This window comes from Phacochoerus africanus, chromosome 9 (assembly GCF_016906955.1).
Source record: "Phacochoerus africanus isolate WHEZ1 chromosome 9, ROS_Pafr_v1, whole genome shotgun sequence".
NCBI classification, from domain to species: domain Eukaryota; kingdom Metazoa; phylum Chordata; class Mammalia; order Artiodactyla; family Suidae; genus Phacochoerus; species Phacochoerus africanus.
In genome coordinates this window covers 127,019,713-127,088,211 of record NC_062552.1, presented here as the reverse complement: position 1 = coordinate 127,088,211, position 68,499 = coordinate 127,019,713, and the positions used below count along the sequence as shown (strand labels likewise).

The window sequence follows — 68,499 nt, the reverse complement described above, 5'->3', positions numbered from 1 at the left end:
CGTATAAAAATGTTAAACCCCAGGAACGCAAATGCACTAAGGAACCTAATAGTATCTTTAGGGAGAGGGCTGCTTGTCCCATTTGCTCCCCAATGCAAATGTCCCGCTTTTATCTGTGGCTTACAGGCACGTCACAAATAGGATTAGAAAACCATTTTGTGAAATGGAAACGAACAGGATTTAATGGAAAAACCAAAAGATGGTCCAAGACCCATTTTTCTTTAATGATGTTTCTGGCCCAGAGATTCTTCTAAATCACCTCCCAGGTCGCACCCCCAGGACCCCTGCCCCCTCCCCACCGGAACAAAAGCCAGACAGAGCCAGGGGCCGTAAGAGGGGCGGGGGAGAAGAAAGGGCTGCCACCAGCCAGCCTGGAAGCCCTCACAGGACTGATCTGCCAGCAAGATTCACTTAACGGCTTCACTGGGGTCTGACGGCCCGAACAACTTAATCCTCGGCCCTGGAGTCGCCTCCGGGCCGTCTGGGGACCGTCCTCCCAGCCCCGGGCCCAGGAACGACCCAGCTGGGCACGCTGACCTGCAGGTGCCACAAACCCAGAGGGGCAGCCGGTGTGCGGGTTGGTGAGCCCTCCACCCCTCCCTGGGTGCCCCCCGCCCCGGGCCATGCCGCCCCAGTCACAAGGGACAATGGCACAGTCACCGACTGGTCCCTCACACCCTCTTGCCCAGTTGCAAAGGAGACCGAACTCCAGAGTCAGGCGTGGCTTCACAGGACCCCTTGGCCTTTCTCCCCCGGGGCCCACAACCTTTGTCCACCTTCAGCCCAGCTCCCAGATCCACACCTGCTGCCTCGGGCCGTCTGCTCCACCGGTCTCCGCCGCCGCCACATGCAGCACAGAGCACCAAGCCCGCCTGCCCCGTGGCCAGCTGCACCCGCCCCAGGAAGCCCCTGCCTTCCACCCCGCCAGCCCAGGACCCGGATGGCCCTGGGCTCCCTGCCCCAGTGTCACCACATGGCGTCTCGTCACAGGGCTCCCCGTGTTTGCCTGGCCACCTGCCTCAGGCCACGCCCTCTGCAGCCAGACGGCATTTTTCTCCCACGGGCCGGACCAGCTATCCCGCCTGGTCCACCCCCGTACCCACGGAGCCCTCCCAGCCCGGCCTTCTCCCCCAAGCCTGGCTGTCCTCACCCCCCAGCCCCCAGGCTCTGCCTCGGGGCCCTGAGCATCAGGCTCCACCCACCACCTGCCTTCTCTCCCACAGGTCCCTCCATCTAGAGGGCCTGCCCCCTTCTGGTCTCCTGACCAGACGCTACTCGCACTCAGCCACCTCCTCCCAGCAGCCTTCCTGGCCTGACTGCCAGCTAGAGCCCATCGGTGGCTCACCCCTCGGGCTCGCAGCACTGGCCACGCCCTGGCCCCCATGACTGCGGGTCGGTCTTCCCACCCCAGACATCAGCGGCGTGGAGAGCCCAGGCAGGCCCAGCAGCGCAGCGGCTCAGCCTGGGAGACAGGGGACCCAGACCCTGCCCAACCCCGCTGGCAGTGACCCAGTCTCCCTCCTCTGGACTCAGTTTCCCCTCTGAGCAGCAGAGGTCAATCAGGATGACCTCGGAGCCCCCTGGGCCCGGCCCAGGCTCCACTTCCCAGCTCACACCTGCTCTGGCAGCCTCTCCCTCCACCAGCCCACCTGCGGGCTCCGCCTCCAGCCTCACCCACCCAGGACGTGAGCCCGGGGGTGGGGGGCAGAGTCCTTTTCCTCTGGCTCCGCCCCACCCCGCTCCCAGCAGAGCTGTGTGGGACCTCGGGGAGGCAGGACGCCACCTGATGACGCCATATGCCCACCAAGCTCATCTTGGTCCCATCGGCAGAGCAGGCTGGGGATGCAGGGACAGGCCACTCCAACAGGGACTGCCAGGCATCAAGGCCCAGGGCAGGAGCACAGGCCCTCAGGGGACGTGGGGAAGGGGGCGGGCAGCGGGAGGACTCGCAGGCCTTCACAAAGCCAGAACATCACAGACATGGGGTGTCCTTCACTCCCCACCAGAGCCCCCCTGGGAAGGGCCCAGCAAGTCGAAGCCGAAGGGAGCAGCGGGGGCAGCCGGCCAAGGTCTCAGGTGCCCCCTGCGCTGTCCGGCTTCTGCCGGGAGCCCCGGTCCACACGGCCCCAGGCAGGGCCACCACCTCCCTCCAGCTTCCAGAGGCTCTGCCCCAATGACCTTCTCCTTGGCCAGTCGGCGGGACTACCCTCTGCTGAGCCCGTGGCCATCTGCTGGCGCTGGTGCTGGACCCAGGGAGGGACCCGGGCTGGTGGGGGCGGGGAGCAGGCTCAGGCACAACCTTGCATGGTCCCAGGAAGAAAGTGCTCAATGTCCAAGACGGGGACAGACACGGGCTGTGGGAACTGCCGGGAGGCAGGGAGGGCTCCTTGGAGGAGGCGGCACTCTGGCAGGCATTCCAGCGCTGGGCGGACAGGATTCCAGGGGGTGAAGACGGAGCTGGGAAGGCAGAGGCTGAGCCTAAGAGCCTGGCGCCTGGGCCTGTGTCAAGGGCTTTCAGGGGCTCTTCACGCACCTGGCAGATTCGAGCGAGGCGGCCCGAACTGTGGCCCCAAGATCTGTGCATTGAAGCTCTAACCCCCGCACCCCAGAACGTCTAGGCCGAGACCCTGAGCGTCTGTTGTCCCAGCCCCCGGGACGATGGACCCGTGTCACATGCGGGAAGGCGGGGGCTGGGCGGCCTGAGCTGTGGGAGCCGTGGGAGCCATGGGAGCCGTGGGAGCCGTGGGAGCCGTGAGCGGGGCAGGACGCCGCCAGCCCCGTGCCTCTGGGAGCTCGTTCTGACAGTGCCCGCTATCTGCTCCCCCAAACCCACAGCCCCAGCCCACGGGCATCTGGGTTCTGCTCAGACATATAGCCCAAGGCCACCTCCTGGGAGCCGGTGACTGCTCCTCTGCCCACAGCCAGAGGGCCAGGGCCAGGGGGCCCCCTCTGGGCTGCGTGGGCCTCAGGAGGCTTCCAAGCCAGGTGGGCTTTTTCACCTAAAAATAAACTCTTTTTTTTTTTTTTTAATCTTTTTGCCATTTCTTGGGCCGCACCCGCAGCATATGGAGGTTCCCAGGCTAGGAATCGAATCAGAGCTGTAGCCGCCGGCCTGCACCACAGCCACAGCCACGCGGGATCCAAGCCACGTCTGCAACCTACACCACAGCCCACGGCAACACCGGATCCTTAATCCACTGAGCGAGGCCAGGGATCGAACCCGCAACCTCATGGTTTAAAATAAGCTCTTCCTCAAAGGGAATGTCTTCTCAACAAACACCCGGAGGGACGCAGAGGGTGGGGGGGGTTAGAGGGTCACGCCCCACACCTGGCCATCGTGGGGCAGCCTGAGCCACCTCCCTTCATGGGAGGAGACAGGACAGGACGCATTTGCTCTTTAAAGCCCTTAGGACGAGGGGGCACTCGCTGGAACTCAGACACACTAAAAGGCTGGACAAACAAGGACCGCGTGTGGAGCGCAGCTCCCCCCTCCCACCCCACCCAGTGCAGATTTTGCAGTTAGGCGCCAGAGCTTAGCCTTGAGGTTTGGAGCATCTGGGTTGGAAATAAGAACTCTTTCTTTGTAACTGTGCCGCGCCCTCGGCGTCAACACAGAGCCGTGGATTCAGCTTTCGTGGGATGGACCGGCCTCGACCTTGATTGAGCATCTGGGGAGCTGGGACACCGGGAGGCCCCGGGGCCAGGCTGTCCCCCGCTGACAAGCAGATGTGCTGGCCATGCCGCCCTCCTGCCAGCTGTCCCTTGCCACCTCGTCCCCACGCCTGCCCCAACACGCCCATCCTCCAGTCTGTCTGCCCCCCCTGGGGCCTCGAGCATCGCCAGCACTTGTTTAGAGTATGGGTCTGAGCGCTGGCCGGGGAGCTGAGCCTCTCAGGCTGCTCACCAGGCCATGGTTCACTGGGGTCTCCCGGGCATGAGAAAAGAAACTCAAATGTTTAGGTGTAATCCCTTACATTTTTTCCTTTTTTTTTTTAATCTGCTTCAAAAGATCTTGATAATAATAATTTTTTTTAAAGTAAAAAAAAAATACAAAGGAATAAGGGAAATAAAAAATCCCCATTAGGAGTTCCCCTGTGGTTCAGGGGGTTAAGGATTCGGCATTGTCACCGCAGTGGCTCAGGCTGCTGCTGTGGCACAGGTTTGATCGCTGGCCCAGGAGCTGCCAACATGCTGCGAGTGTGGCCAAAAAAAAAAGTCACTGTTAGGCAAACACCACAGCGCCGAATGTTGCTGGTAAAAACCCATGAGCTAACTCAGACCAAGGCAAAAAGTTTAGGAAAGGATATTTGCCTCATCTCAAAGTGCGCTCTCACCCAAGATATTCATTACAGAGGAAAAAGAGTCACTTACAGCAAAAGACATCCAGAAGCCTCCACGTTAACCGGGCAATGGAGGTTAACCTCACCAATAAAAAGATACATAGACAAGAGTTAAAAAAAAAGAGCTCGAGGTCATTGCAGAGAATCCAGAGGACACAGGAAAAGCCAGCTGCCCCGTCCCGGGATGAAGCCGCAGGTCCCTGCCCAGCATCCCCTCCTGACCCCACGGTCTGTGCCCCCCGGGATGCAGGGTCTGGGGTCCACAGAGCCCTCTCCTGGCCCTTTGCTCCCACTCCCTTCACACCAGAAGACGTCAGGTCCCCGCACTGCCTATGAAATAGCACCTACACACACTTTCCAGGCCGCAAAGGACACCGTTTCCCCACAGCTGCTGTCCAGGCAGAGGACCTGGACCTGGACCTGCCCCCAGGCCAGCTCTCAGGCATCTGCAGAGGCGGAGATTGTGGGAGCGGCCAGCTCCAAAGCCACCCCTGGCCCAACAGTGAGGCTGGTGTCCCCACCACACCACGAGGGGGGTTGGGGGGAGGAGGGCCACGGCAGCCGCAGTCACACCCTGCGCATCCCCAAAGCCCCCTGGACTTGTCCCCTCATGCTGGTGGCAGCACGGCAGCATCCCCACTCAGAGCTCGCTCTGTCAAGGAACAAAGACGGTTGCGCCACCGGCGTCTGGCAGCAGGTGCAGACAGCCGGGAGCACCCCAGCAGCCCACAGTGCCGTGCCACCCAGCCCCCGTACCCACCCCCCGCCAGTCCTATGGGTGCGGGTCCGGAAAAGGGGCTCCAGCGGGTCCAATGTTCACGTCATTGGCGTCGCACAAACACCTCTTGGCCCGCGGGGCTCTCGGTGCTCCGCAGCCTCGGCGCCCACTGGAGTGAAGCGAGGCCAGGGCAAGGCTGCGCTGCCAGGCCCGCTGCCCAGCCTGCCCAGCGGGAGGGGCAGGTCCTCCCTCCACCGTCCACCAGCTTCCCCGCCTGACGGTCCCAGACGCCTGGGCTCTGCAGTGAGTTCAGGTCCAGGGTTCTGCGTAAGCTCCCCTCCTGCCTCCCGACAAAGGGCAGGGCCCCCTCTGCCCACAGCCACGTGGGACCTCCCCAAAGGCCAGCACCATTCACCCCCTCACCCTCCACCTCCCCCCCGCCAGGATGCTGGTCAACCCAGGGGGCCCTGGGGAGCAGGGTGAGCCCTGGCCTCCTCTGGGCACCCCCCCCAAGGCTGTCCCCACCGAGACCGCTGGTGGCCCATGGAGGGCTCCCCAGGAAAGACCAGCAGCCCGAGAGCCCTGCCAACCACACACAGCTCATTATGGCTGCGATTAGCGCTAACAGCTTTCCGGGGCAGCCTCTGCAGGGCCGGGTCCAGGAGCAATTATCCATAATTATCCCCAATCCCGAGCCCCCCAGCCCACCCCCAGGCCACCAGGAGAACCGTCAGGGCTGCATGAGGTGGCCCTGGTTGCAGCCTGGGTCCTGCAGGCCTCTGCCCTCTGGAACCTCAGATCACCTCTCTGCAGTGGGAAGGGGGAAGAGCTGGGCTATCCCCCCAACCCCGCCCCACCCCCGCTGCCCCCGTGCTCCCCAGCCAGCGCCACCCACACCTCCGCCGACCACCAGCCCTTTCTGTGTCTCAGGGTCCTTCCATGCCCGCTCTGGCCCTGGACTGCAGGGAGGGGCCCTGTTCCATCTCAAGGATGAGACACGGACACTGAGAGCTGGGCCCTGGGCAGGGTAGCATCAGGCCTGGCCAGGGCTGATTTGGGGCAGGGCGGGGGGGAGGCGGTCTCTGCCCTCTACCCTCCCCCAAACCAGACATCCCTGGGGGCCGTCGGGGGATGGGGTCAGGAAGGGAGGCCCCAGATGTCCCCAGACTCCTACCTGGACTCCGGGGACACCCCCTCTGGCCCCGGGGGCCCAGGTGAAGGGCAGGCAGGCTGGGGACAGCCCTGAGTCTGCTCTGGGATGTTCTAAACAGGGGGGCTCCGGGGGACACCTGCCAAGGACAGCCGGACACCTGGGTCTGGAGTTTAAGCACCAGGACCAGAGGGCAGTGGAGTTGGGGTCAGAGGGCACGGGTGGGGACGAGGGACTCCGTGGGACACAGCGAGTGTGGAGCCACACAGATGGGGGGCAGGCAGCGGGGACAAGGGAGGAGAACCCCGGGGGCAGGGGGGCAAGGTCTGTGGAGGCTGCTGCCCACCCGCCCTCTGCCCGCTCTCTGCCCATGCCCCGGGCTACACTTCAGGGGCCAAGGGCTGGAATGTGGGGGTCCAGGGGGGCATCTGCTGAGTCGGGGGGTACAGCCAGGCCCCTGGGGACAAGCTGGGCCCCTCCCTGCAGAGGGATGTGCAGAAGCGGTTGAAGAGGCTAGAGGCCTCCAGGAGCCTGCTGGACCCGCAGACACCAAGCCCGGTCAGCAGGCCAAGCTGGCCCTAGGGGGGCTGGTATGAGCCAAACCCTGTCCCCCAAACTCCCATGTTGCGCTGACCCCAGCCCCACAGAAGGCGACTGCCTTGGGGCCTCGAAAGGGGTGATGGGGTGAAATGAGGCCCTCAGGGTGGGTCCAACGAGTGTCCTTAGAAGAGGATTCAGATGCACAGAGATACCCGGGCCTCGTGGGCACAGAGGAAAGGCCACCTGGGGCACAGCGGGGCGACTCTGCCACCAGAGAGGCCTGGGAGAAACCAGCCCTGCTGATACCTTGATCCGGGACTTCCAGCCTCCTAGACAGCGAGAGATGCCGTCTGGGCCACCGGGCTGGGTATTTTGCAGCCCTGAGAAGCAACACCGAGGCCAAGGCCGAGCAGAGGGCACACAGGCAGGACAACCGCTGCCAGCCCCTCCCCGGGCCGCCAGGACCCCAGACCCAGGCCGGGCCTGACCTGCGGCCTTCCTCCCGCCCCTCCTGAAGCCCACCAGGTCCAGCCCTCCTCCTCAAGGGCCTCCCGGGGGGGCCTCACTCCTGTGTCCTGCCCCCCCACGGCCCCCCAGAGCCCCCTGCCCAGAACAGCCTCCACGGTAAGGACCAAGCCCCCTCCCTTCCCTGGCCCACCCCAAACCAGCCTTTTGTCAAAGACGGTCAATAAATTATTCAGTTTGCAAAATGCCATTATGTGTGAGTTTACTTAATTGAATAGAATAATTTATGGTAAAACCTGGGGAAAGAAAGATCGATGAGGAAAGGGACAGAAGAATGATTGCGTTTCCGTGAAGGCAATTTGATTTTTATCCCTCATTATAATAATGTTAAGGGGAAAACATCAGCTCGGGTCAGAATCACTATTTGCAGAGTGGCCGGACCATGAATTTTAACTGGAGGTGGCGCAGAAGTGGGCAGGAACTCAATAACTGATGCTTCGTCTGCCACCACAAATGATGGCAGGGCTCGGGGACAAACGCGCGCGGCCCGCAGATCCGCGGCTGATCCTAAAGGATAATTTCGGACCAAGTCGTCTGTTGGCGATACGCGTGTAACACGCCCGACGTGATTCAGAGCGCAGGTGCACGCAGACTTCACAACAAATCACCGAGAGGCAGGTGGCACGAAGTCTCGGCTTCTTTACCCGGGTGCCGGCAGCCGGAGCCAGGCCACCACCGCCCTGCACCGCTGACGCCGAGGACTGGGTCCACCCAGCCGTGGAGGGCCGCTCCAGGGGACATTTGTCCCAGCCACCCGCCAGCCGAGGGGCCCCGAGCACGTCACCTCTGCCAGGACCTCGGTGCCCGCGCCGGGCAAGCAGAGCCGACGCCACGCCGCTCAGGTCTGTGAGATTGAAGGATCCAGGCTCTGCACCCAGGGTCATGCCTGACGCTGCCTTCCTCCCACGGCGAAGAGAGTCCTGAGCCGACTAGTTCAGCCCAGACAGCTGCCCCGCCGGTGCCCGCAGCGTAGACACACCTGTGGCCCACACCCTCTGCGGGCAAACTGCTGGCTCCGGTCCTGCAGGCCTGGGGCCCCAGGAGCGGCCTCCTTGTTGCAAGACATGTTTCCTTGAAAACTCCATCTTGTCCTTCTTTACTTTATCCCATCTTCTTGTCTTACTTTATCCCATCTTCCTGCTTGGAAAAACAGTCGCAGTGGTGGTAAATGACTTAAGCTTAAGAGCAAAGACCTAAAGGCATAAGTGACTTAAGCTTAAGAACTGTTATGTGCCTAGAGGTCAGAGTAAGAGCTTAACCCTTTACCACCTAAGTGGCTTTCTAAATACTAAAAGAACTTATATAATAGTAAACAAACCCTGTATCATCCACCCATAGCCACTCCTCACTTGATCTCATCTAAAGAGCACAATAAAAGCAGTGTGGTTTCTTGAGGCAGCACCGCTCTTGGTCCCTGAGACCTTGAGTTCCCTGGCTCCCACCTTTACCTAAGATAAATGTCTCTGTGTCTTGTTTTGTGTTAACTATTTTTCCTTAAGTTCCACAGCACCCGTTCTTCAGCCCCATCCTGCTGAGCTGGCCCCGACACCTCCTGAGCCATAGTCCCCAGGCTTCGTGCTCCTTGGCTCTGCAGGCTTCCAAGCCCCTCGTGGCCCGTCTGTGCCCCCACCTCGCCCCAACACACGCACGCGCGTGGGGTCAGCACGACGCTGGGGCTGTGCACGTGAAGACCCGGGAGAGCCGTCCCCAGATGACAGAGGAGAACACCGGAGCTCAGGGCGGCGAGAGGCCTCCCTGAGGCCCCGCACCCGGTGGCAGAGCCAGGCCTGGATCCGACGATGGGCAGAGGTCTTGTCTACCTCAGATCTGGCTCCACCCCAGGGCGGAGGCCAGCACCAAGCAGCCCCAGTTGCTGGGGGATGAGTGGGTGGATGGATGGGTGGATGGATGGATGAGGGTGGTTGACGGGCGGATGGATGAACGCAACGGGTGGAGGGACGGGTCTGAGGGAGGATGGACGGGTGGACGGATGGGTCAGGATATGGAAACTAGGCAGGAGGTAGCTGGACACAGAGCTGGGGGCTAAGGAACGGAGGGTCCACGAACAGACAGACTGGGGTCTTGGTAAGTGGAGGGCAGAGGAGGGAAAGGGGGTGGCTAGACCGTCAGGTAGGTGGGTGTATGGGGGGAGTGGCCCCAGGAGGGCAAGGACCACACCCGTGCCAGTCCCTGGTGCTTGACGGATGTTTGTCCAGTGAATGAATGGGTGGACAGTGGGAGGTGGGCCCCTGGGGCGGAAATTCCACGCCTCTCTCTCATATTGAAGCGACAGAAGCAGCCCAGGGCTCCGACCCTTCGGTGTCCCCCACATGTGCAGGGCAAAGCTGGGGCAGACCTCACGGCCAGCTCCCCAGGCCCCGCTGCATCCAGGGGGACTGCAGGGCTCCGCAAGGGGAGGGCCTTGCCACCAGCCTCACAGCACAGCCCTTGGCCTGGCCCTTCCCTTCTGCGGCTCCGTCTCCGATGGTGCCACAGGCTGCGGGGGGTCAGCCAGAGGCAGAGACCCCGTGCCCCCTTCTCACCTTCGGAGCCCCCCGCTCCAGGCAAGCGGGCCTGCTGGACCCCCAGGGCCATCAGGCGGCCGCCCCACAAGAACACAGCCAGCCTCCGCGCCCCCACGGACAAGCTCCGTAATGTTTCATCACAGCTGCTGCGCTCCCACCAGACGCCCCCCTCGTCACAGTGAGCTGGGCGGTGGCACCTGTCAGCACAGGGACAGGCAAGGGCAGAGGGCGGGCGGGCAGCCTGTCTGGGTGCGGGCACTGACAAAGTGGGTCCAGGCGGCTGTCCCCACAGAGGAGGACATGGCGATGGACCGAAATGGCCCAGAAGGAAATTGGAAGGCGAGGCCTTTGGGAATGAGCCACCTCGGCTTTGAAAAGGAAGCGCGAGCCGCTAGAGGGGAACCCCATCCCGGTGAGCCCCTGGGCACCCCGCCCCACCCCACCCCCACCCCCACCCCCCCCCCCCCGGCCTGCCCAGCCACCACCAAAGCCACCTCCCCTCTCCACGTCTGGGCCCCTCCCCTCCTCTCCCCTGATGCAGCCACCCCCCCACCTGGAAAACAGCGCCTATGCCCGGGTTTATAATAAACCCGACGGCTATAAAGGATGCCACGCCCAGGTTTACAAACAGCAAAGCAGCACCCCCTACTCTCCCTGTGACTTCCCGGAGCCTGGGAGCCAGCCCCGGCCGCCACACCTGCCCTTTGACCAGCGAGGCTGCGTCCCACCGCCTGACCCCCGCTCACTGTCGCTAAACCTCTGTGTGATCCACTGGCAGGCGACCCCTCACCCTCCTGCGAACGTTACTCATTCAGATCAAACCCGTTCAGACCAAACGTCGTTGGTGCAGGGGGCAGCAGCCAGACGAGCCCCACTGCACCAGCCGTTGTCACAGGGACTGGAGTGCCATCTCATCCTACATTATTCGACAACAAATACACTCAGCACATGGCTGCCAAAAGCCCGGGAAAAGGTGCAGCTCTTGCTGGCCAGAGGAGCGGGGTCCCAGCCCGGGCTCTGTCTCTGCCCCTCCCTGGCGTGAGTGAATGAATGAATGAATGAATGGATGGATGGAGGAATAAGGGAATGGAGGAAGGAATGGACGGATGACGAAGGCCTGCCATGTCTCAGCCCAAAGCTTCCTTCGGCAGCTGCCTAAGGGCTCCCTGAAGCCTCTCGCACCACACAGGTTCCCAGAAGGTGGTGGCAAAAGCCTGCGGGCCCAGGCAGGCCTCACGCCTACCAGCTTCTGGACCAGCACGGCCCTGGGCCAGACTCTGTGCTGGGTCAGTGCCCCGTCCTCTGCTGGAGGGTCCACGGAGAGCCTGGAGCCACAGGGCGCGGTGAATGAGGATGACGCGGTCGCGGGTGCTCGGTGAACAGCAAGCGAGGCGCCCGGCCCGCGGCCTTCCTCCCTGGGCCCCTGGGCCGGGCCACCCCCGCAGGGCCTACCCTCCCCCGCAGCCAGGCAGCCGTGGAACAGAACTGCTGGCCTGGCCACGCACGTCCCCTGCAATTACACCTGCCCTCCCTTCGCCGGGCTGGCCCTTCTGCCAGGAGGACCCTCGCCCCTGCGGGGCTGGTCCTCTCTGCCTTCCAGGATCCAGCAAGTGCCTCCTCCTCCGGGAAGGACCCCGCCCTTCCCCTGAGACGCCCCCGTCCTTTCTTTCCTGGCCCAGATCACCTGCCAGACTGTAGGTCACTGGCTGGGCCATAGGTCCTGCTGCGAGGACCCAGGGTCCCTCGGCCTGGGCAGTGGTGAGACAGTGCCCTGTCACTCCCAGGTTGATTGGGCTTGGGGTGCAGGCTGGGGCTCCGAGAAGGCACCCCGTGCCCTAGTCTTGGTCCGCCCTGGCCCACTCACCGCCCAGGGTGGGCCATCCACGCCACGGAGGCCTCCTTGGGGCTGAACTGAGCAAGAGAACTCCGTGCAAACACTCGCTTCTTTGAAAGAGCATCGCGCCTGGACCCTGCGTCGGGAGGAGCACGGCAGGTGAGCCGGGCCGCGCGGGGAAGCCGCTCCTCCGACAGACGGCACTGACCAAAAACAGGCTAGAGAGAGTTTCGCAGGAAATACTCGTGGTCTTTTTAAGCGAAATGCTGAGCTGCGAGGCCAGAGTACCCTCTGGCCTGAGCGTGGCTGAGACCTCCTCCCCATTCCTCCCTCCCCAGGACCGAGATGCCTGGTCCTTCCTGGCCACGCTGAGGGCGGGGTCAGGGCGGGTGGGGCCGTGGCCTTGGGTTAGAAGCATCAGGCTTTGTGGGAGCCCCAGCCACCCCAGCTTCTGGGAGGGGGAGGGAGTTCCCACAGCGGGGCGGGAGGGTGAGGGCAGGTCTGAGGGACCCAGAGGCACTGGTTTCCCTCGCTCTGGTCTGGGGTCCAAGGGGCACGGGGCAGTTCCAGGGCGTGGCGGGGGCGCCCGACAGAGTCACAGATCCAGGCACTGGGGGCCTGTGTCTAGAGGGGACTGAAGCCACAGGGCAGGACAAGGTGGTCCTGGGGAGAGGGGAGCCGGAGGAGGGCCACCAGAGGGACAGAGCACATACACCCACAGGGAGCGGGGCTGAGGAGCGAGGAGGGGAGGGGAGGGGAGGCGGGGCCCGGATGCCGCGAGGTGTGGCACCGACGTGGATGTCCCTGCAGCCAGTCTGTGACCTCAGTGTGGGGGAGGGGAGGAGGGAGGCCCTGCCCCCGCCTCGGTCTCCCCCTCCCCCACAGGCGCTGGGGTGCCATCCCTGTGAGAAGGGCTGTGGGTCCATCTGCAAGTCTAATTGCTCTGCTCCGCTCTGCCCTCACACCCCATATATTGGCACCTACAGCCCAGATGCCGCCTGACTGGGCTGGCGGGGGAGGGGGAGGGCGGCGCCTCACCCCACTTACAGCACAAGAGCAAAGCGAGAATGTGGGGAGGGGGCTGGGCCAGGCTGCAGCCCAGAGGGCTTCCTGGAGGAGGGGCAGCGCTCTCCCCACTCCCCCGCCAGCTCGCAGAGGGATCCACGCAGACAGGAAACCCAGGGCACCCAGGTCTCAGCACCTCCCCTGTCCCTGCCTCCGGCCACCCAGCCGTGTGGCCAGCCGGCTGTCCCACACCCTGCCCAGTGCCTCCCACCCCAGGATCCTTCCTGTAGCATCTCGGGCCCACAGACCCCCCACTGGGCTCGGCTCCAGATGCTGAGCTGCCCCGGGACAAAGGGGCCCAGGGATCTTGGAAGTGACAGGAACCTGGGCTCCTGGGCTGGCCCCCCAGGGCCTACAGGTCTCGGGGAGCAGGGGCAGAGTGCTTGCCAGGTGGGAGGGGCCCCCTTCCCCCCCCACCCCCACCCCCCGCCGTGCTTCTTCTCCACCTTACACACCCCAGGGGCAGAGGCGATCCCCCCTGATTCTGGGGACCCTCCCATCATCCACAGTCTCCCCAGAGAGGGCACCGTGGAGGGACCTGGCCTGGCTTCCCCCCCCCCCCCCCCAGCCACGGCCAGCCTCCCTGACCAGGTCCCACACAGCCTGGCGTTCGTGCAGACACACGGGCACAAGCTCTCCCCCGCCCCCCCCCCCATGCTAGATCCTTTCTGTAGTAAGTGTGAACACGCATCCCCGTTTTTCAGATGAGCAACAGACACAGAGAAGGGCAGCAGCGTGCCTGGGGTCACACAGCTCGTAGGATTTGTATCTGGACCTTCTGAGGGGATGGGGCCCTGGGGCCCATCACTGCCTTACCCTGCGTCCCTGTGACCCCGAGATGGTCTCCGAGCCCCCTGCTTGGCAGGCCCTGCCCAGGGGCCCACGGCAGAGGTGTTTCCCAATTCCCAGGCCTGCCCACCACCCCCTGCCCCGACTCGCCTCGCTTGTGTCGCAGTGATGCCGACGGCGGCGCAGACTTGTGAGTTCCTGCCCCCACCCAGGGACAGGTCCTCTGGCCTCTGAGGGGACTGCGGCAGGGTGCACAGTCCCGCCTGTGTCTCCCCACCTCAGCCCCTCCCCTGCTGCATGCCCTCTTCTGCTCCCCCAGGTCAGGGGCCTCCCCATCCCAAGCCCCCAGGTCCCTGATGGGGAAACCAAGGCCTAGAGGGCCAAGGTCCCAGGTGAGAGCTGGCTATGAGGCAGAAAGGTCAAGGGTCAGTGTCTTCCTTTCACCACAAAGGCAGTGATGAACAGAGAGGTCAAGGAGCTTTCCTAGGTCACACAGCAATTTCTGCTGATCCATAGAGGACCAGAGCCCACCCCCAGAAGCCCCAGCCTCTGGTCTGTCAGCCTCTGGGCCTGGCTCCACGGCAGGGGAGGGGAGAGGCAGGACGGAATGGAGGGGCTGGGCTTCTGGCAGGGAGCAGGTGGGGCCTGACTCCCCCAGGACCAGGATTGGAGAATTTCAAGGTGGCCACAGCTGAGCTTTATCACAGCGGGGGCCCTGAGCGTGGCCTGCCCCCTCCCCTCCAGCTCGCCCTGGCTCCAGCCCTGGAAGTTTCCCGGCCCCTCCCCTGAGCCCCACACCTGCGGCCTCCGTGGGGACCCCTGGCCCACGGCCTTTGGGGAGACCCTTGGGGATCTGGGCCCCATGCGCTGACACCTCTAAACTGGGAGCCACGGCCCTTGAGGCCCACCCGCCCCCGCAGCCTCTCCCCCCATCCAATGGGAGCCAATAGAAGCTTGGAGAAGAACTACTGTACTGAAGCCCCGACTCCTTCAAGGGAGACGCTGAAGCAGCACAAGGCCCTGAGCTAGACCCTCAGATTCTCAATCCTCCATCTGCCGACCTGAGATTCGTCTAGAGCCTCATCACCCCAGGCCCCCAGACCTCCAGTCTCCCCAGACCCCCAGGCCCCCAGACCCCCGGGCACAGAGCCTCACCCAGAGGGAGGAAGGCATCACCAATACAGGTCAGAGCCCAGGCCCCACAGAGGAGCAGCTGGGACAGGAGGTGATGGTTTGAGCAGAGCTCGGTAAGGGCCTGGAGTAGACCAAAAGCTTCTGGAAGTTTCCACCACCCACCCAAAGGAACCGCCCCCTCACTCCGACGTCACCCAGACCTCCCTACCACCTTTCTTTCTGTGAGGCTGCCTGTCCTGACCTCACCAGGGGCAGGGGACACAGGGGGCTGCCAGTCCAGGGCAGGAGCTCTCCCCTGCTACCTAGGGCCCTGCATCAGGAGGGGGCTCTGATGGGGGTGAAGGAGGCATGGCAGGAGGGGCTGGTTCTGAGAGAGGCACGCCCCCACCCCGTCCCCCTCCCTCCCCCCACCCCCCACAGTTCTCATGTGGGACAGAAAGGGGACCTCCTGGGGAGAAGCCACTTTGTGATCTAAGTGCCAGGACCAGAGCTGGAAACCAGATACATGGGTCCTCAGCATGGCAGTGGGGGGGGGGGTGCAGCTGGGGGCTGGGCAGGAGACGTTGGTGTGCGAGGGTGCCCAGCGGGCCAGGCCGGGCACAGAGCCCGTCAATGAGGGACAGAGACATGAGAGGGAGCAGGTGAGAGTCGGGGGGGGGACACGAGAATTAAACCCACGCACCTAGAGCCAACTCATCCATGACAAAGGCGGCAAGAATATACAATGGAGAAAGGACAGCTTGTTCAGTGAGTGGTGCTGGGGAAACTGGACAGCCACATGGAAAAGAATGAAATGAGAACACGCCCTGACACCAGACACACAAATCAACTCCAAATGCATTAAAGACCTAATATAAGACCAGACACTATCAAACTCTTAAACATAGGCCAAAGACTCTCTGACATAAACGACAGCAACATCTTCTCAGATCCACCTCTCAGAGTATTGACAACAAAAAGAAAAATAAGCAAATGGGACTAATCAAACTTAAAAGTTTCTGCACAGCAAAGGAAACCCACACAAAACAAAAAGACACCCACAGAATGGGAGAAATCCTTGCAAGTGAATCAGCTGACAAGGGATTCATCCCAAATTTATAAACACCTTCTGCAGCTCCATACCAAAGAAACAAACAACCCCATCCAAAAATGGGCAGAAGATCTAAACAGACAGTTCTCCAAAGAAGATATACAGATGGCCAAAAAGCACATGAAAAGGTGTTCAACCTCACTCATTATCAGAGAAATGCAAATCAAAACCACCATGAGGTACCACCTTGCACCAGCCAGAACGGCCATCATCCAAAAGTCTACACACAATAAGTGCTGGAGAGGGGGTGGAGCAAAGGGAAACCTCTTACGCTGTTGGTGGGAGTGTAAATTGGTGCAACCACTGTGGAAAGCAGTATGGAGATGCCTCCGAAAACTAAACATAGAACTACTAAGCGGGCTTTTGACCCAGCAATCCCACTCCTGGGCATCTACCCAGAGAAAACCACGACTCGCAAAGACACGTGTACTCCGATGTTCATTGCAGCACTATTTACAGTAGCCAAGACCTGGAAACCACCTCAATGTCCATCGACAGAGGAGTGGATCCAGAAGATGTGCTCCATACACACAATGGAATATCACTCAGCCATCAAAAGGAATGAAATATCGGCATTTTTAGCAACATGGATGGACCTAGAAATTATCATGCTAAGTGAAGTCAGCCATACAGTGAGACAGCAACATTCAATGCTTTCACTGACATGTGGAATCTGAAAAAAGGACAGACGGAACTTCTTTGCAGAGCAGATGCTGACTCACAGACTTTGAAAAACTTATGGTCCCCAGAGGAGACCGTTTGGGGGGTCGGGGGATGTGCTTGGGCTATGGGATGGAAATCCTGTGAAATCATATTGTTATGATCATTATACAAGTACAGATGTGATAAGTTCATTTGAGTAATTAAAAAAAAATTAAAAAAAAAAAGAGTGAGTTGGGGGCAGACCAGACCTATGGGCCTGGGGTCCAGTCTTGGCCCCTCCAACTGCCTGGGGGACCTCACACCCCAGCCCTTGCCCAGCTGAAGGCCAAAGGAGGCTGTCCAGACGCTGCCGTCCCCACCCCCACCCCACCCCCACCAGACCCCAGAAAAGGAGCAGGAGCTGCAGGAACTGGGGGCCAGCGTCACCTGCAGGTTCCTGACCTGGCCCCGCCCTCCCAGGCCTGCCGGGCTGCCCCCCGCCCCCCGCCACAGCTCCTGGCATGTCACAGCCCCTCCTGGCCTGCCCGGCCCACTGTGTCCACCGCCTTGCTCATGCTCCCAGGCCAGGCACAGAGTAGGCCTGCAGGAAATCGCACTGAAGATAAGAGAATGAGCAGAAGACCTCTCCAAGAGGGATCTGTTTCCTCCAAAGGACCCAGAACGAACTAAGGAAGATCCAGCCTCACCTGGCCGAGTTGAACCACCCTGGAGGCCATCTGCCGGGAGCTGGGACGGGCCGGTCACAGGGACCAGCCTCTCTGGAGCCAGGCCCCTCTCTGCCCAAGCAGCCACAGGGGCTCCGGAGAGACCGCCCGTCAAAGGAGGAGGAATGATCCTTTTAAAAGTGAGTGTCGCCGACAGCAGACACCAGAAGGCTGCCCTCACCCTGGATGGTCCTGCGGCCCCAGGCACCACCTCCCATGCCCGGGTCCTGGGGCCTCCCTGACCCCAGCTCCTTCCAGCCCCAAGCCCCCAGCCCCACAAAGGCCGGCCCCCTGCAGAGCTTCGTCACCTCCGCATTGACTGCCAGGAGCCTGGCCCCCGACACCTGCTGAGGAACCAGGCCCAGCCCCACTGCCGAGGGAAGGAGGCTGGCCTGGAGGAGACCTTATCTCATCTGAAAGGACCTGCTCAGACCAGCAGCCACTGGGGCCACCTGGTGCGGGGGGGGGGGGGGGACGGACTTTAATTACACTCAAAGATCCCAAATGGCCCAGCGGGAGGCTGGTGATAGGGCAGCTGGGCTGCAGGCCTCCGTCCACCAAGGTGCTCTCTGGGCCCTGCAGCTCCCACCCCAGCATCATCCAGGGGCACCTGCCCAGCACGGCTCCACCACACCCACCATCCTCCCAGCAGGCGCTCAGGGGCCCCTCCCGTCCCCCCCGCTGCCCTGTTGGTCCAGAATCTGGACTCCGTCGTCCCAGCATCCCCAGGTGTGCAGTAAGCCAGGTTTGGGACAGCCCACCCAGCCCCTACTCAAGTGTCACCTGCTCACTGCTCAGAGGGACCACTTCTGCCACTGAGCCTGCGTCGGTGCCGTCCCACCAGGACCAGCGGGTTCGGAAAGAGGCCGGGGTTCGGGGTGGGAAAGCCCCCCCCCCCAGCAAAGGGTTCCAGGAACTTGACGGGCCGAGCACAGCACATCGGGCCGACGCCCACGCGGGTGTGTGCGTGCATGTGTGCGCGTGCACACCAGGTAATAAGTCAGGCCCTCTGGGGGAGGCCTGCTCTTTGGCGGCTTATTAACCAATCACATGGCCCGACACGCATTTCCCCCAGGACCGAATCTGCCCATCAGATCAGCCAGACGTGAAAGAATGACACAAGCCAACAAGGGGATGCTCCAGCCACCCCTCCCAGCAGCCACTTCCCCGCGGGGCCCAACTCCAGGGGCAGAACCGCACTGGACTGGCTGAACTTGACCCCCCGCCCCCCACCTCCCCCCCAGGGCTCTCAGCCCGCGCTGCAGTCATGCCTGGGGGGGGAGGGCTGCCCGGACACTGACCCCAGGAGCCCTGGCCCCCTCATCTGCCAGCTCCCCGGAAACTGCTGCCACTCGGCCCCCAGCCACCCACCTGCGTGAAGCTACCTGGCCTTCAGGGCCGGCTCTGGGGTCCCCTGTGTTTCTAAGGAGATGAAGAGCTGTGTGTAGAAGCCCCCCCCCCCCGCCCCCGCCTTGGCCTTGGCTCATGCAGGGACCCTCAGGTCTGGAGCATGAGGCCAGCCTTGCCTCCCTGCCCAGGCAGGGCCACCAACCCACCCATCCCACAGCCACTGCCTCCCAGTGCCCCTGTCTGACGGGGGAAAGATGCTTCTGTCCCAAGGGCGACAGCGGAGTGTACCCACGGGGGCCAGGCGAGGAGGTGGGGCAGCGCAATGCTCCCTGTGCCTGCAACTCAGAACAGGGTCACCCGCCTGGGTCGCTCCGCCCCCAAGGGCCTGAGGACCAGGAGGCATGATGTGGGGGCCTCCCTCACCCTGGGCTTGCAGGCAGCCCCCAGCCTAGGGCACAACCCAGAACAGTCCATTCTGGGGGAATTCCAGCTCCTGCTGCCCATCTGCCCTTCCGAGTGGACAGTGCAGGGTCCAGAGGCTTGAGGGTTGTGGGAACACCTAGGCCCGTGGCCCTGAAAGGGCCGGTCCTGCCTGGCCTCCAGGAAGCCTGGAAAACCCCAGAGGCTCCGGAAACCCAAGCCCGGGCCGGATGTGGAGGCAGGGCCACAGGCCGCGCAGCCCTGCTGGGCTTCTGGGCCCGTGGCCTCGAAGGACGGGCTCTGGTCGCCGAGTCCGCACTTGGGTCCCCCCCTCTGCTGTCTGGGGGGACGGGCCTGCTGGTCCTCTTCATTTTCCTGGTGAGGAGACCGAGGCTCAGAGAGGGGAAGTCACCCCAGCGTCACACAGTGCAGGAACCAGGCCGCACACCCGGTTTGGGCAGAATTTGGGCAATGTGTGCCTCCTGGCCGTGGAAGGGACACCCGCCAGCGTGTGTGCGGGACCAGGCTTTTCAAACCAGCTCGGCAGGTGGGTGTGCTGGCTGATCCCTCCCTAGGAAAGTCATCTGCTTAGAGAGAGACACTGCTGACAATCACTTACAGAGCAGGAGCAGGTGCCCCATGCCGGCGGGCTGCTCAGGGGTGCAAGCAGAGTGGTTGAAGTCGGGACCGGCTGGCAGGCCAGGGGCACAGTGGGCCTCGGCCAAGGCTCTTCCCTGCATCCTGTCCAGGCAGTCGGCCACCCAGGCATCCACTGGGCTGAGGTTCTTGTGGGGGTTGGAGGCTGGGGGCTGGGGGGTGGCCCCAGGAGGGGTTGGTGAGAGCTCAGAGTGAGGGCCCTCAGAGGACTGCCAATGAGTCCCTCTGGGAGGGCCACTGATGTGTGCTGAGCAGCAGGGACCAGGAGGTGACGGCATAACTGACTGGGCCCCCAGGTGGTCAGTTTGCCACCCCAGGGCTGCCACTGCAGCCCCCTGGGAGACCTGCGCGGGACCCACCCACCACCCTGCCTCCAGTGCCGCCCGCTGTGCCCAGCCCCGCCCCCTCCCCCCACGGGCTGCCCCTCCCCCCACGGGCTGCCCCTCCCCCCATGGGCTGCCCCTCCCCCCACAGGCTGCTCCTCCCAGGAGGAGATCCCAGAACCCAGCTCATCCTTGGAACTGCATCCACTTTAATTCACCCAAAGAGGAGCCACCGGAAACTGGAGCCGAGATGTTTGCGCCTGGGAGGGAGGCAGCAGGATCCTGGGGACCGGGCAGCACAGGAAACCCAGGGGTTGGGGGTGCGGGGCACCCGGCTTTCTGGGTGGTCTGGGCTTACCGGGTGGGTGGGGGTGGCATCTCGAGTCGCCCCTGCCCCGACTTTGGGACAGAGGCCGGTGCTCGCCGGCACGTCTGAAGGACCATGCACAGAGCGGCCCATGAACCGTGCCACAGCCTCCCCGGCCCTGCTTTGGCGATGGTGAAACCGCCAGTGGCAGAGCTGGGACCCAAACCCAGCACATGATGCCAGAGCCCACCCGGCGCTGGGAAGCGCCGGGCAGGAGGCCATCCCCGCCTCCAGGCTGGCACCAGGGATGCCGTGTTTCCTGCCGCAGCACCTGGCCTCCCTCGTCTGTGCCTTGGTTTCAGCCAGGGCTGGGCACTCGGGGCTGGCGGAGGCCCCACCAAGGCCTGCGGGCCACGAGAATTCCTGCCTGAAGCCAAATGTCAAGGTGCCTGGAGCAAGAGCACACGTCTTCGGCCCTCAGTCCGGGTCAGACGGCGGCCCAGGCCCGGCCCGGGGGGCAGCGCGGGATGACGGGCGGCAGGCCGGGCGGTCCTGGCCGTAGATCAGCCCCGGCCTGTCCCGGCTGCTCAGCTGAGACTCATCCTGCCTCGTAAAGATGCCAGCGAGCCCTGGGCCGGCACAGGCAGGCCCACAAATCAGCTGCGGTGCTGGGTTTAGAGTGTCACCCTCTGCCAGGCGGCCCAGCTTCCCGGGACGGCCGCCGAGGCTGCAAGAAATACGGCCGCCAGCCCAGCTGCAGGGGAGACAGCAGAGATTTATTCACGCCTAAGAGATATGTGTCCAAAGTCGGGGCGACTGAGACACAGCAGGCAGCGCTCCTTCCTGGGGGGCAGGGGGGCGGTCACGACGCCAGAGCTCAGGTCCCACACCCGTGGCTCCGGGATGCGGGCGCACCCCAGCTTGCGAGTTTCCTCTCAGTGGGACCCCGGGTCTTCTGCAGAGAACAGTGAAGCCATTTCTTACCCATGGCCATGTTCAACCAAATGCCAAGAAAAGCAGGCGCCAGCAGGGGTGAGGGCCGGCCAGGTGGCAGGAGACCTGGCGGCCCCGGGGGTGGGTGGCATGTCCCAGCCGACCTCACGTGCCCCAAGTGACGGCAGCGGGGCTGGGATTCAGGACAGCTCAGCCTAGAGCCGCCCTGTGGGACGTCCCTGCTCCTTCTCCAGCCCCGGGCGGGGCCAGGCCGGCCTGCCAAGTCCCACGGGCTATTAGACTGGCCTCTTGGGCATGGAGGCCGCTTCCCCCATGGTCAGCCACTGAGTTCCCTGTGAGGCCCAGAGCCTGATGCTGGCTGTGGCCGTGGCCCCAGGCTCAGGCAGCCCCCAAGGGTCCCATCACCGCTCCATCCCGGGGTCTCCAGGACCGGAGCTCCCTTCTGCTCAGGACACTGAGACGACAGATCCTCCCCCGGGGCCTCAACCCTCACTGCTGCCACTTCAGAGGCTCAGTGACCAGGGCCCACGGGCACGGGAGCCTGGTCAGGACAGGGAGGCCGCTGATGGAGAGTCAGCAGAAAAGCCCGGTGGGGGCTGAATCTGCCCTGGGCGGCTCCAGACCAGGCCCTCCTGGGAGGGCGCAGGGGCCCGCAGGCAAACACCCAGGACTTTTAAAATGGTTCTGGCGGAGTTCCCGCCGTGGTGCCAGGGGATCAGCGGCATCTCTGCAGCGCCAGGATGCAGGTTTGATCCCTGGCCCAGCAAAATAGGTTAAGAATCCAGGAGTTCCTGTCGTGGCGCAGTGGTTAACGAATCCGACTGGGAACCATGAGGTTGCGGGTTCGGTCCCTGCCCTTGCTCAGTGGGTTGACGATCCGGCGTTGCCGTGAGCTGTGGGGTAGGTTGCAGACGCGGCTCGGATCCCGCGTTGCTGTGGCTCTGGCGTAGGCCAGTGGCTACGGCTCCGATTGGACCCCTAGCCTGGGAACCTCCATATGCCGCAGGAGAGGCCCAAAAGAAATAGCAATAAGACAAAAAACAAACAAACAAACAAACAAACAAAAGAATCCGGCATTCCCGCAGTTGTGGTGTAGGTTGCAACTGTGGCTCAGATCTGATCCCTGGCCCGGAAACTCCATATGCCATGGGGCAGCCAAAAAAAGAAGAAGAAGAAAAAAAAAAAGACTCTGGCCACATGCAAGGATTCCCAGCGCCCAAAGCTGGAGGAACTTTCAATAACAAAACTTTAAAAATTGCATTATAGGAGTTCCTGTTGTGGCTCAGCGGAAGCAAACCCGACGAGTATCCATGAAGATACAGGTTCGATCCCTGGCCTCCCTCAGTGGGTTAAGGATCTAGCATTGCTGTGAGCTGTGGGGTAGGTCGCAGATGCGAGTTGCCGTGGGTGTGGCCTGTGCCAGCAGCGGTAGCTCCGACGGGCGCCCTAGACTGAGACCCTCCACATGCCGCAGGTGCAGCCCTAAAAAGAAAAAAAAATAATAGTAAAAGAAAACAAAACAAAATACAATTGGATTAGAACCCAAAGCATAAGATAAACATCAAGTCCACACAGTGGCGACCTGGCTCGTACATCGGGGCGGCGAGGCAGCGCCCTTCTCCGGGGTCCTCCCAGGGAGTTTCGGCAGGCACCCCACCTCCACTGCGGGAGCCTGGCGGCGTCCCGGGCCCGGAGAGGACGTCAGGGAAAATCTGAAGGAAGCACGCACTCCAGTGAGTAAGAACGCCCCGCGGAGTCTCCCAGGCCGCCCGCAGCAGCTGCGACGGCGCCCATGTGGCCTGTTACCACGAGGACTGCTCTGCGCCAGCTCCAGAATTTTCCTCTAAACCTAAGAGCAAGTGTATTTTCAAAGACGATTCTGAAATAAACGCAGTAGAGCAGGAGGCTGAGGTTTGACGCTGCTGGGGGGAAGGCAGGCACTGAAATTCTGGGCTTGTCTTGGGGGGAGGGGAGGGGAGGGGAAGCAGGGGCGGGGGGTGAAGGGGGGAGGAGGAGGAGGAGGGGAGGGAGGGAGGAAGGCCCTGCCAGGCCCGCCTTGGTTTGCAAGCCTGACCAGGGCATTTGTGGCTTTTAGTCTGGGACCCTGGTCAGAAGGGCCTTTGACACACCCTCTGGCTGCATCGGGCTGGGGTGGGTGGGGGGCGACCCTCAGGCAGGGGGGGGGGCTGCAAGGAGGGAGGGCCTGCTCCAGGTACCGTGTGGCAACTGCACCGTGGAGGCCCCACGCTGGCTCCTGGCCCCCCTCCGGCCCCCAGCCCTCCCAGAGGGCGCCTCCCCTGAGCCCTCTGCGGTCCCACCTGAAATCTGGGGACATGGAGGCCCAGGGACCCTCCCACCTCATGGGGAGAGCACCCCTGGGCCTGGGCCTCCGTGTCCCCACAGCCCCCACCCGGCCTGCACTCTGAAACCTGGGCCTCCGGCAGCTCTGCCACCGCCCACCGCCCCCCTCGGCGGCCCAGGGAATTCCTTCCCCGCCCCCTCCAGCCTCCCTGGTTTCCTGTGTGGAAATGGGGCCTGGATCCCGCCTTCGCAAACAATATCAGGCGGGAGAAATCACCCTTCGAGCTTCCTGTTTGCTGTGAGCAGCCTCCAGGGCCAAGCCCCCCCACCCCCCGCCCCGGCTCCCAGGCCCTACTGGGGAGTAGCGGGGTCTCCTCCCCCAGACAAGCCCTCCCCCACACGGGCTGCAGGGAGAGCCCGCCGGGGGCCTGTCTCCTCCGTGGAACCGGGGACTTCAGCTTGAGCTCCCAAGGCGGCCTGCGCCCAGACAGCACCGCGCACAGGGAGGCGGGCCAGCGGTGGCCACTGGGGGGGGGGCACCCAGGGTGGGAGCGATGCCCCGCCGAGAACACACTTGCAGACTGTGCTGTGGGTAGAGGGAAACTGAGCTCCCCCGTCCTCCACTGCCCCGCCCCAGACCTGAGAGGCGGGCGGCCAGCCTGTCCTGGTCTGACCCTCTGCTGTTTATTCAGGAACCGTCACCTCGGGGTCCCCAGGCCACAGGGCTCTGGCCACTGCAAGATCCTCAGGGGCTGCCGATGTGTTTCCCAGGAGGACGCTGGTCAGGAGGAAACAGGCCCCACGATGACAAATGGCCCCACAGGCAGAGGAGGGCCTGAGGCAGGCAGGAGCCTGCAGCAATCCAGGCTCCAGGAGGCCTCAGGGTGCCCGCTGGGCTCCCCGTCTCTGCTGCCGCTTCAATGACCCTGCCCTGCCACCACCTGCATGGCTGTCACCCTCCCCAGGGCCACTGCTGTGGGCCACCCGAAGAGGAGGCTCCGAGCACCCAACACGAAATTTCAAAGCTCCAGGCTATTTTCCTGGCACCTGAAACCCTGAGCGGGGGGTCACCAAGCCCCTTGGTCCAGAGGAGGCCCAGGAAGGAGGTGGCAGGGCTGTCCTGGGGGCTGCAGGGCTGCACCCAGGGGTGGGGTGGAAGTCGGCGGGGGGGTGGGGGGTGGGGGGGCGCTACAGGCCAGGTGCTCAGTTCCTGCACCACCTGCCTGCCCACCCACCTGGCTCCCGCCTATTCCCAGCCACCCCCTGCCCCTGGTGACCCAGCCCAGCCCCACCTCCCCACGTAGCCTCGCGATGCCCCTGGCTGGGGTGGGCAGGGCAGGTAGAGCAGGCCCGGACTCGCAGAGCGAGGCAGGAGAGCACCTCACCCATGGGAGCAGCTGGCCGGGTGCCAGGCTGGCTGCAGAGGCTGTGAGAGATGCCACCTGGGCCGGCTTGGTCCCTGTCCCCCTGTGACCCGGGGAAGGCCCCGCAGCCCCCTCCCATGGGCTCCCACCCCAGGGCTTGGCTACTGCTGCCTCTCCCTACCCCTGACTTCTAGCTCTGCCTCTCCTCTGCCTCCTCCAAGGAGAAGGGACGCCAGCCCAGGGGCCTAAGCAGCCACCACCTCCTCTGGGCCTCAACTTCCCCAGACATCTGAAAAGCAGGCTGCCCACAGACTCCTGCCCGTGGCATCACAGGAGCTGCCCGGCCTCTGCTCAAGGAGCTGGGTCCCAGGGAGGTGCAGCTTTCCCATCCATAAAATGGGCGTCCTCGGCCTCGCCGCCACTCCCCGCCTGGGTTCCCTGCCTGTAATGACAGGACTCAGGGCTTTGACTCTGCAGATGAAAGGCCGCCCAGGCTGCCTCCGGGACTGTGGGAAGTGGGCTCTGCTGGCCCCAAAGCTCAGCCGCCCCCGCCAGGCCTGCTCCTCCGAGGACCCAGCCAGGGCAGGTGCGGGGGGTGGGGGGCCAGGAGGGGCCAGTGCAGAGGGTGCCTCCTTGGAGAGAAGCAGGGTCTGAGGCCTCAGAGGGAGCAGGCAGTTCTCTGTGGGAGGAAGGGCCCCTGGCCCAGATGAGACATGCAGGGCACGCTGGGGGGGCAAGAGCATGGCCCGCACGAGGGCCCGGGGCTCATCCTTGTCCTGAAGACGGAGGCCTGACCCCCTGCCCCAGACCGCAGCCCGGCCTGGTCTCTCTAGACGAAGGCCCCTGGCTGGGCCAGCACCTTCCCAGCAAGCTCAGTCCCTGGATCGCTGGACCACAGGCCAGGTGGCTCCCCAGCCCTCCCTTCCTTCATCGGGACCGAAAAGGATCCATCTCCCCTGCCCCTGCTAATGCCAACACACCTGCCCACCCCGACCCCCAGGCACCCCAAGTTCAATGACAGAGCTCCAGGCTTGGGAAGATCTGGCTGGGGAGCAAGTCTGGCCTCAGAACGGAAAAGGAGATGAGTTCCCGCTGTGGTGCAGCAGAAACGCGTCCAACTAGGAACCATGAGGTTGTGGGTTCGATCTCTGGCCTTGCTCAGTGGGTTAAGGATCTGGTGTTGCCGTGAGCTGCGGTGCAGGTCGCAGACGCGGCTTGGATCTGGCGTTGCTGTGGCTGTGGTGTAGGCCGGCAGCGACAGCTCTGATTCGACCCCTAGCCTGGGAACCGCCATGTGCCGCGGGTGCAGCCCTTGAAGAAAAAAGAACAGAAAAGGAGATTCTGCAGGGGCAGGGGTCCCAGGATGCCGAGGTCTCCTGGTTGACGTGTAACACCCACCCCAGGAGCCCCCAGGAGCAGAGGGAGAGGAGGCAGCCTGGGGCAGGGGGCTCGGGCCAGGCGACGCTGTGGCTGGTCCACAGGGGCCGCACAGCCAAAGACCAGTCTGAGGACAGGGAGAGCCCAGGAAAGCATCTGGCAAACTTCTGCTCGGTCTCGGACCTGCTCTGCCCCAGCCGGAGCCCCCAGGGGCTCCCTCACTTCTTCATTCGTTCCTTTGCTCGGGGCCCAGCCGCACGCCTGCTGAAGCGGTGCAGCAATGACTCGGACCCGCCCCCTCCCCCGGGGCCCCATGGAGGCTGGGGTGCAGGCAGAGACCACACAGAGCGCCTGGGTCAGGGAGGCCACCAAGGAGGGCCCCCCACTCACACCTGGAGGGCACGTCCCCTTGGGCTCCAGAGGCCCGGCTGCCTGGGAGGGGCCTTGCCACAGGAAGGGGTGCTGGGGGTGGGGCACCCAGATGGGGTGGGGGCAGCAGCCAGGGGGCGCCCAGGGCCAGCAGCTAAGAACAGCAGGAAGGTGCAGAGTGGGGAGGGTGGCTGTGCGGCTGGGGGTTCCTGCCAGCTCCAGGCGGAGGGGGTCCCGAACCTTGGCCCACAGAAAGTCTGCTCCTCTGCCTCCTGCAAAGGTGGGCGGGGGGTGGGGGGCGAAGGAAGGAGCCCGAGTGTGACCCGAGGGGTCGCCCAATGCAGCCAAGAGTTCCCCAGCTACTCTGACCTCTGGGGCGGGGCCGGCAGCCCACCAGAAAGTGGCATTTCCCTCCAGCCCAGCCCCCGACAGGTTGGGGCACTCAAGGCGGCGTAGACGGCATGGCCCCGCGGGGGACGGAGAGGAGGTGGGGTCCGGCTCCCAGCCCTGCAGAGGACGGCCCAGGGGAGCCCCCACGTCACAGCGCTGGGCCCCGCCAGGCCGGCCGTAGGGTTTGTGGGCAGAGGGAGAGCCCCTCGCAGCCCACTCGTCCCCTCTTGGGGATGGTGCTCAGCCAACTCCGGAGCCACGTGAACAATGAACGCAGCTTTTATTCACAAGTAAAAGCTGGCAAAAGAGTTCGTCTACATATTTGTACAAAGGTAGGGACACCATAGAAAATGCACGACGCTCGAGACGGGACCCGGCAGGACGGGGAGGTGCCTCGTCGGCAGGCTCACCCCTGCACTGCATCTGGCAAGAAGTGCCTGCTTCCCAAGCCCGCCCGCCCTGCCCGGGTGCCCCCCAGAAAGAGCCCGGCCGGGGGGACGCCGTCTATAGAAAACCATAAAAACATAGATCATTTGTCTTCAAATTCCCACTGCAAATACCGCGTTTATAGGCAAAATGATAGAAAAATATGAGCCTAACAGAACCTTTACAAAACCCTCGTCCCCTAATGTGTGTGTTGGTTTGTTTTGTTTTTTGCTTGTGGTTTTGGTAAGAATTCCTGCCGTGGAGGAAGGCACCGGTGCCTTCAGCTCAGCCCTTGCGCGGGGACCTGACAGAGCAGGTCCCGGGGGAGGGAAGGAGGGTCCGCCGCCCCCGCCCGGAAGACCCCATTGGCTCGACCTGCGGAGACAAGCACACGCAGACCGAGGGTCTGGAGACTCTGCCGAGAGGAAGCAGCTCCAAAGGAAAGTACTCCTGAATCGAAGACAGAGGCCCGGTGAGCTCGGGGCTGTCCTGCTACACGAGACGGATTGGCTGCCGAGAAGGCGAGCTCGGATCAAACAGCCAGCTCCTGCGGCCCCTGGGGGCCCCGCCGCGGCCCAGGCGCAGCCCCGGCGCACACCGTCTGCTGGTGTCTTGAGTCCTTAGCACCAAATGCAAAGAGAAGAGAAGTCCACTCCAAGGTTAAAGGCACTTGCGTTGCTGTCCAGGGGCGACAGTCGTCCGGTCTCCCGCACCCTCCGCCGTCCGCGCCGCTCGGCCCGCCCCGCCTCCCCCAACCCCATCGCCTCCGAGCCCCGGTCCTGCACCGGACCCCCTCTGCATCCGCGTCCCTCCGACCCCCGCCACATCCTCGCTCCGCCGCACGTCCCGTCCTCAAGCCCTGATGCCCCCGTCCCTGCCCCGTGCCCCGCGCGCCGTGCCCGGCCTCAGACGTCCACCTCCTGCGGGCCCGGGGCGGCGGCAGGGGCGGCTGCGCTGATGTCAAAGCAGGTTATCATCATGACGCGGGCCTTGCACAGGTTCACGCACTGCTCCAGGGCGGCCGTGGCGCGCTCCAGGGCCGCCAGGTACTCTGCCGACTCGGGCTCCAGCTCTGGGTCCACCTCGACTGCGGAGGGACAGCAGACGGCGGGTCAGGCGGGGACCCCGCAGGGCCAAGGGCTCCCTCCCGCCCCCGCCAGCTTCCGGGTCCCGGTCCGGGTCCGGGTTGGGGGCGCAGGGCGGGCAGGGAGCCACGGCAGGACGCGGCGTCTGGGGTCCCGCGAGCCTGCGCTCGGGGAGAGGGGCGTCCCGCAGCCCAGCCAGTGAGGCGGGACTCACACTGCTCCAGCCAGCGGCCGGGCTCCAGCATCAGCCGGCCCTGGGTCTCGGCCAGCTCCTCACAGAGGACTTGGCGCTTCGCCTGCACTTCCCGCAGCCGCTGCTGCCTGCGCTCCGCCAGCCGCAGCTTCGCACCGACGCACACCAGGCCCTGGGCGGCAGGGGACAGAGGGGTGGGGACGGGCTCAGGCACAGAGAAGGGCCTGCTCCCAGGGCCTCCCAATACCCCGGCCTTGACCTCGAGCCTCCCTCCACCCCCCAGGCCTGGGCAGGGGCACAGTGGGGCCGCAACGTGGGCAGGGGTAGGACCCCTGGGTCCCCGTGGGTCAGGCTCACGCCAAGTGCTCCCAAAGCAGCCTGTGTCTGCCGGGAACCCAGAACCCAGGGCACAGATCTGGGAACCCCCACCCGGTGCCACTCCAGGGGGCAGCAGCGGTGGCCTCAGGGCCCCTCCAGCCGCCCACTCCGCCCAAGACGGCCATCAGGACACACCACGGGTTCAGGGCCAAGCAGGGCGAGTCCTACCTTCTCGGCGCTCTGGAAGGGCTGTGGGTGAGAGGGAAGGTGAGGTCAGCGGGCTGCCGCCCCCCCCCCGCCCCCCCCCGCCCTTCCAGGGCTTCTCGTCACCAGCCCCCAGCGGCCGGGCCCTGACCTCGGCAGGGTCCTCCCTGGGGGCCGGGCGGTGCCGCTGCAGACGCTCCACGTCGTCAATCTCGTACACCTTGATCTCGAAGGGCTCCTTCAGGGAGCCAGACAGGGGCGGGGGCAGGTCCACCCACTGCCCGGGCAGGCTGGGCTTGCGGCTCAGGGCAGCGGCATCGGGCAGCGGCGCTGGGATCAGCCGTCGCCGCTGCAGACCTGGAACAGAGAGCCGGGCGCTGGGTGAGCAGAGGCTGGACCCCAGCGCCTGGCCAGGGGCTGAGAGGGGAGCCGGGCCAGGGTCCTGACGTGAGGGGGAAGCACAGAGGCCCGACCCTGAAACAGCCTAGGGCTGGCCAGGAACCCCGGCCCCCCTGCCCCACAGAACAGATGCACTCGCCCCCCAGCCCCCTCCTGCCTGGACAGCAACACCAGCCTCCCTACACAGCCATGGCCTCATGGGCAGCCCCCACCACCCATGGAGGCAGTGCTCCTGCACCCTAAGTGGCCACACTGGGTCCTTACAACCGTCCGGTTCCTACCGCCCCCGGGACCGATGCCGGAGCTGGCATGCTGGCACCCCCTCCCCAACTCCCAGGCCACCCGTCCCTGCTCCCCGCCCATCCTCATCCCCAGGACGTCTACAGCCCACGCACAGCCAGTGGCTAAAACCCCCAGCCACACAGAGCCCGAGAAACAGGCCCACGTCCCCCCTGGAGATGGAGGGTCCAGGGACAGAGGCAGGAGCAGCTTTGCAGAGCCCCCAGCAGCGGGGCACTGGCCCCAAACCCAAGCCCTCCCCGGGGCCCCAGGGCCCAGCAGGGTGACCCACCCTTGCCAGCCTGCTGTGACAGGGCTGGGGACCAGCCCCCAGGACAGCGTGGGGATCAGAGAAGGGCACATACTGTAAACACAGCGTGCTTCTAAACTGCAGAGGGCTGTGCACAGCTATCCATTGGGAAGCCCCAGGCTTGTCTGTGCAACCGTCAAAGGCCACACACATCTAGGATCCAGGAAGGTGGCACCCCGTGGCCAAGCATCGTGCGGTCTGTGCCCTGCAGACGGAGCCCGGGACGCTGGCGCCCCACCCACCTGTGGCCCTCCTCTTGGGGGACTTGAGGCTGCGGGAGCGGGCGCCCGGGGACGCGGCCCCGCTGTCGCTCATGGAGTCGGGGGCGGAGGAGGCGCTGCCGGTGGCCTCACTGTCACGCATCATGCTCTCGTAGCCGCTGCTGCCGCCGCTGTGATAAAAAAGGGCAGTGCGGCCCATGGCAGGCGGGAGCTCCCCGCTCAGCACGCTGCTGTTGTCGCTGCCGTGGCCGCTGCTGTAGCGCTGCGGGCGCCGCGGCGCCGTCACCTTGCTGTAAGGAGAGGGCAGCGCCGGGCCCACGGGCGGCCGCTCCTCGGACACGTTCACGCCGCTGTCGTTGCCGCTGTCCGAGTCGGCCGAGCCCCACGAGAGGCCACTTCGGCTGTGGGCACCACCAGCCGCCAGCTCATTGACGCGGCTGTGGGCCGCCCGGAGCGCCTGCTTGGCGCCCATGATGGTGCCCCGGCTGGCCTTGGCCCCAACACCAGGCGCCACCCGTGGAACGACCCTGGGACCCGTCCCCGGGCCTCCAGGGGTCCTGCCTGCTGCAGGGCTCAGTGGCTTCACTGCAGCCCCCAGAGCCCTGGACCCAGCGGCCGCTAAGCTGCGGCCCTTGCCCCCACTGGTAGGGGGCTTGGGGGCCCCCACGCCCTTGGCCGGGCTGCTCCTACAGGTAGGAGCGGGCCCCGGCGTGGGGCTGGCGGGCGGCACACCCAACCTGGGCACGGTCCGGGCCGGCCTCCCAGGGGCTTCCCTGGCCTTGCTGCCACCCTGCGCCAGGCCCTCACACCGCTCCAGAGACCCATGGGTGGTGGGCCGGCTCGCTGCCTCTGCCTTGCCCGCTCGGGCCTTCAGGCTGGACGTGGCCCTAGGGATGGAGTGGTCGGCTCGGCTGCCGGGCCTGGACTCCCCCTCTGCTCGGAGGAAGGCAGCAGCCCCGGCCCACACTAGGCTCCCAGCCTGGGGAAGGGCCGGTGCCGGGCTGCTCCTGTGCTCCAGGCTGGACTTGCGCTCGGGCGGGGCAGGGGGGGCCGCTCCGCCGGGCCTGGGACAGAGCCCGCCTTTAGCGGCCACGCTCTTCCTGCCGCCAGGGGCAGGCTTTGGGCTGCCCAGGCAAGCGGCTGCCTCAGTCGGGGCGTCCCTGAAGGACGTGGAGGGCGTGGTCACACCCAGCGTGGTGGCCCCTCTCCGCAGCGGGGGGATCTGAGCCATGGCCTCTGGCCTCTGGGCCACCCTGCCCACCTCACAACCATCCACCACCCTCCGGGCTGGCATCAGAGCCGGGCTGGGGGCCCTGCTGGCAGAGGCCAGGTGGATTGGGCCACATTCGTCCGCCCGGAGAAGCCACGGGTCCTCGAAGGGGCCTCCGGGACCGGGCGGGGCCGGAGCCAGGCGAGTGCAGCCCACACGACTGGCCGTCGAGGACGACCTCGGTTTCCGGGGCAGGCTGGAGTGGAGAGTCTGTGCCGGGGCTGCCCTGCCTGGAGACGCAGCGCAGGGCTCCCAGCCAGGTCGGGGGGCGGCCGCCGCCCCCTCCTCGCCAGGACGAGGGCTCCAGGCAGGGCCAGGACTGTCCACTCGGTCCTGCTCCGAGAACTGAAGGCTGCTGTCCTCCAGGGAGCCGTCCGGGATCAGGGGGCCCAGGGGGTCCGGACCTGCTGGCGCGTCAGGGCTGAAGGGGTCTGGGCTGGCCCTCGAGGGGGGCTGCGGCGTGGGGCCGAGGCCGTCGGCCGTGCACACGCTGACCTCACTGAGCCAGGAGCTGATGGAGGAGCTGTGGCTGCTGCCGGTCCAGGCCGCTCCGTCTGGGGCGCCCCCGGGGGGCTTCGAGGTGTAGGCGTCAAACTCATCGTTGATGCTGCTGATGATGCTGACTGGCCTCGAACCCGAGGCCAGGGCCTGCAGGGAGCAGTCACTGCCAAAGCTGGCCAGGCTGGCAGGGCGCCCGGGGCCCCCCAGCGCCCCCAGGGAGAGCTCCTCCACCAGGGTGAACACCAGCTCGTCCTCGCCGTTGAGCTCCACGGGCTGCTGCAAGGTCACCGTGGTGGTCAGCAGGCCCCGCTCCAGGCGGTGGCCGCGCGCAGGCTGGCGGGGGCAGCCTGCCTGCCCACTTGTGCCCAAGGGGGGCGTCCGTACCACACCATCGGCTCCCCCAGGCTCTTCAGGGGCCCCACCGGCGTCCGGCTGCCGAGGCGGCGGGGGGGCCGGGCTGGGCAGCGGCCTCCGGCCTCCACCCGCTGTGGGCTTGTCCGGCACAGGCAGCTCAGGCCTGCTGCTGCCGCCCTCTCCCTGGTCACCGTCAGCCTTGGAGGGCTCCACGGCACCCCGGCGGGTGTCTGGGACGGGGCTGGCGCGAGGCGTGCTGGCAGCCAGCGGGGAGCCCATGGCCTTCCTGGGGGCCACAGCCTCAGGCAACGAGGGCTTCCTGCTCCCGCGGGCCGGGCTGGCCTGGGCTCCATCGGGGCCGTCGATGCACTCCAGCCGCTCCTGCAACTCCGCGAAGGTGCTGCAGCGGAAGTGGTCGGCGTCGCGCGGGCCCTCAGACGGCCGACGGCGGCTCAGCGCGGGGATGATGGGCACGAAGTCAGGCGGGCCCTCATTGTCCGTGAGCTCGCGGTCTGACAGCGCCGCCCCCCCAGGCCCCACGTAGATGACCGTGTCGCAGGACTGCTCACTGCTGGATGAGTAGTCGGGGTCGCCGGGCGAGCTGGGGGCCCGGCGGTCGGGGTCGGGGGCCACGGAGCGGGGGTGGAAGTGTCGCAGGTGGGGGGGGCGGTGGGCTCGGCCTTCCTCGCAGGAGCTGTCCCCGCCTGAGGAGCTGGACGCATACTGGGGACAGAGAAGGCCCTCGTGAGCGGCTGCCCCACCTGCCCCCTCTGCCCGAGACCCACTCCAGTGAAGGAAGTGACGGCATGGCCAGCAACCACGTCCCACCAACCGTGGTGATGGCACGCAAGGCTCAGGCCCCAAAAAACTGGATCCTCCCCACAACTTCCAGGGAAGCGTTAAGCCAAGTCTCAGGCACCTTGGCACACGTCGCGTGAGCGCAAAGCCAGGACGCAGACCCGGGGCTGTCAGAGCCCAGGGCGGCCCTAACTCCGCCCTCTGGCCACACTGAGAACGGCCCGGCATGGTCCCTGCTGGACCAGGCCTGGGAGGGTACCCGCCACGGGGACCACAGGCCCACCCCAGGCCAGGTGGACGGGGCCAGCAACCCCAGCCCCCTTCCAGCAGCTCCAGGTCTGCTTGGGGTGACCTCGGGGGTGGCTCCCGCCCCCTCCGGGGGCACAGCCCTGGGGCCCTAATGGCGGCCGGGGCCCCGGCACCCCCCCCCCGCCCCCCCCGTGGGCAGAGCCCCAAGGAGACCGCCCGTGGGGGCCGTGTGAGTCGGAACCCACCTTGGCCTTCTTCCTGCGCAGACGGTGGATGCGGGCCGCCAGCTGCACGGTGCTGAGCGTCTCGGCGTGGCGGGCCGGCGCGTCGGAGACGTGGGCGATCATGGTGGTGCGGCAGCTGGCCGCGGCCAGGGACTCCCGCAGCAGCATGGTGAGCCTGTGCTCCCTGCGGGGCGTCGGGGGCGAGGATGCCGGGGCTGGAGCGGGGTGGGGGGCAGGCTTCTGGCGGGACCAGGCCCAACGCCTCCGTCCGGCCCCCACCTCGTGCCAAGGGCCCCCACCAGCCCTAGGGCCACTAGGCCTGTCAGGTGGTGCAGAAACGAAGAACCCAGAGGCTGGGGGCCCGACGTGCACCGGCCTGGTCCCCGGGGCCACCCAGGCCTGCCGAGGAGGCCACCGCTCACCTGTGGGGCACGTGCTTGGCTCCGCTGACCAAGGCCAAGACGATGCTGCCCAGGGCCGACAAGGACAGACACAGGGGGCCCCCAGGGGCCCCCCCGCCCCTGCCAGGCGTCCCCTCACAGCTGCCCAGGTCGAAGAGGTGCAGGCGGCTGCGGCCTCCAGACACTGAAACCACAGGGCGGGAGGGTGAAGGCTCGGCCCTGCCCCCCACCCCCTGCCCCCCCACCCCTCCCACCCCCGCCCCCCGGCGCAGTCCTGGCGACACGTACTTCCGCCCCGGCTGCACTTCTCCATGCGGTACTGGTAGACGTGCAGCGTGAAGAGCACGTGGGAGCTGCAACGGGCGTCCTCGCTGCAGCCGGCCCGGCCGGAGCTGCGGGCAGCCAGCGCCGCATCCAGGTAGAAGGCCGCCCTCTCGGCCGTGGGCGCCCGCAGCTCGCTCTGGTTCTGGAGCTGTGGACAGGCAGGTGGAGGGGACGGTGCCTGACTGGCTCGGGGCTGGGCTGCAGCTCCCCGCCCGCCTTCCCGAGGCGCCCCCCACCCCGCAGCCCCCACGCCGCCGGCCCTGCTCCCCGCACAGCGGCAGGGGTGTCCGCGTACCTGCGCCCCGCAGACGGGGTCCTCCCGCAGGTACACACCCGGAGACTGGGCGTCCTGGAGGCTGCTGGAGGCCACCTCGGCCAGCAGGTCCCGCAGGCTCTGGTCCCGACCGCACACCTCCACGGCCGAGACGCGGACCGAGAAGCGTGTGCCCGTCCTCTCCCTGCGCTCGTCCAGGAGCCTGAAGAGCCAGGAGATGGCGCAGGGCACGACGCCCAGGCTCTGCGGCGAGCTGTCCCTCCCGATCATGGTGAAGGACTTGCCTGGGGGCCACGGGCACGTCGGGCTCAGCGTGACAAGGTGACAAGCCCTCAGAGCCGGGCAGGACCTGCAGCTGCTCCCCGGCCCTGCCCGGGGCCCTCGGGACCAACCTGGGCCCCTGAGACGCCGGGGGCCCCCTCCGATCGGCCCCACGCCCCCCCTCCCCCGCCTTCCAGGCCTGCAGGGTTTCAGCTTCCTCTGCACAAGCCCCCCACTCCAGGGGCCCACCCGGAAACGGCGCCCAGAGACCGCCGAGAAGGACAGGAAGGGACACTTACCGAGGCTCGTGTGGCCAAAGGAAAAAATGCAGCCATCAGCCCCACTGACCACTGACTGGAGCACGTCGGCCACCGTCCCGGAGCAGACCTCGGCCTGGAGGAGGGGCTCAGAGTCAGGCCCCCTCGCAGCCTCCCGCGCTTCTGCCTCCTCACATCACGTGCAGGCAGCGAGTCCTCCGGGGGTCGGCGGGCACCCAGGACCGGGCACACAGAGCTCTCCACGCGCACAGGCAGCACAGATGCACACACACGCAGCGCGAACCGACCAGACCCACGGCTGACAGGCACACACGGCGCACACGTGTGCACACACGGCAGTCACACGGCACGCATGGCTGTGACACACACGAGCATCTGCTGTTCGAAAAGCGTCCGGGGAGGGTGGGCTCTGAAAAACTAGGCGTCTCCCTGGAAACGCGGCCTAAGAGGCAGGCCAGGGGCCGGGGAGGCGCCCCGAGGGCCGGGGAGGCCCGAAGGGGAGGCACAGCAGGCCTGCCCGGCGGGGCGCCCCCCTCCTGCCCACCAGCAGAAGGGGCGCCGGCCTGACGGTCGTCCCATCGCCCCGCCTGGCCGCCACCCTCACCTGCTCCGAGTCCTGGGGGAACACGGCGTCGAAGGCAAACATCTTGGGCACGGCGGCCGGGGTGGCGCGTCGGGAGCCCGCGCTGCCCGGGGGCCCCGGGGCCGGGTCATAGAGGGTCACCTGCTTCTTCCGCGGGTCCACCTTCAGGAAGGAGGTGGACTCGGCCGAGCGCTGGGCCCCCTGCTCCGGCCAGATCCGCAGCATGACCTTCACCTGGGGAGGCGGGCAGAGCGGGCAGCTGAGCGGCCGCTAATTACAGGGCAGGAGGAGCCCGCGCGAGTTGGGACGGCGGGCCAGGCCCCGGCACGGGAGCCCCACCGCAGGAATGCAGGCGCCCGCGCCCCAGCTCCAGGCCCGAGCGCATCCCATATGAGGTCAGAGAGGCAGGGAGAACGGGAGAGCAGAGGCCGGCGGGGCGCAGGGCGTGTCTGCACAGCACGGGAACATAGCGGGGTGGGGACGGGGCGCGGGGCACAGGACAGGGGAACGGGCCCCAGATGCCCCCCTGAGCAGAGACAAAAGGCAAGGGCCATACCCAGAGGGCACCCCACCTCCCTCCGTGTGGGGTCCACCACACCCCCTGGCTGAGGCCGAGGGAGAAAGGCACAGCGCCTCGGAGAGCAGAGTCGCCCCGCGCAGGCACACCCCAGCTCCGTCCGCGCCCCGGCGGGGCAGCCACCACGCAGGACCACCTGCCTCAGGCCCACACAGGCCTGAGAAGGGAGGAAACACGCTCAGAGAGGCCAACCGTCTCGCCCGAGCCACACGGCCTGCAAGTGGGTCTCCTGAAACCCCGAGCCCCACATGTGAGGGCAGCGGGAGAAAGGGAGAGACAGGCAGCAAGGACCAGCCCACCCGGAAAGGGGGCGCGGCAGGGCCCCCTCGGAGCCCCACTCACGCTCCTCTGCGGTGTGTCCTCCACCCCCAACGGTCCCCCAGAGCCGCGCCCCCTGCACCCCCCTTCAGAAGGCCAGCTCAGCGCATGGCAAGGTGCAGCAGCAATTGCTGGGGGCTGGGCAGGCAGGGGGATGCTCAGGTCCCACCAGCAGCTCACGCCCGACGGAGAGGAGGACAGGTGCCGCCCCCCCCTCCCCAGCCCCGGGGCTCCGTCCAACCTCACCTCCCCCAGAGCCCCTTCCTCCCAGCCTCGCACCCCCCACCTCTGCCCCGGCCCGACCCGGAGGAGAGGAAGGAAGGCAAGACGCAAAGGGGACCCGGGCTGAGCCCCGAGCTGCCCTGGGGAGAAACTCGGGGTGTTTCTGACTCCAGAGCCTGCTCCAAAGCCAAACTCAAACCCCACAAACCCCACGTCCAGGATTCCAGGATTTGGGGTCAGCAGGGCGCCAGAGGTAATGCCATTAGCGCAAGAAGTGGGGAAGAAGAGGGAGGTGTGGGTTCCGAAGTGCCAGGGAAGGAGGTGGAGAGACTGAGGCTGGCATGGGAGGCCGGGTGGGGAGTGGAGGGGTGCACGGTAGGGCCGGGTGGGGCTCATCTGAGCTCAGGGGCTGGCAGACGACCAGGCAGCCTCTGATACTGTGACTCCAAAGCACAGAGCTCACCCGTGTCCCCGCCCACTTTCATGCCCAGCTCCAGGGCTGGACCACCAGGCCCAATGCCACCAAGGACACAGAAGCTCGGGGACAGGGGCCAGGAACCCAAATGCGAGCGTCCAAAGCAAAGCATCCTGCAAACACCCGAAAGCCCGCAGGCAAACACACCCCGTGTGTGTGTGTGTGTGTGTGTGTGTGTGTGTGTGTTCTCCGCGGGAGCCACCCTGAGTGAGGGCCCTCCTGGGAAAAGGCGCCACCTCCACTCTCCAAAGGACTCTCCGATTTCTCCACTACAGGGTAATCAAATTACCAGACTCATCTCAGAGCCACTATTTTTCACGGATTTAATTGTAAGTGACAGATACATAGCGCCGGCCAAATTGGTTTACCGTGGGTAGTTCACACAAGGCGCCATCCACTCCCCTTCGGCGCGCGGCAAACCTTCGGCGCTCGGGGGAGGGGGGCTCCTCGGGGAGGCGCGCGAAGAAACACTTTTCTACTGAGTGCCTCCGAACCCGGGCTCCATTAGGCGAGAATCGATTCTTTTATTCCCCGACGACAAGAACAAAACTATTTCATTTCCAAACGCCGCTGCCAAGCAGACAAAAATGTGCACTTCCCAGTAATTTTTGGCAATTTTTTTTCCAGCATGATCTCCTGGCCACTTTGGGAGCCGAATGGGTTCTGCAGCTCGGAGCACGTGCCTGGCGGGGCAAGGCCTCGAGCAGCCAGACGGGGCTCTGGCAGGAAACGCACGGCCCACGGGCTGCCTGGCTGAGGACCCCATGGCCCAGAAGGGAGGGGACGTCACGTGCGCCTCCCCCACGGCTCCAGTCCCAGGCAAACACCCAGGTCACCGTCTGCGAGCCTCCTTCCATCACGGCGGGGAAAGGCCGGGGTCTTTGCACCTGACGAGTGCATGTCTCTCCCCCCCGCCCACGTAGTGTTCAGACATTGCAAAGCCCCACTGCAGAGCTGCCAGGTGGGGGGAAAAACCCATTTTGCATGGAAAAAGGGCTCCCCCTCCGGAGAGTGGCCCAGGCAGCGAGGGGGAGGGGCCGCTGGGCCCCCGCGGGGGAGGGAAGCCGTCTTGAACACCTCGATGCCCAATTCTCTGAAGAGGCACATTAACGTCAGGGATTGAGCGTCGCCTGCCTTCTTTTCTGACAATATTACATGCCTCTCAGGGGGGCCTCTCACTCTGTGATATTTGTGCAAATAACCTTCCGGGGCTGAGGAAGGGGCGCTGGGGTGGGTGGGCACTGAGAGGACAAGAACGGGTGGCCCAGGGCTCCCCGGGACACAGACGTGGTCTGCCGGAGAGAAGCCAGAAGCCCCTGCCCTGGAGCACGTGGGTGGGGGGCCTGGCCCTGGGGGAGGGGGAGGCCCCCTGGGCCCCGGGTAGCAGCAGGCCCCAGCCACCCAGCCCCGACCCCACCCCGTCTGCAGACAGAGGAGCCCAGAATCGTCAGGAGCCCCACCCCCGACGGCCAGCTGGTCCCGTGGGGTCTGCAGCGTCCACCCTCTGGCTCCGTGGCAGGGTCCAATCCCCCCTCCAGCTAGTTCCCAGGCTGCGACACGGCTCCTTAGGGGCCAGGAGGGTCTCCAATCTCAGGGCGCGGGAGCCCAGGAGGCCCCTCGTGGGGGTGACAGGCTGAGGGGAGGCTTTCTAGACAAGAGCAGGCTGGCCGAGTCACAGAGGTCCTGCCGTGTGGACAGGGATGACTCTGGGAGGCCAAGCACAGGGACAGAGCGGGGGCTGGGGCGTGGGGGGATCTGTGGCGCAGTCAGGCCTGTGCAGGGCACCCTCTGCACACACGTCAGACCCTCTCCAGCCCCTGTCACTAAAAGCAGAGGCCCCCGTGTCCCAGGTGGCAGGACAGACTGAACCCAGGGGGGTGTGGAGCCCGCCCACCAGCTCTGCAGGGGGCAAGTCTCCGGTCACTGCAGAGGCCGGCCAGTGCCCGGGTGGGCGGCCGCCACTCGCAGGGAGGCACCTGGGAGGGGCCGGCAGGCCGCAGAGTGGGCGGAAGCTCAGGGAAAAGCACTCGGGGTTCATACTTAGGGTCCAGCCCCATCCTCACCGCAGAGCAGGTGGCCGTCGACAGGCCCAGCCCTCTGAGCCTCGGGCTCCGCGCCCTCAGAGGGCACAGAGACCTCACTAACGCACTCACACAGATCTGCAGGCGCAGGGTCCGAACCTGGGCTCGGGGCGCAGTTACGAGCAACCCAGACGGGGCCGGGTAGAAAACCCCTTCTCGGCCAATGGCCATAGGAGCCAGGGGCCAGCCAGCCTGTTCCGAGACCGGGCAAGGCCCTGCTTCACCCTGGGACCCAGCATCCCCCCCCCGCAACCCCAGGGGTCCCCTTCTGGAGAGCCAGGGCCCCACCCTGCGGCAGCAGACCAATAGAGACGGGACAAGGGGGTGCCTGGGGTCAGACCCCAACCCTCGGTCCCAGGAAGCCCCAGCTGCCCAGCCCATGCCCCTGGGACCCTCACCCATTTCCTGTAGCCCCCCGCCCCCCCACAGTCTCCCGGGCTCCCTGTTGCCACCTGGAGCCATCAAGGTGGGCCTGGGCCTCAGCTGCCCCATCTGTTCCCCACTGACCACCCTGGTCCAGCCTGGGGGAAGGAAGCAGGGCCCCTCTGTCACCGGCTCCCCCTCCCTGCAGCTGCTTAGACACCCCCAGCCTCAGCCCACCCCCCAGGGTCACCCCCAAGGCAGGGTCAGGCCTACCTTTCCAACACTGCTGGGGTTGTCCTTGGCCTTGGAGGCGGCCCTCAGCAGACAGGGGGGCGCGGGGGGTGGCCACAGCTGCAGGACCCCGCTGAAGTCCGTGGGGTAGGTGGAGGCTCCGCGGGCAGTAGGGGCGGGCGGCGGGTGGGGCTTCTTGCGCTTGGAGGCCAGGCTGAGCTTCTGGGCAGCCCTGCGGGGTAGGGGAGGGGGCACTCAGGGCTGTCCTGCCACCTGCCCCCACCCTAAATGCAGCAGCACAACCAAACTGGGGCCCCCAAGGCTGCGGCTGCCACTTCTAGCCCCTGGCAGTTATGCCAGCAAGGGGCCAGGCCACAGAGGGCCCAGGCCAACCCCGGAGCCCAGGCCCCTCTCCGCACCTGCCCGACAAACACCCTCTTCCCACCAACCTCTGCCCCGAGTCACCACCCCGAGTCCCAGCTCAGCAGCTGGGGCAGGACACATGCTGAGCAGCCACCCACGGGTGGTGTGACCGCACGTGGTGACAGCCTCTCTGCAGGTTCTCCGTCTCTAACACAGGACCACGGGCCCACCAGAAGCCCTGTGTGCAGCCCTGATGAGCTAACATGTTCAGGGCACCCAGCCCAGGCCTCCGGCACAGGTGACACACACTGGGCCTGGGTCTGTGCCCAGATTTCACCCCTCCCCCGCTGTGGCGAACGGGCCATGGGCCAGGATGCAGTCTGGGCTTGGCACTGAAAGAACCTGCCCACCAGGCACGCGGGCAGCCCCTCCCACCGGGCCGCCTCTCCCCTGCGTCCAGCGGTGCCCACCGCACCCCCGCCCCGGCCCCGGGCTTCTCAGTCTGCTCTGCCCCCAAAAGGACCCGCCAGGCAGGGCAGCCCCTCAGCTGCCTCCCACGTGGCCAGAGCTGCCGGCGTTTTGCTTAACTCCTCTCATCTTTAATAGGAGTTGTCTTTTAAGAGACCCCAGGGACAGCTTTCCTCCTAGCGAGGTGTCATCGCAGAAAATAAAAGTAATGTACGGTGCGTGGTGGTCCTTAACAGAGCGGCCGGGGCCCGCCTGGCAGGGGAGGCTCGGATCCCGGGAGCGGAACCCACGAGCCAGCCAGGAGGAGCCCAGACACTCAGGCCTCCACGAGCAGATGCCCCCTCAGGTCCTGCCTGAACCCATGTATCTTAAACCTGAAACCTCCTGGACAGCAGAGCCCCGCGTGCCCCCTCTGCCCAGGACCACACACCAGGCAGGATGGGGGTGGACAGCATGGCCCAGGCCAGGGCGAGGGCGGGGCCGGGGAGCTCTGAGAAGGGCAGGGAGACGTCCCGGGCACGCGGCTGGACCAGGCAGGGTGGGGGACCTGCGAGACCCGGGCGGGGGGCCGGGGGAGAGGAAGCCGTTCCTCAGAGCTGGGCTCCTGGGGCTCCTCCTGCCCCCCCACCCCCCACCTGGACCTGCGGCCCTGGACCCCCGGCCAGCCCGGGTTATGCCACCGCCCTCTGCCAACCACCGCCATGGAAGAGGCCACAGCGAGACCAGGAGGCGTGGAGAAGCTTCAGGTCCCGCAGGCAGCCCACCCCCAGCGGGAGGAGGGTCTCCGTGCCTGCTGGGCTTGCGGGGAAGGCACAGCCAGACTGAGCTGTGCCCCGGAAGGTGGAGGAGGCCTGGGGACATGCGTGCACAGCGGTGCCCCCGCCTGACTCCAGGGGTGCTGGGGACAGGCTGGGCCCCGGGGCAGAGCGGACAGGTCAGCAGACAGCCATGGCCGAGGCTGCCCCCCCCAGCAGGCTCCCTGCTCCTCCCTCAGTCAGGCAGGGCCACCCAGGGACCCCGAGGCTGGCGGGGGCAGCCTGAGCCCACACCCCCGAGGCTCAAGGGGACGTGGAAGCCAGGAGGACCCAGGGCCGGGAGAGGTGCCGGGGAGGCTGGAGCGACATGGGGCTGCAGATGCCACAACCAGAGGGCTTTGCTCCGTGGGTCACACAGGAGGCTGCAGAGGGCTCTGGGGAGCCAGGGTCTCCAGCACAGACCTCAGCCCCTCCCCTGTCACCCTCAGGGCCCAGCATCGGCGCTGGGGAGGCCACCTCCCCGCAGACATGCCCAGGTCTCGCCTGGACACAGCCCAGGAGGCCAGAATGCTACGGGTCAGCAGCTGGGCCCGTGGCCTGACCCAACTCAGGGCGCCGCCCCCCGCCCCCCGGGTCAGCCCCTGCAGGGCCGGGGCTGCTCTTACAGGCTTGCCTCCCAGGCCTAACTCGGAGGCCCCGGGACAGCACTCCCCGCTCTGATGAAATCCAGGCCCCTTCAGAACTGGACGAGCCCGTCAGCCATGCGGACAGGCCGGCCCTCAAGGCCCCCGCCGCGTGGGGCACAGACCCGGTTTCTGAGCACCGGGGGTGGAGACAGTGCCCCCAGGCCTCGCAGAGGCTCGGAGGATAAGCAGGCACCACACGCGGATCACCAGCGCCCACTGCATTGCTGCGGGAGGGGGGGGGCTCTCAGACCTGCAGGGGACAGTGGGCACGTCTGAGTTGGGCTCTGAAGGGAAGACTGGGAGAGGCAGGAACTTTCCCACACACATAGCAATCCTCACCCTCAGAGGACGCCTCCCCCGGGAAGCCCGCCCTGATGCCTCCACACTGGGCTTCCCCAGACCTGGGCCTCCCGCCACCCTAGGAACCACTCCCGGCCCCGAGACACGGGTTTACCAGGCTGTGCCCCCACCAGGTGGGGACTCTGGAGGGCAGGTGTCTGAACACAGGAGAAGCTTAAGATGGGGCCAGGAGGAAGTGGCGCGTCCCACCATCCCTAAGGCACCAGCCCCTCGCCTACTCCCAGAGGCCTTTGCCCAGCCTCGCTGAGCCTGGTCACTGATTCAGGAAAACGGAAAGGGAAATATTTGCCTTTTTACAAAGAAAAATTGCCTCTTCCAAGGCAGGAGGTAATTTCACAGGCAGTTGGCCTTGATGGCGAGAGGCCCTTAATTATCCCGAGGAGACAGACAGACCTGTTTGGACGGGGAGGGGGGGGGTGTCAGTTACAGCCAGCCCAGGGTTTCCTAACGGGGCGACCACGAGACTGGTGGCCTGGGCCACAGGCCACGCCCCACAGCACTACCCTGCACCTGCTCTGGGGGCTGCCCATCAGAACCCAAGAGCACCTGCTCCCTGCCGTGGCGTTTTCTTTCTGTCCGTCCTTTTTTTTCCTCGCTTTTTACAGCCACACCCGCAGCATGTGGAGGTCCCCAGGCTAGGGGTCGAATCAGAGCTGTAGCCGCCAGCCTACACCACAGGCACAGCAACGCGAGATCCAAGCCACATCTGCAACCTACGCCACGGCTCACGGCAACGCCAGATCCTTAAGCCGCTGAGGGAGGCCAGGGATGGAACCCGCAACCTCATGGATCTCAGTCGGCTGCTGAGCCACAACAGGAGCGCCTGCCGTGGCATTTTCCATGTCAGCTGGGATCCCTACTCGGCGGCTACGAGGCTTCACGGCCTGCCCTGCAGGCAGGGAGACCCTTCCCGCACCTGCCCCCGTGCCTCTGGGCAGCATCCGCTCTGCCAGGTACCACGCCTGATATACCATGACCGGGCACCTGGACAGACGCGGGGTCCAGCCCCCCGCCCCCCGCCTTGCACCTGCCGAGGAGGCCCCCGCAGTTCTTCCCACATCATCTAGATTCAGGGGTCCAGGAGGTGACCCCCACCCCGGAGAGGCCCAGAAGGGTGTGGAGGGAGAGAGTGGCATGGACAAATCTGGGGGAGCCTGCAGAGACAGGAAGGGGGTCACTACACCCCCCCCCGGGGAGGGTTAAGGGGAGTGGGAGGCCTCAGGAAGGGGGAGTCAAGGGCACCAGACCCTCCGGAGAAAACGCAATCGCCGAGGCCGGGCCTTTTCAGGACTGGCAGGGCCTGGCGCCCTCAGCTTGCGGTCCCCACGCCCGAGCTGCCCACCAGGCCCAGCAGAAGGGTGCAGGGCGGCCAGCCTTGCTGCTCTGTGCCCCCTAACAAGACCCTGGGCACCAAGCCACCCCGGAATCGCTCCCCGCCTTGGCTTCCCCACCCCAGGCGAGGGCACGGAGGGGGTCGGGAAGGCCCCAGAAGGCCCTGGGCCAGTGTGCTGGCCGCAGGGGGGCGCTCAGGGACCAGTGGAGAGTCCAGTCCCCAGACCCCAGCCTCTTCGGCCTCCACTCGACAAACACTCGACTCCCACTCAACCCTCACAGCCCACCTCTGTGCCCTAGAAAGCTGGGCACGGCCCTGCTCAGCCCCTGCAAGGACTCCAGGCCACCGTCAAAGGCTGTCTCCACAGGTCCCCCCACCGCCCAGCCAGAAACCTGGTCAGCTTTGCCCCCGACCCCGGCGCCCAGTGACGGGTGGAGGTGGGAGCACAGGACGTGCACCCACTCATGCCCGAGGCCCCGCAGGGTGCAGCTCCCCGTCCCCTGGGGACTCGGAAAAGCCCCTCCCCCTGTGAGCCACAGCCGCCCCCACAAAACAAAAAGTGCACCGGTTAAGGGGCCACAGCCTCAGAGAGCAGGAGGTCTCAGGCACAAGCTCAGGACGGTGCCCCCCCAACACACACACACACACACACACACACACACACACACACACCCACACCCACACACACACACACACACACCCTGGCCCGTGACCCTGAGGACACCACTGTGATTCGGGCACCCCAACAGGCTGGACGTAATGGCAGCCGGCAGCACCCTCCCCTCGGCGGCACCCTCCCCTCGGAAACCTGCCTCCCGCTGCCACCATCCCCAGCCCCCGCCCCCGCCTAAGTGCGTGTTTCTATGGTAACGTCCCAAGGTCAGTGGAGGCAGCCTTGCCGGCTGGAGACAAAAGGCAGCACCGGCGAGCCGGGGTCGCTAATGAGCCAGGGTGGCCCCCAGACCCAGGACCATGGCAGCTGGTCTCCCTTCCCCAAGGGTCTCAGCTTGAAATCCTCCCGCCAGCACCGCGTGATGGACCGCGGTCGCTGCCTGGAGCCGGGGACACGGGCCGACTGGGTCTGGTTTGTCCCTCTCATCCTCCACGGAGGCTCCCAGCCCGCCAGCCGGAGAACCCCAGTCGGGCTCTCTGCACCTAACTGGGGCCGCGGGCCCGCACCTGCCCAGCCCGCACCGCGTGCCCCGCCTCTCCCCAGTCAGGCCGGCGGCCTGGGACCCCGCGGAGAGGCGCCCTGCTCCTGTGATTCACAGACAACCTCATCAGCGCCATGCTGATGGGACAGTGACCTGGGCCTGGCCATCACCAGCACGTCCTGTAATCCTCACACCACAGAGGGAGCTCGGCCTTGGATCCGCAGCCCCCAGCGGACAGGCCTCATCCACACCGGCTCACAACCAGGACCCGGCGCCTGCGAGGCCATGCCAGGCTTCCCAGGGCGCCAGATCGAACAGCAGGTGGGGGGACAGCCTGCCCCCAGGACACCCTCCCCATCTCACCCCAACCGCCTTGGTCGTCCAGGGATGCACCCTCGGGCCCGCCCCGTCCCCGCGCTCCCCAACTTCAGGGCAGCCACCCTGAGGCCTGCCTGCATCAGCCTCCCAACCAAAGCCACCCTCCCTGCACCCGCCAGCAATGGCCCAGGACACCCTCGGCTGAGCGTCCCCCCAACCCCCCACAAGGCCAGCCCACTCCCAGGGCCTCGCGGACGGCTCGCTGCACCTCTGCGGAAAGCACCTGTGATAGGCGAGGAAATGGAGGCACAGAGAGGTTAGGTGTCTAGCCCGAGGTTGCACAGCTTGGAGGAGCAGAGACTGAGTTTGAACCCTGCCCTTGGCTACACCCCACCTCAGGGGCGAGAGGCCTTCGCTGGACGCCGCGGTCAACGTGGTGCCTGGGAGGCAGGCCCACCCGCCAGCTGTGAGCTCCGCTCTGCTCCACTCAGCAGCAGGCTGCCAGGGCCAGAAGCGAGGTCCCCAGGCCCCTCACGCTGTTCTCGTCCACGCTGCCCCCAAGCCAGGCCCAGGCCCCGGCCCAGGAGGACGTACCTGAGGAAGAAGGAGGCTGCAGCTGACGGGCCTGTGGAGCCCCCGGCCGGCGTGCCCGGGGCCGGGGTGACCAGGGCCGCAGAGCAGGCTCCACCAGGGGCCCACGTCTTCAACATGCCGTCGGGCCCCACGGAAGGGGGGCCATCCCGGACCGTGTCTGCCACCGCCACCGCGGCCACCGCTGCTTCAGCCTGGAGGGAAGGAGGGAGCCAGTGAGGCCACCTGCCCAGCCCGCCCACAAGCTCCCTGGGGTCCCCCCGCCCGGGGACCCGACGTTCCAGCCCCTCCTCCTTCAGTCCAGAAACGCAGTGACCACAGCGATCAGGACAGGGGAACAGGGACCCGCGCACCCCTCACCCTTCCGTCCGCCCCGGAGCCCCCAGAGGCGTGATTAGAGGAGAGACGATAAATATTTGTCACGAGCGCTAATCGCCCGGGAGGATAACGTGCGATCTTCCCACCGTCTGAAATACTACTCTGGCCTTTCCTACTAATTAGCTCAAATAAATTCCAGAAAGAGAGACAGCCTCGGAACGAAGCGCAAGTGTAATTAAACGCCCCCCAGGACGGCGCTGGCACATTGGAGGTCCGGACAGGCCCTAGAGGGGGAGAGACGTGACCCTGGCAGGGGAGGGGAGCGGCCTGCCTCGGCCCGGCCACCCAGCCCCAGCCCCAGCCCCTCCCCGCCGGCCCCAGCCCGAGCCATCACAGCTCCCAGGCACCACAGCCTAGTCCCTGGGGCTCCCAGCATCACGTGGCCAGGGCACTGTCAGCCACCGTCCCCTGTGCCCAGCCTGGCAGAGGACAGGTGTCCTCAGGCTGCAAGGACATGGGCCTGTCTGGTGACCTGCAGGTGAGGAGCCCAGGGAGCAGTCCCGCCCTAGAGGGCCTAGCATTCTCGGGGTCTCACAAGGGACCCAGCCAGAGGCCTGGTGGCCCTCCAGCAGAATAAGCCACCACAGGCCCCAGGAGCACTGTTTTGGCAGGACTTCTTGCCACCTCTGGGTAGCAACCGTCTCAGCAGAGTGGAGGGTCTCACCCCGCCTGGCCCGCGGTAGGCACCAGCTCCCAAACCCCCTCCCCAGGGACACAGCAAAGCCGTATCTGCAAAAGAGATTCAAAGAGAGCTCCAGGAGTTCCCGTCGTGGTGCAGTGGTTAACAAATCCGACTAGGAACCGTGGGGTTGCGGGTTTGGTCCCTGCCCTTGCTCAGTGGGTTAAGGATCCGGCGTTGCCATGAGCTGTGGTGTAGGTTGCAGACGCGGCTCGGATCCCGCATTGCTGTGGCTCTGGCGTAGGCCAGTGGCTACAGCTCCGATTCGACCCCTAGCCTGGGAACCTCCATATGCCGCGGGAGCGGCCCAAAGAAATAGCAAAAAGACAAAAAAAAAAACAAACAAACAAACAAACAAAAAAACAGAGAGTTCCAAGGCCTCGGATGGACCCCAACCCTGGGCCCTGCAGTACCAGGGCTATCATGACAGGTCAATGGCAGAGAAGGGCAATGCGGAACAGCCCAGGCACTGTGCCAGCAGATCACACCCTGCCACCTGCCTTGTTATCTGCCTATAGGGCAGGAGCTCCTGGGCATCCCTCAGAACCCCACCTGCTGGCCCTCTCCTTCTCCAGGCCACTCCCCGTGCCCGGCCTCCCCCAGTCCTCAGACCTCTCCCCGGCTTCCCCCAGCCCGCCCAGCATGGCCCACTCGTGGAGTAACAGGCCGGGCTCAACCACTCGGCACCGAGTCCCCACCCTACCAGCTTGCCTGAGCACCTAGTGCACACCAGGGGTCAGGAGGCCCAGAGGGCGCCCGCCACGCCCTGGGTCTGGGCCCTCACCAGGAGTTGGATAAACCAGGAGCACACAGCCCGCAGGGACACAGCACGAGACACGCGGAGCCCACGGGCAGAAGGCAGGCCCGGCACCCACGGGAAAGGGGGCTGGAGGCACGGAGGGACTCCGTTCTCGAGGAATGCCCTGGACTGAGACTGGCTACGGGGACCGGACCACTGCCCCTCCTCCAGGCGGCTGCGGGACCTCGAGGCAAATGTCACATTGGCAGCTGAGGACCCAGCTGCCTGGACACTGCCTGCTCCTTCCCGAGACCTCGTGTGCAGGTGATATGCCATGTTCCCTGGCCCCAAACATTACTTCTCTTTTGTCACTTCTGTCACTTAACGTACATGCTCCCCAGGAGAGATCTAAGCCCCTCTGCGCCCAGAGCAGCAGAGCTCAGGACTCACTTTAAAGGGCACATAATGTGAGACCCTGAGCTGGCTTTGGCCAAGCACCCACTGGGCTGGCAGCCCAGGGCGGGGACTCACCCCTGGTACCCACACTGTTCCCACCAGGCCGGGACAGCCGGACATCCAGCTTGGTGAGGCATCTCGGACAGTGGGGGACAGGGCCAGGCGGTCCCGGGGGCAGAGCTACGGCCCACAGCCCCCAATGGCCCCCCATGGCCGAGCCATCCCAGGGTCCCACGCCAGTACCTCTGCCTCCAGCCAGAAAGTTCTGGCACCACCGCGACAGTGTAGGCCGCCCACACTGACCTGTCTCAGGCGTCCTGCACGCACCTCGGCTCCACCGGCCCCTGAGCTGCGGGGACGCGGCTCCGGCCCCTGGGACGGCCGCCGATTCCTGCCGGAAGCAGAGCCGGGGCATGCCAGCAGCCAGGGGCGGGTGGACGGGGGACCACGACATGGGGACAGCAGAGAGGGGGCGAGGGGCGGGCGGGCGGCCAAACAGAAGACGTGATGGAGGCGCCAGAGCAGCAACAAAAGCAAAGCATGAAGAGAGGGGAGTGTGAGGGCCACGCAGGTGCCACGGCGGGTGCCGGGGAGCACAGTTTGAGAAACGCCAGGCTAGCCCATCCCCGAGGACACCTCCGTGCCTGAACTCCACCTCTGGAAGTTTCAGGCGCAGGAAGGAGGGCGTCCACCAGCCCCTCAGGAGTGCTGCCCTGGGGCGCAGGGGGTGGGGGCCAAGGGGTGGCCAGAGCTGCATCTTGCAGTCACCGTCTCAGCCCTGCAGGGGGCATGGCTGGCATCGCTCAGTGGGCGTGTGCCAGGCACCAGGGCCCCCTCCAAGCTCTCCTGGTGGCCCCAAGAGCCCCAGGCTGGGAATGTCCTGCCCCCTTGTCACAGGGGTGTGGAAACTGCAGCCCAGAGAAGGCACCGGCAGTGCGTCGAAGAGGCCGCAGAGACAAAGCTCCCTCCACCCCACACCATCCCGGCCACATCCCTGAGGACAAGGAGGCACCCACCAGGGATGGGACCGCCCCCTCCGGGGTTCATGGGAAGCGGGGGAGGCAAGCAAGCTGGCACAGGAGCAGCAGGAGGAATGCCACCCAACCTCCGTGGACAGCGGGGAAGCCTGGCTCCATCACAAGGACCTCACCTCCCCCTCAAAGCAGCGGCTCCTCCGGGAAGCCTTCCATCCTCCCTGCCCGGGCCGAGTCTCCACTGCCCCAGCCCCCGCGGCAGGCTGGGAGCCCTCTGCTCCAGGTCCTCCTCCCTGGACGGACGGCCCTGGGACCCATGCCAGCAGCACCTTTCACCAGTAACCCAGCCCCACCCTCGGCCGCCCCAGGCTGTGCTACCTCTAGCCTATGGTGGGGTCAGGAGGCCAGAGCCTCAATCTCGTGGCATCTGGCTGTATGCAGAACGAGTGCAGGTGGCCTGAGAATGGCAGACGACACCCTGTCAACACGGGGCAGGGGGGACACCGGTGCTCCCAGCCAGGTCCCCGTGGAACAGGCCAGGGCAGGGCATCTAGGGTGAGCCAGAGCTCTCAGGGAGCCCGGGGTGAGTGACAGGCCACAACCCAGCTCCCGCGGCGTCTCCATCGTCTAATGGACACAGTCTGGAAAGCCACCGCTGGACTGTCCCGCTGGCTGACCCCGAAGCTGGGAACCAGACCTGGACGCCAGGGAGAGGAATGGCCCGGAAAGGGCCAAGCTCTGGGCTCTGTCAGGGCAGCGGGCTGCAGGGAGGCCCCCAGGACGGGCCACCTCGGCTGGGATCACGGCGCGGCTGGCTGAGGGCTCTCGAGGTGGCCACGCACACACAACGACCCCCGGCAGCCCAGGGGGCGGGCTCCCGGCCAGCACGCCGGCCACCCACCTCACCAGCACAGACCCGCGGGGGCCTGGAACCGCACCCCAGGGCCGCTGATGGGCTGCGGTGGGGATTCACCGCACGTCTCTCCACAGGTATTGGATTCTAGAGCCGAACATCCAGTATTTCAACATTCCAGGGCCACCTCTGATGATCAATGCCCTGGTGCAGAGGAAATTACCTCATCCGAGTCCTAAGGTTCTATTTATGGTTCTAATAATCTCTCCATTGATCGCCAGGACAGCTGTCTAATTACAAATCCACTCCCACCCACCCCAACGCCATCGATGCACACAGAAAACCGAGAGGGAGCCTTAAACGCTCACGTTTTACGGTGACAGGCCGCTGGCAGGGCTGCCCGACCAGAGTCCCGTGACCCCAGGGGGCACGTTCCCCCCTCTGCCCTCTCCTCTGCCTCCAGGGGCCCTCGGAGCCTCGGCCAACCACCTCCGCCTGCAGGAGTGCGCTGGCTCCCCCAGCCCAGGGACGGAGCCCCTGGGCTATTCCCAGCCGCCTCCTCGGTCCCCCCACACCTCTGACACCTCCCTCCAGGCCCAGCTCAAGGCCACCTCCTCCAGGGAGGCCGCCAGCTCGCCCACCTCAGTGCTGGCTCCCAGGCCAGGGGGCAGCGGGCGACAGCCTCCCTCCTCTTGGCCTCGCCCAGGAGGAGTCGGAAGCAGTGAGGCCACGCCCAGGGTGCACCGTCACACACCCGCTGCAGGCTGGACGTTCTTCCCAGAGGGCCTCTGCGTCCCAAGCTGCCCAAGGCCAGGGAGGCCCCCAGGACGGGCCACCTCGGCTGGGCCAGCCCCAGCGGCAAGTCCCGGCACATCTGGCCACCAGCAGGGCTGGCCCAGAGGCAGGGGCGGGGCCGGGGGCTCCCTGCGCCTCGGCCCCCACAGCCCCCGGGGGCGCAGAGACCACAGGAGGGTCTGCTCCACGCTCCACGCTCTGGCTCAGAGATGCTCCTCGCTGGGCAAGTTTGTGCAGCCGGCTTTGCAATGACTGGAAGGGTTTCACAAACCCTGCTAATCGCTCTGCCCCGGGAGGGGGGCGGGGCGGGGCTGGGACGCAGGGGCCTCTCCACGGGCCCCGAACACCCGGGCAGCACCCGCCCGGGACCCCACCCCCAGCTCCAGCCCCTAAGGCCTCGGGCTTCACACCTCCAGGCCTGCACACCGACCGGTCCCTCTGCCGGGACCGCCCTTCCTGTGCTGGTTTGCTGGGCCTCAGCCTCGCACCCCCTCCCTCCCCGCCAAGCAGAGTGGTGCCGCTGAGGGCATGAAGCCCCACAAGGGGACATCCCCAGTCCTGAGCGCTCAGGCCTTCTGGGGAAAGGCCTCTGGGGACAGCCCCCACAGCGCCAACCCCAAACCACATCCCTCTGGGGTCCCAGGAAAACCCCGATCCCAAAAGCCGCCCTCTGCTGACCCCTATGCCGGTACCCGTCTGCTAGATGGAAAACCGGGGGGCACAGAGGACACGTGGGAGAACCCCCCCACACACAGCAAAGCTCTGTGACCATGGGGGCCGGGCCCCAGCTCCGACTCCAGAGCTGGGGGCACCTCAGACCACGGGCCCCTCCCTGGGCACACCCGGCCCAGGTCTGTGGCACCCACAGCACCCACTGGTGCCCCGAGCTGGTTCCATGAGGCCATGCCTCCGCTCTGGGTGACAATCTGGTGGGCCTGTGGGTGGGGGCCGTCACCGGAACAGAGGCAGCTCCCGCAAGGCCAGGCTGGTGAGAGAGTCGGCCTCTCGCCACAACCCAGGCCGTCACCCAGCACAGCAGGTGCCCCGGGCAGGAGAGCCTGGACGGGGCGGGGCCCACAGGAGAAGGTTCTTCCGTCAGCCGGCAGGCAGACTTGACGTGGGCCTTGGGAATGTCTGAGGCGTCCCCCAGCGCCCGCAGACCCCCTGCTTTAGGGGGAGCCGTGCTGCAAGGCACCCACAGTGGCGAGACACAGACAGGGGTTCCCCAGGAGAGGGCCCAGGCCCGACCCGGCTGGACTCCCGGCCCACAGCCCACCTCGGCCCGGGCACTCACCAGGCATGACGGCGGCAGGAAGCTGTTGACCCTCGAGACACCCCACATGCCCTCCAGGCACTGCTGGGCCTGGATGGTGACCGTGCTCAGGGCTCCGCCCAGGCCGGCAGGCGCCACTGACACCTGAACGCTGGGCCCGGAAGGCCAGGCCAGCCCCTTCCTCCTGTCCGGCCCCGCTCGGCTCGGCTGCCTCCCCGCCGGTGCTGGTACATCCCTCTGGCTGGCGGCGGCACCGGTGCCGGTGCCGGGGGGTGTGAGGCCGGGGCCTCCACGAGGGGCGTCAGGGTCCTCACGGCTGGCAGGTGCCTGCAGCAGCCGCAGGGCCTCCGGTGAGAGCTGGTTCAGGCGCGTGGCACAGACATCGCAGCGGCGCTCGGCCTCCGGGCGACACGCAGGCAGCTTGTCGAGAAGCAGAGCCGAGAGGCACGGGTCCTGGCGGGGAATAAGGGACAAAAGCGGTCAGCACCTGGACGCCGGGACCCTCCGCCCGGTCCTCAGCACCACGGCAGACGGCCGCCGCCCACTCCGTAACTGGGTAGGAAGCCCTGAACGGTCTCGTCCGCATGCACCCAGCAGGCAGATGGCGCCACGGCTTCACAGGGAGGCTCGCAGCGCCCCCGACAATGCGCGGAGCAGCCAGGGACTGGCAGAAGCAGGCCCTCAGGGCCCCGGCTGAAAGCCACGTCCATTCCAGGGCTGGTGCGGGCAGGGCTGGGGGGCTGGAGACCCTCTCCCTGCCTTGGCGGTGTCTCCAGCCCTGGTCACGACGGGACAGGAATGTAGCCACTCCTGCCACACACATGCCAGCAGGAGCCAGGCCCGGTGACAGAACGGCAAGGGCGAGCAGGCGACTCCAGGTCCACGGAAGACAGCGGCCCGTGCGCGGCTGGCAGGAGGCAAGTCTCGAGGCCACCACGCTCCACCACGGGCAGGAGCTTGGCCCCTGGGGTCTATGCTGCTTGGTGGTGGTCCCCGTAGCCCAACCCCTGCCCTGCGCTGAGGCAGACACATGGGTCTCTCTGAGCACGAGCCTGGATCCAGAGAAGGCTAGGAACAGGAGCCTGGGGAGCCCAGAGGGGGTCCTGGCCCAGCCTGAGGTCAGGAAGGGCTTCCTGGAGGAGGTGACACCTCTGGAAGAAAGGGGAGGAGGAAGATGGAGCCAGTCCTTGCAAGGAAGCTCACGGGAGGGAAGCTATCAAGAGTCACACCCCCGGGGCCCACCCCTGTCCCGCCCACCGCCCCACCAGGCCCTGCCTCGGCCTCTCCCCAGGCCGCCCTGCCAGGCTCAGGGTCTACGCGGGGGGCCAGCCCCAACCACACGTGCCTGGCCGGGACACCCCCTCAGCAGAGCGTCAGCCCAGCCTGGCTGCGGCCGTGACCACCCAGGGCTCGGCCGGTGCCACCTCGCAGAGCAAACTCCAAAGGCAGGCCTGTGTCTCCCCTTCCGCCAGCTCCCCGCTCCCGTCTCTCCCAGCTGGACCTGCTGGATCCTTCCCCCCGGGCCACCCGTCCCCAAAAGACTCCAGGCCAGGTCTGGCGCCAGGCCAGCTGCCCTACTGGCCACAAAGGGGACCACAACCTCCTCACACCCTCCGATTCAGAAGCAAAGGCACCACACAAAAGGGGCCCCTCCGTTATGCCACCCAGGGTCCCCGAGCCCAACCTGTGGCTGCCTGGCTGGTATCCACAGGCGCCTGGGAGGGGCCCCGGGAGCCGGCCGTGGAGGGCGGCCCGCGATGCGGGGACACTCGGCCGGCCCAGCATCCACAGGGCATCGCGCTGCTCCTGTGTCCCCAGGACAGGCAGGCCTCAGGGGTACTTCGGGTTCGGTCCTATCACCGCAATCACGTGAGTACGGAAATAACACGAGTCCCGCCAAGTTTTCGGTTTCGCGGGGCATCTAAAAGGTACGTCTACACTACGCTGTGGTCTGGTCCGTGTGCGACAGCCTCACATCTAAAAACCATTTCACGCTGAGAAACAGCACTGATTTCAAAACCATGCTGTTGGGAGTTCCCGTCGTGGCTCAAACCTGACCAGCATCCATGAGGATGCAGGTTCGATCCCCGGCCTCGCTCCGTGGGTTAAGGATCCTGCGTTGCCGTGCACTGTGGTGTAGGGCGCAGATGCGGCTCGGATCCCGAGTTGCTGTGGCTGTGGTGGAGGCCCGTGGCTACAGCTCTGATTCGACCCCTGGCCTGGGAACCTCCATATGCCGGGGGTGCGGCCCTAAACAGCAAAATAATAGTAATGATAACAATGACGATACTGATAATGATAACACTGCTGCTGGAAAATCGGCACCAGGAGACTTGTTCGCACGGGGCTGCCCCCAGCCCTGTTTGTAAAAAGCTAAAAAGCGCAGCGAGAGGAGGTGTGCCCTGCCACCCCGGGCCCCGCAGGGTGAGGCCCGCAGGGAGCTGCTCCCCTTGCTCGCCCGCAGGCAGGTGGGGGGCCCAGCCTTGCCAGCTGCCTGATTTACAGGCCGCTCCGGAAGGCCTGGCTTTTCTCCAGCGGGGGCTGGACGGGCCCCAGAGCCTCTGAAGTGCCAGGCGTGTCTGGTCCCAATTAGCAGACCCCCCCCCCCCCCCCGCCCATGCTGCCCTGAGGGAATCACGCTGGGGGCGGGGGAGCCCTGTGGACGTGGGGGAGGCCCACGGGCCACAGATGGAAGCCAGACAGCGGGTCCCCCAGCCACGCGGGCTGAGACAGGCCCGGCTGTCAGGCGGTCACTCGGTCACCCCCGTCACCCCCGCCCGTTTTCCAGGCCGGGCTCTGATTACTCTGGTTTTTCCACTCAGCGGGAGGCTGCTGATGGTGGGCTGGCGAGAGGGGAAGGAAGTGCCGCCCGCTCCAGCCATTAACCCAACTTGAAAGGCGGCCCAGACCCCGCCCGGCCCCCGGGCCCAGCCGCCCATTGTTCTAGGGCCTCTGTCTGCCTGGGGGACTCGGCCTCCAGGGAGCCACCCTGGCACTCCCTCCCTGGCCCGACAGGAGGAGGCAGGAAGGAAAGAGGGAAGAGCCTGGGCTGGGGGCTGCCAAATGCCCGGCCTGCCCCAGCCCCCATCCCAGTGGCCCCGCCCAGGCCCCGCCCCCAGCTGGGGGCTGGGTTCTGGGCATCAAAGCCCCACGTGGGGCTCTGCAGGGGGAGGAAGCCCACCAAGCTCAAGGAAGACAAGCCCAGGGCAAGCCAAGCAGGGGCTCACGGGCTCACAGTCCCCAGGTCCCAGGTCCCAGGAGTCCTGCTTGCCAGTGGGGCCAGCCCCAGCACCCCCAGCCCCACCCCACAGCCAGAGCCTCCTCCTCGGGGGCCACCTCTCCCACCGCCATCTCCTGTCGCACACGTGAGACAGCAGAGGCCGGAAAGGAAGAAAGACCCGCCTGAGGTGACCAGAGGGCCCAGTGTGCTGAGCCCTCAGACAGGCTGGAAGCAGAAGTGGCCACTGAGCAGCCTGGGACACTCACTGCAGGCCAGTCCCTCGGAGTCACGCCCACACGGGAGGGGCCGGCCTGGAACCAGTGGCTCTGGGCAGGACAGACCCAGAGCCAGCACCCTGGCCCGTGATCCACCTGCTGCCCCCTGGGCCCCTCTTCGGCCACCCCCGTCCCCCATGGGTCCCCCCCCCCCCCCAGCACAGCCAGCAATCCTCTGACGGGGGAGGAGGTGGGAAGCACGGGGGGCGGGGGCGGCTGAGGGAGGCCCAGCTGGGAAGCCCACCCTTTTCTGGCCCGGTCTCCTCTCCCTGCCCTGGGGCAGCTCCTGGCAGCTCCAGAGCCCACAGGCCGGCAAGAGGTCACAGTGCTAAGTTCTGGGATTTGAACCCCTGAAAGTACCAGCCACCACGTGGCCTGGCAGCACCCCCAGCACCTTCAAAAAGACAGTAATTTCCCCGCTGCAAAATATGACTTTTAATTCCCTCTTCACGGTCTAGTTAAACAGCTGTTTTACTTGCATTCGGAGACTTTGTCTCAATTTGACTCAATGTAGCACCGCCTCCCACCCCCCTTCACGCCACACGGGTTTGGGGGAGCCTCCCCCGTGAAAAGCGATGCCGTTTCCTCCTCCATCTTGCTCCAGGGGGGTCTCTGAGCCGCTTTAAGTACTCCTTCCATTTTCCCCGCGAGGCGTCCCAGGAGGACTTCAGCAGGGCCCAGCTGCCCCACCGTCACCACCAGGAGAGACTCTGCCTGCCCAGGCCAGCCAGGGCCAGCCAGGCCCAGCCCCGGGGGTCTGAGTCCCCGCCAAGACCCCCACGGGAGGGCCGGGGAAGGGCTCCACTCCCCAGCTCAGAAAAGGGCCCAGGCGACCCTCTCTGAGCCCCCCATCACCCCATCTTCTAAAAGGGGCCCCAGCACCCACCGCCTAGGTGACTAGGAAAGCCAATAGGACCAGAGGCCCAGCCTGGAGGAGCGCCCCCCCACCCCCGCCACCCAGACGGGCAGGTGTGACATGCAGGCTGCTGAACCCCGTGTCCGGGCCTCCCGGGGCCCCTGCCCACCCCCCCGACCGGGGCCCCAGCCCTCTCTGCCCCTCCTCCCTTCCCTCCACAAACAAAGCGCACTGGGCGCGACCCCGTGCTTCCGGAGTTGACAACAGGTCCAGGAAGGGACCCCTGGTTGCAGGCGCTGCCCTCCCGTGTTCTGCTGCCGTCGAGGACATGCCCGGGTCGCGTGCAGCCTGGCGGGCGGGGTTGGAGGGTCAGGGGCTCAGTGTTCCAGCCACGCCTCCGCTGCCCGGGGCATCCCACCCACAGGGCGCCTCACCAAGGCACGACCCCCAGCCGAGGGCCCCCCCTCCCCCGCCACTGGGTCCAGTGGAAGACCTGGGGACCCAAGCCCCACCCTCCCTGGTCCACCAGCCAGGACACCGGTGACCATCCCAGCCCCCAGGGCCTGCAGTTCCGAGGGGGAGGGGCGCTCCCAGCCGGGCCCACCCAGAGCTGCCCGGCGCCCATCCCCAAGGCCCCGTGCCAGGAGCCAGCCAGCTGGGCAGCTTGGTCACACACTAGTTCATTGAGACCTCCTCCCCTCAATGGCCTCCCTGTCCTCCACGTGAGGCCAAACAAGACGGCGGACCCAGGAGGCTACAGGCCAGTCCAGCAGGACAGCCTCAGTGGGCGGCAGCCTCGTCAGCACACGGCGGACTGGTGGCAGGGGGCAGGCACGACTTTCAGCTCAACGGTCCAACTCTGGACGCAGGCATGGCCCCCGGACCTCAGTTTCCCTCTAGCAGGGCCTCCCCCCAGGTGGGCCACTCCACGCCCTGCAAGCCCAGCCGTGCCAAGGCCCCCCAAGGCCACTCAGGGGGCTCTGAGCCTCAGCAAAGGGACAGGCACAGAAGTTGAAGGGGGCCCTTCCCTGCCAGCTGGCCCCAGGAATCCGGGGGACTTTAGCTCTTTATCAAAGGACCTCCCAGGCCAGGCCAGGCCCCAACTCTGCCCCAGGCCGGGGCAACAATTGCCCTCCACCCCACCTCCTGACCCTCGACCTCCCCCTGGCTCCAGGGATGCAGTCTCCATGTGCCTCCCAGCATTCCCAACTTGAGGGTGACTTCCCGCCCCCCGGAGACCCTTGGCCCATCTCTGTGGGCTAATTCTAGCTGAGATCAAATGTCACCTCCTCCAGGAAGCCCTCCTGGATACCCCCTTCCAGAGCCCTCTCACCCAGGGCACTTTGGTTTAGAGCATGAGCTTCGCAGGGGAGAAGCCAGGGCGCAGGGCCTGGGAAATGTCACCCACACCCTTGTGACCGCGATTTCTTCCGCTGCCACATGGTGTGATGGAGCTGAGTGTGTAAGTGCCAGGCGGCCTGCTGACTGGAGGCTGGCACCATCCTCCCTGGCCGCCCGGCTCCCTGCCCCACCTTCCCATGGCACAGCCCCCCACCAGGCCTCAGGGGCATCTAGGGAGGAGAGGGGTCCCAGTCCCCTAAGGGCAGCCGATCCCACAGCAGGAACCCCGCCGACCCTCCTCAACCAACCGCCCAGCAGAGGGCAGGCGCCAGGCAGGACAGGCCCCTGGCATGTGCTGTGCTCTGACACACAGACACACCGTGGGCCAGCTGCCCCTCGGAGTGCCAGGGTGACCGGCCTCCACAGGCCCCCACCCCCCGGGAGCCACCGCACCCGCTGGCTGCCGTGAGTATGCTCCCTTCTCAGACCGGGGCTCAGAGACACTAAGACATTTGGCTCAGGTTGCACAGCCTGGGCAGTAGAGCTGGGGTCAGTATGGGGGGCACGGGAAGGGCTGGGGGCCAAGAAAAGGGGCCCTGGGGACCAGACCAGGAGGGTCTGCGGTTGCAGTCAGGGCAGCCCCTGAGCAGCCAGGCTGGAATGGCTTCTGGACAATCCCTTGGGGTTTGGGCCGGCCAAGTGTGTGGGGCTGGTGGGGGTGCCAGGAGGCAAAGCTGGGCTGCGGCCTTGCACTGAGGCTTGACGGGGAGGACGGGAGCGGGCAGCCGAGAATGGGACAATTAGGAAGAAGCCAACCCTGCAGCCCTTGCCCCCGAGCAGGAGCCAGGGCAGGGCCAGCACCTGGCACGCTCCTCCCGGAAACAGCAGCAGCGCGGGCCGGCATCCATCACCTGGGGTCAGAGGTGAGCTCACAGGGCGGTGTAAGAACATCCATCCGAGGCAGACACCGCAGGCGCAGGGCAGCCTGGCGCTCGGTGCGTAGGACCGTAAATCTGCCAGCCCCGCGCGCCCGGCAGAGCCCTCCTGCCCCTACCCCTGCCCAGCCTCCACCGAACCCAGCAATGCCACCTGGGGGACGGGGAATGGCCCAGATGAGGCCAGGGAGCCCCTCCCACAGAAGACCAGGAGCCCCGCGGACTGCGAGTCCCTCAGCCACAAACCACGGCCCAAGAAGGGAAAGTGCTGTGAGCAAGAAATCAAACAGGTATTTCCCAGCCCAAGGATGCTGTCCCAGACCGGGCAGCGGGGCCCTGCCAAGGAGGGACCACGCCACGGGGAGTGGGGCCAGGCTCCCCTCTTGCACAGCACTCTCAGCAGCCACGTGCCCGCCCAGCGGGAAGGGGGAGCCCGGAGCGCAGCGCTCGGGTGGACGACCAGGGAGCAGCTCCCCGAGGCCAGGCCTCCCAGCCAGGCCGCCTCCAGGAACCTGGCCAGGGACAGCCTGGCCTTCAATGCCACCAAAGGCTGGCCACCATCTCCATGAGGCAGACGAGCAGACGGAGACCCACACACTGAGGGCATGCGCCGTCCATTTTTAATCTGTCTGTCCACTCATGGCCCTCACCTTATGCACGCAAACTGCAGGAGCTTCCAGAAACCACATGGCCTAAACTGAAGCCAACACACAGCTGGAGATGGTCACGTCAGAACAAACAGGCATGATCAGGTCCCACAGTCATGTGAGAAAGGGCCATGTGGTTGGCAAAAGCTGAAGAGGTCATTCACTGTGAGCTTCCTGGCAGGCAAAGGAAAAGGGAAACTAGACCTTCCTTGCCATTTAGGGTAAGAACCAGTTAAATACCCCGAATAAAATACCCCTTCAGGACACCCCAGGGAGCCTTGAGAAGGTCCCAACCCACTGTTAACACATCCCAGCAGGACAAGCCCCCGCAAGGCTCTGATCAGCCCGAGGTGTGGTGATGACGTGGTGTCCCTCCCTCCCGGCCCCTCCACGGCTCAGCAGGGAGGCGGTAGAGCTGGTGACCAGGACTCACCCCCCTGCTCAGCCCCACCTCTGCTCGTGGCTGATATCCAAAGGGCGGGGGCTCTACTGCCCCCCACTGCCCACCCTCACACCCCGAAAACCCAAACCAGCAAGGATGTAAGACAGGTACAAGGAGCCCAGCATTCCATCACGGGACCCAAGGAAGTCCCTGGGGACAGCAGGGGACACCAGCTAGCCCACTGTCCATCTAGGAAAGGGCCAGGCTGGGGGTGGGCAGGGGCCGGCCGAGGCCTTGCAGAGGCCAGGTGGCAAAGCTAGGCCTGCCCCGGCCTCCACCCTCCCGCTGCCCAGGCTGGGTCCCACAGAGTGGCTTGGGAGCCTCCACGCCCCACGGACTGATCCCTCCCAGCTGAGTCATCCGGGCCCCTGCCAGCTGGGAGAGTGCCTGGCAGCCCGCCCCAGGGCGCACCCGCCCCTCTCACGCCTCCCCGCTGTCTCTGGAGCCTGCCGACACCTGGCTCAGCTGGGGGACACTGCTGTCACCAGGTGCCCCACCCTGGGGAGCCCAGAGGCAGGCGCTGCGGCTCCGGCTGCCCCCCAGAAGCTGGCGGAGCTCAGGCCAGCTTCCAAACTGCGTGGGGGGGTGGGGTCCAGGGCCTCAGTCCTTGCCCCTGCCCCCCAGGACCCCAGCATCACAAACCAGTGTAGTCAGAGCTGGGGCCATGGGGACAGAGCTCGCTCCCACCACGCAGGCTTCCTGGGGGAGCGACAGAGCGTGGACCCCCGCTGGCAGGACCGCCACCCTCGGCCAGGTCCCAGAGAGAGGCAGGAGTGTCTCCCGGCCTCCAGCCCCAGAGCCTGGTCACGTCACCGCGAGCTGAGCATGGGGCGAGCACACCGCCTCCGGGCAGCATTCAGCCTCGCTGTCCAGCTTGGTGGAAAAGGGGTACCAGCACTGGGGCTACACAGGGGGGCGCTCTGGAACCTGCAGGGTGGGGGGATGAGCCCCCGCCTGGGTGAGCAGAGCAGAGTGGCAAGAGCGGAAACGCTGATCGCTATCCCCCATTGGGGCGCTAATCGATTCAGCGCCGGTACTGGCACATCTAAGTCACAGGCTCCAGCGATGCCTCTGGGCGGCAGCTGGAGCGGGTGCCCATGCGGGATCCCTGCCCCCACTGCTGCGAGGGGGCCAGGGACCACCATTGCCACGGGGCCATCATCTGGGTGAGAGAAAAGAGAGCCAGAATCCAGCTCAGCAGCCCTCGGGACGAACACAGCAGCATGTGGGGAGAAGAGCCTGGTCACTCAGTCAATCAACAAACGTTTCTGGGGGACCCAGACCCTGTGCCTGCCCTGGCAGAGCTCCTGGCCTGAGGGTGGCATACCAGACATGGAGACAACACAGGGGCCGAGGGGTGTGGGAAAGGCTGAGGAGAGGCAGGGCCAGGTGGCAGCAAAGTGGCCTCCTGGAGAAAGGTGGAGTGTGGGGGAGGGGGCTCCGGGAGTGTGGGGGAGGGGGGCTCCGGGGGAGGACAGGGAGACTCGCTGCACAGGGACAGGCCCCCAGAGCTCTGTGCCAGGAGCTCGGTGAGGCGGGTCAACGCAATCTGAGTCCCCCGCCGCGCGCCGCAAGTGGCTGTGGGGTCCTGCCAATTAAGCATGGGAGGGACGGGGGGCAGAGGCTGGGCATCTGCAAAAAGGGAGCTGTGACACCACCCCCGGGGATGAGGAGGAGCCCTGTACTCAAGGACTGTGGTCTTCAGGGGGCCTCGGTCTAGCAGGCCTGGCTGGGTCCCTCCTGATGGATCCTGGGTTTAGTGAGTTCCCTCTGGCTGCCCTGAGGGTGGGCAGCGGACGCCGGGGGCACTGCGCTGGGCTGAGTCGAGGTTGTGAAAGGAGTCTGCGGGAACAGGGTGGCCGGGGTGGCCAGTGTGCCGAGGTGGGAAGGACCCAGGACAGGGACGGCTGGGGCCTCAGGTTCTGACTCGGGGGACAAAGGGACAGAGTGGCACTCGCTTGTGGCAGAGAGGAGGCGCTGGGTGGCAGGTGCTGGGAGCCCCCAGGGGCAGAGAGGGAGAGAGAACAGGGGGCCGGCAGGAGCGCCCCAGGAGGCTGGGCCTGGGGAGGGGCAGGGCATCTGCGGTGGGGCCCACGGAGGGCACAGGACAGGTGGAGGGCGTGGCTCAGGCCACGCAAGGGTCCAGAAGGGTCACGCAGAGATGAGGCCCAGGGAACCTGGTGAGAGCAGAGGGTGGCGTGGTGGAGGCCCAGCAGCCCCAGCCTGACATCCCCTCCACACGCGGGCCCGCTGTCCTTGGTTCTGCTAGGACAGTCCCAGGGCCCCAGCTGGGCAGGCAGTGCCCTTCCCTCCCCCACGCTCCCGGGGGCATCGGGGCTCATGAAGCAGGGGGAGGGCACAGTCCGATCTGCTCCAGAGGAGGTCCCTCCCTGGGTGAAAACCGTGGTCACGCTCGCCACCCAGATGGGGAAGCCCAGGCCAACACAGGAAGAAGGGAGCGGAGGCAGCCTTCCACCCAGGCCACCCTATGGCTGGGCAGGGGTCAACCGCCACTGCGCCCGCCCCCCTATGGGCACCAAGGACCTGGGCACAGCGTGACCCCCAACCCGAGCCCACATCCCGCAGAAGCAGCAAGGGCTGCGGTGTGCAGACAGCCGGTGTGCAGGCCTGCCCCACGCGTGCAGCTCGGGGTGCAGAGAAGGAACCGGAGCCCACGCGGTCTCAAGTGTGAACCTGCCCGAGCCCCCACAGCAGGAAGCCGACGGCCCGCAGGGGGGTGGGCAGGGTGCCAGCAGGGGTGAGCCCTGGCCAGGAAGCTGAGGTCAGAGATGGGGACCACGGGCTGGCTGAAAGGTCACTGCTCCGAGACCCTCTCAGGCCCCCTCTACACCCGGGACCGGCAGGGACCCCCGAGACACGGGCCCTCATCCCGGCTCCACCTCACCCCAGCCATGGGAGCCCAGCAAGCCACCTCCTGTCCGGGGCCTCCCCAGATGCCACAAGCATGAGACGGAGTGAGATGACAGCGGCAAAGTTCTCTGCAAACTGAAGCACAGGCCTCACAAAGCTCCCCTGCTCACGGACAAACAAGAAAGGGCCCCCCATGGAAAACTCTAGAAAACACAGCCTCAGAGCAGAGCCCAGTGCCCCTGGACCTTGGGGCCAGACTCCTAGGAGGACTCGCTGGGGCTCACCCAGAGCCAGTCACACAGGGTCCCCGGCTGCCCCACAGGGCTCTCCCCCAAACGAAAAGCAGAAGCAGCTGTGTGACCACATCTGGGCCCACCTCCCCTGGAGGAAGCCCTGGGGCCGGGCGAGGCTGCAGGCTGCGTGCGAATCAGTCAGGATGCTGCCCAGACCCCAGATGGCACAGGACAGCAACACCCACCGAGGCCCCCGGGTCGGGGGACCGAGCATCCATCGCCCAAGGGTCCTCCCGCCCCGGCTCGTTCCATTCCTCTCCGGAGAAACAGTGGACCGCGGGCCCTCCTCCCTCTGGCCCAGTGCCCTACAGGTTGGACAGCAGTGCCAGGGTGGCCCCAGGGGGCTGCCCCCGGGCTGACAAAGGAGAAAATGCAGCGGGGAAGGGGACCAAAGAGAGGAACGAAGCCGGGGGCCCGCCCGGTCTGCTGGGACGGCTGGGGAAGGGGTGAGCCCTCACCTGGCACTGAGGGGTACCCAGTATGAAAGGCCAAACTGGGGAGGCAAGGAAGGCTGGGAGGTGAGCACTCTGGGGTGTTCAAGGGATCTCCTGATGAGCTGCCTGCAGGAAGGGACCCCTGGGACCTCCCAGATGAGGGACCCCCAAATCCACCACCAGGATCCCTGCCCGCTGGTAACCAGCCAGCCACTGGCCCAGCACCACCAGGCAGAGCCCAGCTCCGTCACTAAAGCCCTCCTCTCTCCAGCCCCAGCTTCCGCCGATGGGGCCCTGGCGACTCTTCAACCAAATCCAGGCTGTCTGGGGCAGAGCGTAGCAAGGCTGCACCCTGCTCTGGACAGCAGAGGTGGCAGGGTCCAGTCCCACGGGGGACAGGCCACAGGTCCCCTCCCCTGACCACAGAGCGAGGGTGCCCAGGACACAAACCAGACTCACGCTGCCCCCACGCCCCACCCTGCCTTGGAGGGGACACAGGGAGGCCAGGGTCTCGCCCGGAGCAGCTTGGCCTCCTCGGAGAGCTATATTTAGATTCAATAGGGATTATGCGGACTTACTTCCCAGGACCGCTTTCAGCAAGGCTGCAGGTCAAGCGGGAAGAGCTTCCTCTGCGGGGACCCCCCCCCCACCTTCCCAGGCTGTACAAACTTCCAGGGCGTATTGTTCCTGGAACAATGGTCCCAGCTCCTTCCAAGACCCGGCCAAGCCCATTGGCTACAGAATTCAGCAGAGCCCCCCTCCCCAGACAAACACCTTGGCAGCTGGGGCTGGAGCCTGGGGAACCCAGGGGCCCAGCCGCTCGAATTCCCAGGTGGGTGGCCACTGCCTAAAATGGCAGAGCCCCAAGCTGTGTCCCACACAGAGCTCCTCTCCATGACGCTGGGAGGGGCCGAGAGGGGGCTGGGAGAGGCCCGCCCTCTTGGCCCTCCAAGCCCTCGCGCCCCAGCTGTGCGTCTTCCAGACTCTGGGCTGGGGGCCAGGGGCCCCAAGGGCAGCAACACACCAAGTCACCTCGGGCTGCTGGGGAAGGCAGGAGCAGTCCCGCCCGGCCTGGAGTCCCTGCGGGCTCCCGGGCTCCCCTCCCCCTCCCAAGCACAGGCTGTGGTTCCAGCTGTGGGACATCTGCACAATCCTCCTCCAACCAGACAACAGGACTCTCTGATGATGAAAGGCCCCAACTCACGCACAGGCTGTCACAGACGCGGAAACCAGGGCCCGGAGAGGGGACAGGACTGGCCCCAGATCAATAAAGGAATCTCGTCTCCCTCCGGTTCCCGGGGTCTCCCAAGTTTCGGCACGGGCCCTGTCCGAGGGCGGCCCGAGGAAGGGTCACTTACCCGGAGGGGAGTCCCGGGCCCGCTGACCAGCTTCCACGCCTGTCGCTTGAGCTCGGCGAGCTTCGTATGGCAGTGGCGGCACCAGCCGCCTCCGCCGGCCGAGTGGCCCTGCTCTGCGCCCGCCCCGGCGCCCTCGGGCGCAGGGCGGCTGCCGCATGGGTCCTGCTCGGGCCCGGCGGTCAGCCTCTTTCGGGGGGACACCTCCAGCAGCTGCAGCGGCTCGCGGGCCGGGCCGCCCTCGGCCACCTGCGGGGGGTTGGGGCGGAAGGGGACAGTGAGCCTGGGCTGCTGGGCGGCGCCAGCCCGGGACCCAGCACTGGTGACTCCGGACCTCCAAGTGACCCAGTCCCAAAGTGACGCGCTCGACAAAGTTAGCGCAGGGTGCGAATCTTGCCATTCCGGGAGGTCTTGATTGGGACCCCCGCGAGCAGGAGGCCCAGCGCCGCTCGCGCTCCGCTCCAGGCCCAGCCCCCAGGGGGCGCCGCGCACCCCTCGAGCATCCTCTGCGTCCCAGGCTCAGTCCCGGGCCGCCCGCCGGTCCTCCGCCGCCCGCCTCCCTCTCGGGCCCCGCCGCGCGTACCACGGGTTGCGCAGCGCACAAGGGGGCGCCGCGACCGCCCATGGCCGGGACGCAGGAAGGTCTGGGCCGTTGCTTCGGGGCCGCGCGGGCTCTCCGCGGGCGCCGCGGCTACGTGATCCGACCCGGGGACGGCCCCATGGCCCCGCCGGCCGTTCGGAAGTTCGCGGCGCGGCCGAGTGGCGAAGAGCGCACGGCGGCGGCGGCCGGCGCGCTCGGGGACGAAGGCGGGGCCTGGGCGGGGCCCGGGACCCCGGGGGCGGGGGTGGGCGGGGCTCTGGGAGGGCTGTCCCGCCCCGCCCAAAGCCCGCGCCGGGCAGTGTGTGGGGGAGGGGGTCCTGGTGCGCGGCGCGGCGCGGCGCGGCCCCACCTACTCGTAGGCCCCCGACCTGTTTGGCGAGTCCCGGCCCGAGGGAGGGGCGCTGGGGGCCGCGGGGAGAGACCCAGGACACACGCGCATGCGTCTTCCTGCTCCCCGCCCGGGACCCTGGGGTCTCCCGTGAGGCGCCACCCCACTCGTCACTTTTACCCGCGAGGAAACTGAGGCCGCGAAAGGGAAGGTCTTGCCCAAGGTCACGCAACGAAGTGGAACGAGGAGGGGGCTGAACCCCCAGACTCCCGATGGCTTTTTCCGGAAATCCCAGAGCACTCCGCACGTCGCTGCCCACCCTGCGGCTTTAACTGTCATGGGTGGGTGAGTGCCGCCGCGGTCTGCGCCTCGGAACAGGCAGTGCCCCTGCCAGGATGTCTGTGTCTAGGCACGTCTGCAAACGGCACGCGTGTCTTCGCAGCCGCGCGCGTGTGCAAGAAGGCGGGTGTGCGCGCTGTGCGCCCGGGAAACGGGAGGAGGTGGCCCTGGGGGTGTGTGGGACCTGTTGTCAGTCGGCCTGGCAGATGGGAACTTAGCTCCGGAATTAATTGCCTGTTTGTCTCCGGCTGGGAGGTCGCCCCCCTTCTCCGGCGACCAGTTGCTCCTGCTCCAGCTCAGCTCTAAGAACCACCGTTATCCGAGGCGGCAGGCGGCTCCGGGTCGGGGCTCTGGGTCAGACCGAAACCCAGGGTCGGGCTCGGCGGGTGCTGCCGCGCGGCTTCCCGTGATGCGTGCGCCCCCTGCTGGCCGCCCCGCACCCGCCGCCGAGAGGCTCGGGAGAGACCCGGCGCCACGCGCCCCGGCGAAGAGGCGCGCCTGGGGGACTAGAGGGCTGCGCGCCGGAGCAGGAGGCGGCCGGCTGGTCGCGGTCCAGGCGGAGACCCCGATCCACGGCTCCCCGGCACGCAGTGAGCCCCTCAGACGGAGTCGAGTCGCTCTCCACCCCTCCTGAGTCCCTCCAAGCGACCCCTTCGTGTTTTGCCCACCCTCCCTTTTACTTGGAAGGTCCTCTCCGCCCCCGCATTCATTCACTCCTCAAAAAAGAGGGGAGCGGAGTGACCCTCTCTTTCCGGATTTTTGAGTCGTTTATGGCCTGCACGGTGCGGCGGGGGTTGGGGGCGCATAAAGGGGGCAGGCTCCCCTCTCTCACTCCACCAGCCCACACCTTCCAGCCCCTGTCCCCCCGGCCTGGAGGCGGCAGCTCTTCCCCCTCTCCTATTTCATAAGCCTCCAAAGGAAAAGAGGGGTCAGCCCCCGCTCGGGATCTGGGTAGCGGGACACGGCAGCCCCCGCCCCTCTACTACCCTGGGACACAGACACACACAGGCAGGCCCTGGAAGCGCGATTCTATACCCCACCCTCCCCCCACACACACACGCCCTCCCCACCTGCACCCCCAGAAGCACATCGGCGTCAGGAGCCCGGGTCCTACGCCCGGAGCCGGCCACGCCCGCAACTTCGTTTGTCCGCACCGCGGCGGCGCTTCCAGAAGCTCACGCTCGCGCCCTCCGCCCGGGTTCGCACAGGCGCCCGGACACAGCGCCCGAGGAAGCCGACCACCTCAGGACTCAGGATAAACCACGAGCCCCCCGACCCCCTGCCTCGCCCGCTCCAGCGAGGCGCGCGGCGGGACTCGGGGTCCCTGCGCGGTGCTCTCGTCCCTCGCTCTCCGCCTCCCGCTCCGGACGCAGCGCTGAGGGGAGACAGAGATGGGGCAGCACTAACCCGGGAAAAGTGCAGCCGCGAGTCCCGGGCCCGGCCTGCGGGACGCTGCTGGGGACCGGCCGCCTCCTGCCCCGCGCCACGCCGCAAAGTCGCGGGACGGCGCCTCTGCCGCCAGCCGGGTCCCGCCGCCCGGCCCTCACCTTGGCTCGCCGCCGCAGGAGGTGGCTCGTGAAGCCCAGGATGATCTCCGAGTCCAGGCAGAGCGCCCCCATCTCCAGCAGGCCGGGCGCCTTGCGGGGCGCGCCGCGGGGCGGCTCGGGCGGCCCCGGCAGCGCCATGGAGGAGCCGAGCGCGGGGAGCGGGCCCGAGCTCCTCCCGCCGCCGCCGCCGCCGCCGCCGCCGCCGCCTCCCCGCCCGCGCGCTCACTGGCCGCGCGCCCGCCGCTGCCGCCGCCGCCGCCGCACCCCGCACGGCGCAGGGCCGCCCGCCAGGTCCCCGGTCCTCGGCGGCCCGCGCCCGCCGCCCCTGCGCTCGCTCCGCGCCGCGCGCCCCCGCGCACCGGCCCCGCCCGCCCGCCCGCGCCGACAGCGCCCCCTCCGCCCGCGGAGCGAGCCAGACTCCCGCACGAGCCGACCCGAGGAGGAGGGGCGGGGGGCGAGGGCCCTACCAGCCCTGGGGCAGAGGCTGGGGGCCAGGACCCGGCCTCCGTTGGCACGCCCCTGTTCCGCGGGCGTCCTACCGGGTGCTCTGGCCAGGAAGCACAGGGAGGGGACGGCGGCGCCTAGAGGGGTGCCTAGAAAGCGCTGGGGACGGGGGGGGGGTCGCATCCCCTCCCCCTCCAATCTGTCCCTGGGACTCCGCGTCCCAGTCCCTGGAGACGTGCAGCGAGCCCAGTGACTGTCTGCTCCGCCCGGGCTCCACAGCGGCCCTGT

General features: G+C 66.3%; 1 protein-coding gene across 1 annotated transcript; it reads right to left on the bottom strand.

The window, feature by feature from the left end:
* Window positions 1–27,152: 27,152 nt before the first annotated feature.
* On the bottom strand, window positions 27,153–65,721 carry KIF26A (kinesin family member 26A). Its single transcript, XM_047795880.1, has 16 exons — window positions 65,536–65,721; window positions 64,956–65,201; window positions 52,305–52,736; window positions 46,140–46,330; window positions 40,151–40,340; window positions 35,863–36,075; window positions 35,280–35,373; window positions 34,741–35,003; window positions 34,410–34,593; window positions 34,143–34,305; window positions 33,742–33,904; window positions 30,346–33,172; window positions 29,267–29,472; window positions 29,140–29,160; window positions 28,615–28,765; window positions 27,153–28,402 (listed from the first exon to the last, which is right to left on the bottom strand). Exons 1-16 carry the CDS (start codon window positions 65,575–65,577, stop codon window positions 28,221–28,223), a joined length of 5,568 nt encoding a protein of 1,855 aa, XP_047651836.1. The 5' UTR covers window positions 65,578–65,721; the 3' UTR covers window positions 27,153–28,220.
* Window positions 65,722–68,499: the final 2,778 nt, after the last annotated feature.

What these genes read in the sequence shown, in the direction of transcription:
- KIF26A (XM_047795880.1), bottom strand. Translation starts at nt 65,577, where the DNA reads ATGGGCGGTCGCGGCGCCCCCTTGTGCGCTGCGCAACCCGTG. An exon ending in TGCGCAGGAAGAAGGCCAAG is followed by an intron (nt 33,173 to 33,741) that starts GTGGGTTCCGAC and finishes CTCTGTCCCCAG; the next exon opens with TATGCGTCCAGCTCCTCAGG. An exon ending in CCAGGGAGGACCCTGCCGAG is followed by an intron (nt 29,161 to 29,266) that starts GTCAGGGCCCGG and finishes TCTCACCCACAG; the next exon opens with CCCTTCCAGAGCGCCGAGAA.